The following is a 72,089-nucleotide window of genomic DNA, read 5'->3' as shown; positions in this document are numbered from 1 at the left end:
CGGGGCATAATGACCTCTAGAAAGAGTAGTGCTAAACACTGAGTTCAACAACAGCAGCAATTAGTCAATCAATCCTGACTACATGAAGAAGCCCAGTAAAAATTCTATACATTGAAGCTTGGATGAATTTCATAGTTTGCCAATATTCCTAGTCTATTTTGTATTGCTATAAATAAATATCTGAAGTTGGGTAATTTATAAAGAAAAGAAGTTTATTTTGCTCATCATTCTACAGACTGTATAAGAAGCATAGCACGAGCATCTGCTCCTGTTGAGAGCTTGAAGGAGTTTCCTCTCATGGCAGAAGTCTAAGGGGAATAGACATCACATGACACAGGGAAGGAAGAGAGAGGAGAAACATACAAGGCTCTTTTTAACAATCAAATCTTTATGGATCTAATAGAACAAAAACTCACTAATATGGAGAAAACAGCACCAAGGCATTCATGATTGATCCGCCCCCATGACCCAAACACCTTTCACCAGCCACACCTCCAATATTGGAGATCAAATTTCAACATGAGATTTGGAGAGGACAAATATCTAAAAGGTATCATTGGCTGCACCTAGAGGGTTATGCATCCTAAGGACAACAGATACTTTTTATTTGGAACTCTGTCTTTTTCTTTGTCTAGTTTCAATATACCATTTTCCTATAATAAACTGTACTCAGTGTATAACAGCATTCAGTAGGTTTTGTGAGTTTTTTCTAGCAAACTAAAAGTTTGTGTTAAAGTGTTGGATAGAATTGAAATATGGAGGACTGTGCCTTCAAACTTCACAATTTGGCTAATTCCAGGTAAATGACCTTAAAAAATGTGGAAAACTAATTTATTTTATTTTATTATTATTTTTTAATTTCTCAATGTTAATTCCAGGATGCAAAAAGCTCTGTATACTCGCCTTCAAACACTAAAGTCCTGTAATTGGCTGAGATTTCTGTTTCAATAAGAAAATACTAATATTAGAAATTATGTGAGATATTCAGAAAAAAAAAGCCTGTTCTTATTCAGAACCTCACATATGTTTATCACTCTTTAAGAATTTATTAATTTATATGTTTGTGAAATTACTCTTAAAAGAAGTTAAGGGAGGAGACATTACCCACTAGAATAAAGTTAAACAACGGCTTACTTAATATAAAGCACTGATGATAGAAGAAAAGAAAAAGAGAGAATATACTTAAATGAATAAAATTACTCTACATTTAAATTTTGGATTATAGAGAAAATTCTTCTGTAACTGTAATGAAGGAGCCAAGTCTGTACGAAGCACTGAATGTCCTCACACTCTTTCATCAAATTTTCAAAATAGACATAAGTCCCTCTCCACGAAACATCACAGTCTCTCAAGTTGAATGAGTTATATGAACTTATATAGGTATGGCCATAAGATCTTGAAGTGCATTGATAAGTGTACCAGCATGATTGAAGATATTGAAATGGCCTTGTTGTCTGGGGTGATGCCAAAAACTCTTTGTCTCACAGCCAAGGAAATTAAGGACACAGAAATATTGAGGTTAGAGTAGATGTTTAAAAGCCAATAGAAAGAGAACAGCTTTCTGCTGTAGAGAGGGGCCCTTAAAAAAGTTGCCATTTCTCAGTGAAATGTGAGGGTTTTTATAAATGAGCTAGTGGGGAGGAGCCATCTCATCCACATAAGGCACAAAAAACTGGTTAGGACTAGGTGTGTCATCTGCATAGGGCACGAATCTCTGGAAGCCCCCACCCCAACATTTTATTGAGCAGGCAGGTCCTTAGCCTAAGTTATTCCATGTTGCTTATCTTTTCTCTACTGCGCATGTGCTCCACAATGGCAGAACCCTGCATGGTGGATGTGCCTGGCCCAAAGTAGTTCTTCTTATGGGTGTAGCTACAAGTACCTGGCTCGCCTCCCACGCATGTAAGCTTCCTTATCTGAGTATGTCCAAAAAAGGAAAGGAATGTGCTCACTGGGGCTCCCAATGTGCTTACTGGGGCCCACCATGTGTATCTGAAGCTTGCTGATTACCCAGAAGGCTCTCCCTCTGTTCTGAAACTTGCTTCCTTATCTATGTTTGCAGCCAGATCGTTGAAGCTGCTCTTTGCTAGAAAGGGAATTCTGCTGCTGACTCTTTGCCCTATCTGCCTAGCTGGCTTCTTCCTGTTTGCTGTCTCAGTATGAAGATAAGACTGTTGAATTCCCTATCATCTTTGTCACTTTCAATCCCTTCTATATAAAAGAGTTCCAGAATAATCAACTTTGAGACAATAAGGGCAGCTATATATTTATCTAGCTGAGGTAATGGTTCAACATTCCCGTATTCTTTCAAATATTGGCATTATGAACATTTGGGAGAGAGAGAACTGCAAAAATTCCACTCCTGAGCTAACCTCAATGCTTTTGAGGAAATGCTAAATATTCCCTCTTCTCTGTAGTAACAATGAGTACATAAATTTAGAAAAAAAAATACATTTTTTTGCTACAATGTATTTATGTGGCATTTGGTATATTCAGCTACACGTTTAAAAATATACATCAATCATCCTGCTAAGCAACCTATTTAAAGTGTTAGTTTGTAATACCAAGTAATGCCTATTGGTGGCTAAGAAAGTACAGATCTTTCTACTATGGTTGATCTCATAAACTTTGTCCTAGATATATAATTGTTTACTTTCTAGTAGAACTTAGTTTCTAATGCACCAAAATGATTCCATGTCTTTGGTAATTAAATTATCAATCTGTGGATGTTCTCTAGTATTCTCTATTTTTAAGAGGTAGTAACCAGCCAAGTTGTGATACTCAAAGTATGTATGCAGTGAATTTACCTTCTGTATTTGAATTAAAATTTTCATAAAAAGAACCAACATGATTAAGCTGAAAGTTCTGTTACCTGTAGGAAGACATTTTTATTTAAACTATCTTCTCAGTAAGTATCAAATATCCCACATTCATTTAATTAATGTTCCCTCCATTTCATTAAGTTAAAGAGTGAACACTTTATTAGAGAAACACAGATACTGAGACAGTTCTATTTTCTCTGAGAGATTTGCAATAGAAATATGAAACAGCCTATTTTTCCATTTTTCTATCCACTTCTTCTGAATAAACTGTTACTAAAAACATTAGATAAGTTTTCAAAGGAAGATGTCAGCTGTGTCTATTTTATTTAGATTTTAAAAAATGAGAGTTTTCCTTAGATTCCTCAGAATGCAACAACTGAACAAACTATATATAGGAGTAAATAGATTTGAAATCACTAATGAAACATCTAGGCTCAAACATAAAGAACATTGTGTTCTGTAAGAATCCAAAAAGGGAAAACTAAGAAAACTTTTTATAAACCTGTAATTTTCTCTTATTTCATTTTTAAAAAAGATTTCTACATACTGGTAAAAAGAGTTTAGATTACAACCACATACGTGAAAAATGATGAGGACCGGTATGAAATACAAAATGCATTTCGAATTATTTTTTGAAATCTTCATCGGATATTTAAAGATGGTAACTAATATATATTAAATATTAGAAACAAAATAGAAATTAGAAGATCTAAATGGACTCAAGCAGCTCTTTTAATTTTTCATGCTCCATTTAATAAAAATAATCTGCCACTAGTAAAGAAAAACTCCACTAAAAATTAATTGTTCATTGGAAATGAATGGTAATAATGTCTATCATTGAACGTTCACACACACACACAACCACACTGGATGGTAAGATAAGAAAAGTATTAGTGAGTCGTATATAGCTACACTTAAAGAAGAATATTTTCTATCATCTTATTTTTTTCTGTTTTCTCTTTCATATAACATCTCCAGTATATGTCAAAAAGAATTATTTACATCATAAATTACTTGTTGCATCTTTTCTTAAAAACAAAATGCTGACCGGGTGCAGTTGCTCATGCCCGTAATCCCAGCATTTTGGGAGGCTGAGGTGGACAGATCACTTGAGTTCAGGAGTTCAAGACCAGCCTGGCCAACATGATGAAACACCATCTCTACTAAAAAATACAAAAATTAGTCAGGTGTGGTGGCATATCTGTAATCCTAGCTCCCACGGAGGCTGAAGCAGGAGAATTGCTTGAACCTGGGAGGCAGAGGTGCAGTGAGTTAAGATCATGCCACTGCACTCCAGCCTAGGTGACAGAGTGAGACTCCGATTCAAAAAAAAAAAAATAGTTAATTAAAACTACCATCCATGGTAAGTTTGTCAAAATAGATAAGATATTGTTGTGAGCAGTGGCAATGGGATTGCTACGGATCTGATTAATTCCATTTTTTAGTATATGTAACAGGTGACACTTCAACAGCCTTTAATTCTCACATGAGATAAAGAAAAAATGTATTTGCCATTTTGGTAAGTTTCACTTAGAAACAAATTTTTAATGAACATTTCCCAACCAAATAATGATTTCTTGATTTCATATAACTTTTAGCTAATTTTACTTAATGCATTGCAGAGATGGATAATATAAACACATTGACCATTTAGAGCTATCAGTAACACGTAAAGATATATCCTCTTATAATTTAAATCAATTTTAATATAACAACTAACACACAGCCCTTTACCAGTTACCAAGTTATAGAATACATTTTATTTTGCTTCTCATATCTCTTTGAGGTAAGAATTCTTCATTTTGTTTAGTTGTAGGTAAGGAAACAAACTGTCCAGAAAAATCCATAATAACTTGCACAAGGTCATGTGACCAGGATGTCAAAATCAGAGCTTTGACTGTTTCTTCCATTATTACATGTTGTTACATATTTGGCATAAGAAATTAAGCTCACATTAAAATTCGACATGATTAATTTGTTGACTGGGTTCATTCACTCCTTCAACAAATATTTATTAAGCACTTACCATATATGCGCTTAGCATTATGCTAGGAGCAATGATACAATGGTAAAGATTATATCAAGATTATTACTTCACAGATATAAAGATGAATAATGGGATAACTTAAATGCTATGTAAACTATGTGTCTATAAGATATATGCCCATATGGTGGCAAGGGAAAGAAATAACTATATGTTCCCATTAAAGCCAAAGTAGGCTTAACAGGGAGAATAACTTGAGATGAATCTTGAAGAAATTGGAAACATACAAAGAGCCAGGAATAAAGTTGTCTGGGCAGAGGAAATAATATGTTCCAAAGCAGATTGATTTTCTAGTTGGTTTTATCAAGGCTTTCAAACTGTCTTCAGAAAGGCATACTTATTATCTACACTTAAGACAATTTGTTCCAGCTCAAATCCTACCTCATTTCTGCGGCATTTGGCACCCTACCCATAACAGCATTTACTTAAAACTCACTACACACCCAGAACTACTATAAGTGATTTCACAAATAAGTTTTTAAATTTTAAAATTAAAATATATTTCATTTGTATACTATTTGTTTCACATTTGACAGGCGAGGAAACTAAAGAACAAAATGTTTAGGTAATGTGGGAAAGTTAGTATATCAAATAAAAGCACAATGCCACATTTAATTTTTTGGCATTGTGTTATTTTAAAAAATTAAATTTAAAATAACAAAAAGCAAAAGAGGACCACAATCCAGGCAATGTTATTATTAAATCTCTGCTCTTAATCTTTGCATTACTTTATGTTCTTTTTCTACCTTATATTGAGTGTTATCTGTCCATTTGTTTGGATTTTGAAAATACCAATCAATTCCTTAATGCAGAAAAATATTTTGTTTAAAGGCAAATGAATACCAAACTGACTTCAGATTTCATTAATTTATTTTCATTGGGATTCTTAAATGGGCAGTGACATTATAAGTAAAAAATGTTAGCCAAACAAAATGATTATTTCACCAGAAAGCTAGGAGCAATTTGGATTTGACCAAATTACTTAACCTGTGAATCTGTTTCTTTTATATAAGGAATGGAAGTTGCAATACCTGCTCCATTGGGCACCTATGATTCTTGGCTAATCAAAATCACTTTACTACAATCATACACTTTCAGAGGTTTTTGATTTTATGAATCTTACAATCATAAGGTAAAATACAAAATAATAATGTAACATTTAAGAAATACAAATAGCATTCAGCTTTCCTTGCAATTGGAGTAATCTAAGTTCTGCTAAACACATGCATTCGTACAAGACATTGATTTGAAAATGAGCTATTGATGGAATATGCATCAGAGACAGTGGTGGAGGCAACTTGGTTCTGAGGTCCTCAGCAGAAGTTCACTTACTAGTTAGTTCTCACCAAGCTTGAGTGTTTTCCTGCAGGCTCCACCTTGCCAACAATTCTGGGAGCCTTCTGATCTTCTTTAATTAATCTGTTCCTGGTATTGCAGATAGAGTGAATTCTATACTTTTCAACCAGATGATCAACACACCTAGTTTTCAAAACAAGGTATAATATAAAGTTCTTACTACAATTGCAGCACATGAGCGTTGCTCAGCAAACGGTGGCTCTTGATATCCAAATGTAAATTTCTACTTCTGTGTTATAACAAATATCTAGCAAATCCTGTTAGGTAATAACACAGTTTATGAATTATTTTAACCAAATTTAAAGTATCCTCTTAATTTATGTTTTCCTCAGATAATGTATTGAGTCAATTTTAGATAGACCTGGAGTTCAATTTCTTTTTTTTTTTTTTTTTTCTATTTTTTAAAAGTAGCAAATTTTGGAATACTTAAATAGTAAATAAATAGGTTTTCAAACTCATTAATGGCTTTAGCCTGGATTTTATTAAATTTTGCACAATTTTTAATGTTACAAATCTCAGATACATGTGAAAAATCATTCTGTCTCTAAGAAAGTAAATCATGTGTGATGATCTTAAGAGCAATGGCATGTATTACAATGATTTTGACTCATTATGACATTGATATTCTAGCTGGGGTTGTCAGAACCAACTCGTAAAAAGGCTTCAAAAATATTGATGATGTTGGCATGTGAATAAAGTCCTATATGACACAAGTGATTTTTAGCCAGAGATGCCTAATAGAACTTCATGTATTTAGTTCTCTCTTTTTTTTTTTTTTTTTGACATGGAGTCTCTCTCTGTTGCCCTTGCTGGAGTGCAGTGGCACGATCTTGGCTCACTGCAACCTCCATCTCCCTGGTTCAAGCTATTCTCCTGCCTCAGCCACCCAAGTAGCTGGGATTACAGGCATATGCCACCAAGCCTGGCTAATTTTGCATTTTTAGTAGAGATGGGGTTTCACCATGTTGGCCAGGATGGTCTCTATCTCTTGATCTTGTGATCCACCTACCTTGGCCTACCAAAGTGCTGGGATTACATGCATGAGCCGCTTAGCCCAGCCTTTTTTGGGTATTTTTATTAAGCAGCTACAAGCATCTATCTCATGAAAAATTCCTCTAGGAACAACAAAATGTTTTTTCAGAAACAGACCGCTACTTAAGAAAATAAACTCACAGGAAGAAGCAGAGGTTGTAAATTTAAATCCACATATCTTAGAGAAGAAAGGTAGCATTAATTGAAACGTCTCTTCGAGTTGGGCAATAGGTGATGCAGGAGACAAAAAACTCAGGAAAACTGAGGTCCAGAAAGCCCCTAATGATTGCAGGGAATCTTTATGTGATTTGTCCTCTGTGAGGATAGGTTGCTTCAAAGGAGAGGTATGTCTTCTCTTCCTCTTTCTCCTCCTCCGTCTTCTTTTGTTTAGGTTTGTGATACCAAAAACATATTTAAATAAATTTTACCATTATTTTTACTGACTAGATATGGAAACAAATGTAGTTTCAAAGTGTCATTCTTTAAAAATAACACAAGAAACCATGCTTGTTATTTAAAAAGTATTTATTCAAATATTTATTCAGCATAAATTATGTACCATACAATGTGCTAGGCAGTGAGAGCTGAGGCAAAGAAAACGTGTGTTAAATAAATGAGCATAACTAAATAAGAATAAAACTGTTTGTGGCATTCAGAAAGCGTATTGAAATTGTTCAAAAACTTCAAAATGCCTTCCTGTTTTTCTCATAAGAAGGTAAGTCCTAATCAATATGATAATCTCTTCTATGGTACAATACTTTATTGGTTTTCAATAAGTATCTGCCCATCACCTTGCTCTTACCTTGTGCTATGCTGCCTACCTGAACATGTTTGTTGTTGTTGGTTCTGGGTTTGTTGTTGTTGTTGTTTTTCTATTTGGTGCTTTTCTTACTTTTATTTTTAGTTTTCATTTTTAATTGACATAATCATTGTACATAGTGATGTTGTGATACATATAATGTATTGTAATTAGAACAGTGTTATTAACATATCCATCATCTCAAACATTTATCTTTTGTGTGTTAGGAAAACTCAATATCCTTCTTCTTGCTATTTGGAACTATATATTTTTGTTAGCCATAGTCATTCTACAGTGTTATAGAACACCAGAACTTATGAATCCTATATGTCTGTAATATTGTATCCGTCAACAAATTCTTCCCTGTATGCCCCACCCCACCCCCACTTCCTCCTACCCTTCCTAGCCTCTAATATCCTTTGTTCTATTTCATAGATGTACCTGATGATGTTTTGTGCCACATGATCCCATTTTGCTGGAGAGAGGATGTCTTATATGAAGGCAGACCCTTTATAAGACACCAAGTTACTTGTAAATAGAAATTGGGAAACTTGAAGCAATGGGTAGAAATTGAAATTAAAAGTCATGAAAACAAGTCAAGAAAAAGTAAGGACATAAAGAAAATGTATAAGGTAGAGTTGTGAGAAATAAATGATGAAACTTATTGGAAGGGAAAGAGGAAATGCACATTCAAAGAGAAACAGAAATGCCATTGGAGAAACACCATGTAAAGATGAAGACAGAATGGAAAAATTGCCTATTTACGTCTACCTCAATTCGGGATGACTTCAGCTATTGTCATTGGGAATCCTCAGGATAATTATTCCTCTAACCCTTGCTTTTAAAGTAGCTTGAAAAATATCCCTGCTCCTTTTAACATGAAGAACATAATGAAATCAGTTCCATGAACTTTCCAGAAATTTTGTCAAATACAGAATTTTGCCATTATTCCTCTTTATTATATCAAAAAAAAGAGGCAAATGGAGGCTAGCTGAGGCATAAGATATGTTTAGCAACACGGCAAGAATTAAAATATAAATCTTCTGCTTCTTGCCAATTCTCCTTTAGAGATACATATTTAGTTAAAATACATTCTTAGAACTATTTTAATGCATAAAAGAGCTCTTTGTCTTTCTAGTTGTTTGGGTAATGTTCCACTAATTCAGAACAATTATAACTTGTTGTCTAAGATAACACATGGTGTTATTCTAAATAAATTTAAAAACCCTGCATTAGCAATTAGCAATATGTGTACTAGCTTAGAACTAAACAATAATCCATTTTGCACTAAGATACAATCTATTCTCTGAGGGCTTTCCTTATTTGGCATAATGAGAACTATTTGCAAACAAAGATAAAAGTTATACTTCCTTATTCGCAATAATAACCTACATATCTTTGCTTGCTGAATTAATAATTATTTGAATAAAGTAAAATTTGTTTAAACACATGTGCATGCTAACTAATATGGAGTTTTTAGAAACCCAGAAACTCTTTTTTGAATCCTTAGGATTTATTTTACTAAATCCATCCATGAATGGAATTTTTCTAAAGTCACCAATATAATCCAATGTGGCATTTGGTGGTGGTAATACTGAGTTGTCTGAAATAACCAATAAACATTAAAGAGATTTTCAACATGAAAAGCCCAGTGCTTGTCAAATTTGACATTAGAATTTGTTGAGACTCTAGGCCTTATTTGATTCATATGTAACATTAATCCAGTTGAACTTGACATGATAAGAAATCATATTTGTTGCCTGTTTGTTTCCAATAGGAAACTTTTTACTTTTTTGGAAATGTTTAGAATTTTTTGCATTGTCCTTGGTATTTTTAAGCTCAATCAAAATGTATGGCTTAATTTTTGTTCATGTTTCTTAGCATTTAGTGATCATATTTAATATAATAGGGAATCTCCAGTTCAGGGAAAGTTATTTTCTATTATGTGTTTAGTAATTTGTTCCTTAATTTAAAAAATATTACTTTGTTTTTTAATTCATATGATACAGATGGGCAGAAGGATCACTTGGATTTCCCTCCATAATATTACATCCTTATGAGAGAAAATTTTGCATTTTCTTCCAGATCACTACATTGGTATTAAACACTGTACATTACATTTTTGTGTGGGTTTTTTTTTTTTTTTGCTTCAAAATAAAGGATTTTAAAAGTTTAAACTACAGAAGTTTAAACTTACATTTGTCAGAAAATTTTTCTTGTTTTCTGATTTGTGTGTGTGTGTGTGTATGTGTGTGTTTGTTATTATTTTACAGATTTAAATAGCCTGCTGACCAGATAATGCCACTGCATTCCAGCCTGGGTGACAGAGCAATACCCTGTCTCAAAAAAAAGAGGAAGAAGAAGAAGAAGAAAAAGAAATAGCCTGCTAAGTATCTAGTATACCTTCTAATTTGTTAAAATTTTTTGAAAAGTTATTCTATTTTAAATATTTTTACTGTGACAAATTACTAGATATTTTTGTCTCGGGGCTTTCATTACATCAGCTTTCCTTAGATATCATAGATGTCTTGCAGTTCATATCCATGAGGACAGGATTAAGTGTTAAAGTGAGAACAATCTAGTTACACAACCAAAACTAGTTCTACCTTGATTTATACTTTTAAAATTTATTTTAATTTTAAATTGATGCATACTATTTGTACATATGTATGAGTCACATGTAACATTTTCATACGTGCATAGAATGTATAAAGGTCAAATCAGAGTATTTAGGATATCCATCACCTCACACACACATTGTTTCGTTATCATTGGAAAGTTTCATACCTTCAATAATTTTTTTCTTTACTCTTCTGTACCAAGCACACCGCACCCCAATGCCTTTGGACATTCTTCTTCCCTCATCGGGATATCTGTAACTGATTCAGCAGGTTTCTGCTTAAATTTAATTTATTTAATGAAAATTTACTGAACCTTTATTCTAAGTTAAGTCCCCGTAATGACCCTTAGGGCACCCTCCACCTTTCTCTCAACTCTTCAGATTTTAATTCTTTACTCAGTGCAAATCTTCTTTAATTGGCCCAGGGTGAGTACTGCACATTGTGCGTTGCTTTATAAGGAAAACCCATGATCAATGAAAACTTGCATTTCTTCTGATGGGCAGTAAACATGCTAGCTTTTTGCTCATAACCTGTATCTGTCTTCCAAGACTGTTCTCTCTATATAGGTTTTTGAAAAGAGTCTGAAAAAGAGAACATTCAGTGTGTGCAAAATTGTGAGATACTCATAGAATATTACCTTTTCTAACATACTAAAATGTGCAGAGTAAAAAAATTACCGAAAATCAGCAATAATTAAATTGTTTTCAAACTTCTCCATAGACTCAATAGATGTTATAAAACAACGAAATTATGTAGTAAACTAGATACTAAACTATTAAGGGAAAAGGGCTTTGAACACGTTATGTCATGTTCATTTTAGAAATATACTGATGCAAAATCCACATGAGAAAAATGAACAAATATTAAGTAAATAATTAAATAAGTTTGGGCATAAGTTTCAATCTCATTCATTCTTATATCCTCACAGACTGCTGTACGCTGCTAACATACATATAAGTTCAATAATTGAATGACTCAATAAATTATAACCCATCTATACTAGCAATATATGCATCAGATAGTGCCAGAAATACAAAGTTATTTCTATTACATAGCAACACCAAATTTAATCTATAAGACTCACTTATATCCTAGAATTCACATTTTTAAAACTAACCTTTGTGCAGCCATGAATTTTTTTTCTTTTATGTTTATTTTACATTCTCAGCACTTAGAAGAGTCCCTAAGACATAGTATGTACCCAGTGTAATTGTGGAGAAAGCTCTCAATTTATCTAAAAACATTTTAACTTTATTTACCAGCAAAAATTTTTCTGGTACTCTTTTATGCCGCAAAAATGAGAGGATGTTTATATAGGCTGGTGCCACTTGTTGTCTAACACGTAAATACAAAACAGAAACTCACTTTATGATAGTTAAGAAAGTATTTTTTAGGTTGATTCTTGGAATAAGACATGGTAAAATTATTTTCAATGAAGCAAGATGTCCTATATTTAAATCTGATCAAAAGGATATCATCGCCTTAGCCTGTCTCATAAATAAACCTAGGTGAGACAAAGGAAGAAAGGGAAGCAAGCATGTAACTTTCCACTAACAGTTTCAGTGTTTATGGTATTTATATGAAGTTACTAGTCTGAAAAAAAGTTTCCCCAAAATTTCATTTTTTAATGATTTTTTGGGGAAAGATAAGAAAAAGTTTTAGATACAGGGCAATTATAAATAAAATGAAAAATTAACCTATAATATAAGAAATTTAATTTCCTCTTATTTAACTTCATATTTATGATTACATTAACTGATTTTGTGACCTGATTGTCTCAAGTTAAATCTGAGAGGTATTTAATGTACATCTATGTCCAGTGTCGGTTTTTCTTAAAACTGACAATAACTAAAGTCACTAACATGTCTTCAGTTGCAGATAACTAGACTCAACTCATCAGTTTACTATTTCCAAAGACTTCTTTTCCCTAGGTATCCGGGATTTCTAAAACAAATGGGGGACCTCTTAGTATAATAACCTTTTTAATGAACACTCCATATAATGTTAGACAAAAAAGTTATTAAGGGTAGAAACTCTTCCTACAAAGAAAGAATTTCTCAATTTTGCATATTCCAGTCACTTCAGGAGAGTATAAACAAACAAAAAATACCTTAGATTTATTCCAATCTGTGGCACAAGCATTCAAGGTTCATCCAGCTCTGTGTTGTGCTGTCTAGATTTACAGTCAGCTATTTGACTTCGATTTAGAGTTCCCTCAGAACAGAATATGGGAAAAAGTCCCTGATGATAAAGTTATTGCAACTTGAACTTCACCTGGAAGGACTTTCTATACTGTGTTTCTATTGTTTAATTTTGCCACCATCATTCCCTCCACTCTGAGAAGCTGACAAGCAACTAAGGAAAAGAAAAAGACTGAATAGCTCCATTTATCTTGTGCTACCAGCACAGAGTTGCAATGTGATGATAAATGGACACCAATAAATCTGTTATGGACAAAAAGCACTGGCACGTGGGTGTATTTTCTGTTCTTCTTAGAATCAAAGAGACGAAGAAGCAACAGTATTGACAACAACAACAAGACAATCATGTACACACACACAAACTCTGATCCAAGACAAGAAGTGATCGCCACACAGCTGTCTTTCCCATAGGTATGTGGGAAAAGATCTTCAATAATCACTCTTTTAATACATAAAGTCTTTCTTTGTTGCTGAAAATACAGTTAATCTTTAGAGAGGGGCTTTATATATCTAAGCTCTAAAACAAATCTCGGTTTGAGGAAACTTTAAGCTCTAAATAATATATGCTATTTACTAACAGTATTTTTAATTCCTTTATGTAGCTTACATGCTATTGAATGATAGCTCAATAAAACCATAATCTAAATGAGCAGTTTCTGCTGACTAAATAAATCCATCTTAAAACAATTTTTGTGTCATTCTAAAATTAATTCTGGCTTAGGCTTGTGTTTCAAAATTCAGAAATAAATCCGTAATGCCTTTTATATTCATTGACCTTAGTCATCACAAGTTATTCAATTATAGTTGACCCTTGAATGACGTAGGTTTGAACTTCTTGGGCCCATTTAAAAGTGGGGGTTTTTCAACCAAATGTGTTATTTGGTGTTCATAGAATACAATCTGTTTATATACACGGATTCTGTAGAGCCGACTGCAGGACTTGCAGATATGCAGACTCAACTTATCGGAGTTCACTCTTTCCAAAGATTCCCTTTCCCTTTCTCCCATATCCCACCCAGCACTGAGTTCTGTTAGTTTTACCTCATGACAACTTTCAAAGTTGTACACTTGTTTGCATCTCTCCTCACCCATGTAAGCTGAAGCTCTTACCTGTCTTGCTCAAACTTCTCTAAAGTCTTCTGAATGGTCTTGCACACCTCATATCTTTTTCCACTTAAAAGGGGTTGTTTCTTTTAGGAGACAGACCCTACATAAGTAGGTTTTGGCAAACACAGGGATCCTGGAAAAAAAATCCCCTGTGTATACTGAGGGACAATTGAATTCAAGAGAATCATGAATTAATATAAATCTAAACATCACACTGTATGTTCCAGGCTTTCACTCCATTCTTAATCTCCCCTGTTTTCAACTACAGTGTGCTGTTACAGTAGGAGCTCTCAGAAAGACATTAGCAAATTCCTCCATAAATCAAGGATCTAAATGTTAAGGATATTTCGTTTTTGTGGAGAGACTTCTTCTTCTTCTTCCCCTCCCCACAGAAAAGCACTTCCTTGAAGTTCTCTCAAATAGAAAGCAGTTCTGGTCCCACAGCCCATATAATTTAGATTTCAAACTAGGTATCCATTTCCTTTGCTCTCATTTTCTGTTTCTGACTTTGTCCTTCAAACACCTCATAAGGATATTTCCCCATATCAGTTTCTCTGCAAGTCATACAGATTATCTAGGTAGCAAAACACACACATAAAGAAACACACAAATACACACACATTTAGAATAAAATTAGATTCTATGATCTGAATGTTTGTGCTTTTCCAAAATTCATATATTGAAGTCCAATCTCCAATGTGAGGATATTTGGAGGTTGGACTTTCCGGAGGTGATTAGCTTATGTGGGTAAAGCCCACATGAAGGGGTATAGTGCCCTTACAAGAGAGGCCCCAGAGAGCTTCCTCACAGTTTTCATCATGTGAGACTATAGCAAGAATATCACTGACTGTGAATCAGGATAGGAGCCCTCACTATACATGGAACTCACCCATACCTTGATATTGGACTTCCCAACCTCCAGAGCTATGCAAAATAAGTTTATGTTGTTTAAAAGCCACCTAGTCTGCAGTAGTTCATTATAACAGCTGGAATACACTAAGACCCTAGGTGAGAGGGTATCCTTACAAAATCCAAATTATAAACTGTTGGGTATAAATCACTAAGAGCTGGGATACCTGCATATTATCAATATCATTTTGGCAAGAAGCAGAGGGGAAAATAGTGTATCTGACTTAACTGATAAAAGAAAAAAAAATCTCACATGTTCATTAATGGATAAAAAAATGTGGTATATATACATAATCGAATACTATTCAGCCATAAAAATAAAGAAAATCCTGTCATATGTGACAATATAGATGAACCTGGAAGATGTTATGTTGAATGAACAGGCACAGAAAGACAAATACCGCATATCACTCATATATGGAATCGAAAATATTTGATCTCATAAAAGCAGAAATTAATGGTAACAACCAGGGGCTGGGTGTTTGGGGAGATTGGGAATATGTTAGTCAAATGATATGAGATTTTAGTTAGAAGGGAGGGATACATTTATGAGGTCTATTGTTCAACATGTTGATAATAGTTTGCAATATTTTGTATCCTGGAATAATAACGCTAGGAGAATAGATATTAAGTGTTCTCACAAAATGATAACTATGTGAGGTAATGCATATGCTAATTTGCAAGATTTAGTCATTCTACATTGTATATATGCTTCAAAGTAATATTCTACATGTGGTAAATACATTTTTAAAAACTATGAAGTGTCTGAGATTTTACTTTACTTGCAAGCTAACGTTATCATGTTGACATTTTCCATGGGGGCTGGAAATAGATATGACACTGCTGGGTTAGGTAAAGGGCACATAAAATTGACATATTGTGTTATTTCTTTTTGACCTTCCTTCCAACAGGATGGTGCCTGCACATGATGAGTTGCATTATAGGGAAAACCTGTGATCATTGAAAACTTGCATTCCTTATGATGGGCAGTAAACACGCTTGTTTTTTGCTCCATAGAGAGGCACCTATGCCTGTCTTCTAAGACTGATCATTCTACATAGGTTTTTGCAAAGAGTCTGAAAAAGAGAACATTCAGTGTGTACAAAATTGTGAGATACTCATAGAATATTACCTTTTCTAACATACTAAAATGTGCAGAGTAAAAAAAAAAAAATACCCAAAATCAGCAATAATTAAATTATTTTGAAACTTCTCCATAGACTCATTAGATGTTATAGGACAATGGAAATATGTAGTAAACTACATACTAAAATATAAGGGAAAGTAGATATTAAAATGTGTAATATTTTGTAATATTTGTGTAATATTATGCTTTGAACACATAATATCATGTTTGCTTTAGAGATTAACTGATGCAAAATCAACATAAGAAAAAAAGAACAAATAGCAAGTAAATAATTAAATAAGTTTTGGCTTATATTTAAATAATTATATTTAAATAATTAAATAAGTTATGTAAACACCCTTGAAATAATCACCAGCTTTCATATTATGAAAATGTCAATCATTTCCAAAAGTTTTATCCCATAGATGTTTGTTATTTTGTGGATTTTACTCTGATTTGCATTACATCCTTTCTTCTGCTTACTTTGGTTTTCCCTCACATTCGTTTTCTAGTTAATTAAACTTGAATGTACAATCATTAACTCAGGGCCTTAAATCTTTTTCTATTACAGGTGCTAAGTGCTATAAATTTTCTCTTTAGTGCTGCATTCACTCATCCCTACAAATTGCGAGGCTGGGTTTTCATTTCCTTTTAGTTCAAAATACAGAAAAATATTCTAGATTCCATTTTTATTTCTTCTATAATCCATGGGTCATTACACTGTTTACCTTTTATATATATTTGGGTTTTTCTAGATATTATATTACTGTTCAATTTATAATTTAATTTCACTGTTTCATTTCGTGCTTTACACACTTTGAATCCTTTAAAATTTGTTGATTTGTTTAACAGCCCAGAATGCAGACAAGGTTGGGGAATATTCTATATACAAACGAAGAGAATGCTCATTCTTCTGTTGTTGGTTGGAGTGTTCTGTAAATATCAATTAGGTTCGGATGGGTAGGAGTGTTTGTATCCTCTACATCCTCACTGCATTTCAGCTTTCTTCCTTATTAATTATTGCAAAAGGGATATAAACTATCTGGATAATAGTAAACACATGTTTGTCCTTAATGTTCTAGCAATTTCTACTCCATTGATTTTGATCCTCTGTTATTAGGTGCATTAAACTTTGTAATTACAATATACTTTGGATGAATTAACCCTTTTATGATTACAAAGTGACACTCTTTATCTTGGTAATATTCTTTGCTCAGAAATTGGCTTTGTCTGATGTTATTATTGCTGTGCCAGGTCTCTTTGCCTAGGTTGAAAAGTTACGTTTTTCATCCTTTTGCATATAAGCAATATGTGTCTATTTTTAATGTTCTTTAGGCTCCATGTTGGGTTTTCCTTTTTTATATACTCTAATCATCTCTAACTTTTAATTGGGATGTTAAGAGCATTTACATTTGATGTGATTATTAATAGTTTTATGTTTTAAATTCCCATGTTACTATTTGTTTTCTATTTTTTTCTTTTCTTATTTTTCTGCTGTCTTTTGAATATGAGTAAATTTTGTTATTCAATTTTGTCTATTTTTTTAAATTATTGTCTGTACTTCTTTACAACATTTTCTAGTCATTATTTATTATTATCTATAACTTTACATTTTCTCAGTCTATTTTCAAGAAATACTAAGCCACATTACCTATAAATATAAAACTTTATGATATTATACTTCTTGCATGTTTTACTTATTGGTTTTTGTTCTATGGTTTACATTTTACTTTGACATATAAACCTCACATTATTGGTTATTGTTTTAAACAATCCCTTACATTTTTATGTAAAGACTTTATTTTTATAATGGTTTAAAATTTAAAGAAAGAATGAGCAGATAGTAAAGAGAATTCTCATACATCTCTAAAACCCATGCATACAACTTCCCTTATTCTTAACATTTTGAATCAATATGGTAGATTTATTACAACTAAGGAAGCAATATTGACACATTATCATTAACTAAGGTCAATACTTTATTTATATTTTATTAGTTTTTACTGGATGGCCTTTTTTGTGTGTGTTGGCATCCCATCCAGGGTACCACACTATATTTACTTGTAATGTTTATAATTGGCTGTAGTTGCCTGTCAGACTTTCTTGTTTTTGATGACCTTAACAGTTCTGAGGAGTACTCAACAGCTACATTGTAGGGTCACTCTTTATTGGAATTTGTCTAATTTTTTTCCATGATTATACGAGGGCTACTGGCTATCAAAAGGAGAGCTAAAGATATAAAACGCTGTTTCCATCATAATCAACATAACTTATGACTGCACATGTTGAACTTGATTGCTGGGCTGAAGCAGGGCTTGTCAGGTTTCTCCACTGTACGTTTCTCTCTACACTCCTGCTACTCTCAACGCACACATACTGGATCCTTAGAAAGGAAGTCACTATGCAAAGCACTCATTAAAGAGTAGAATTACCTTATCAATCAATTTAGAATCTAAATAAAATTGTTTTGTATATTTTTCCTACATATTTACCAGTGTAGACCCATATTTTCATTTTATATTATTTTCTTACAGACTAAAGGATTCTGTTAATATTTCTTGTAGTATAGGATCTGACTGTAATAAGTTATTTAAGGTTTTGTATTTCACTAAATACTTTAAGGGGTTGTGGAAGTCTAGGATTTTTTTTCTTTCAGGATCTTTAAGATATTATTTCCTTGTCTTCTAGCTTTCATGGTTTCTGATAAGAGCTCTGCTGTCAAAATTACGTTCATTTATTGTGCATAGTGCACCTTTTTTGATTTGTCTACTTTTAAAGATTCTCCCTAACACATTTCTTAGCCATTTGACCATAATAGGCTTTGGCGTTACTTGTTTTGTACATATTATGGTTGGTATTTTTGGTGCTACTTTTCAGTTATATTAACTATTTGTGCATTTATAAATTTTACTAAATTTGAATGCTTTTCATTCATTATTTCTTCCTCTACACATTAGGCCACATGGAATTTTTCACAGAACACTGATCTTTTTCATTTTTTTCTGTCTATTTTTTCCTATGTTTAATTTTGGTTAAGTGCTACTGTTATATCTTCAGGTTCACTAATATTTTCCATGCCATTCTCTAATATACTGCTAATAATATTCTTTGTATTTTAAACTATAGTCATAATTTTTTATCTTTAGATTTTTGATTAGTGCTTGCTTTATATTCTGCATGTCTCTACTTAACATGTTCATGTTTACCATCTTGTACACATAAACGTTTTTATAATAACTCGTTCACCATCTTCTGCTATTAATTATATCATGCGCCATTTCCAGGTCTATTGCTATTGGCTGGATTTCTTCCTATTTTCTTGATTTTTATATGCCTACTAGGTTTAGATGAGCCCTATGTAAGCTTTATAGATGGTTTTCTCTCATGTGTGTAATGGTTGTGTGGTGATCTTCTGGAAAACCGGGAGAATCTCTTTGCACACGTTCAATGTTCTTGTTCTGAGCTTATTTCTCCCATTTTGTACTATGCCCTAAAAACTATAACTGGTAGCTAGCTTTGGCACCCAATCTGTCAGCTCCATCTTTTTAACTTTTGGAGATCACCTGGCTTTGTCTGAATTTTCCCACGACACGCTGTGGCCTGCAAACTCTCTAGCTGTTAAACCTGGGATATCATAAGGCTTATCTGTTTTGTTTCCTGTCTCTGAGTTTTCTAATATATTATATTTTCATGATATTCTGATTTAAACTTAAGTGGAAGTCCTCAGATAAAATTGAGTAATAGAGATTGATAGGGATAGTATATGATGCTAATAGACTCATTAAAAATAAACAATTTAAATATGTATATAACTATCTCTTTTTCCCATTTGCCTGTAATATGAAACCAAGGTAGGCATTTTATTTCTGTTTGTTTGTTTGTCTTTTGAGACAGAGTTTCATTCTGTTGCCCAGGCTGGAGTGAGCTGGCAGTCTCCGCTCACTGCAACCTCCACTTCCCAGGTTCAAACAATTCTCATTCCTCAGCCTCATGAATAGCTAGGATTTACAAGCACACACCACCATGTCTGGCTAATTTCTTTTCTTTTTTTTTTTTTTTTTTTAGTAGAGATGGGGTTTCATCATGTTGGCCAGGTTGATCTGGAACTCCTGGCCTTAAGTCATCCACCCTCCTGGGATTACTGGCGTGAACCACTGTACCAGGCAGCATTTTATTTCTTAGTTACAGCAAAATTAGTTTTTAAAATGATCATGTAACTTATTACTGTTTCCATCATTTTAATATTATATATAATAATCCTATTAATACACAGTAAATATGCTATTGTTATTTAATTTGTTAAATATACATATTAATGAAACTTAGAAAAATTAATGTTAGATATTTAATGTTTTGTAGTACAATATAACATTTTGGAAAACTGATACGTAAGTTAGGAAATATCAGGTTTTAAAATTCAAATTGGTTTTCATCTATATCCTTAACACCACACTGGCTGCTCTTTCCTGAAGTTCAAAAATTATTGGTATTTAAATTTCAAAAGTAAATTTATCTTTGCTTCTAACTCAAAAATGTTATTCTAGAAGCAAAAATGTGATGGTGGTGTCCAAATCATTTGTGTATATTATATGTAAAAAATTCAAACACACACACAAGTCATCAAAAATTAATTTTAGAATTTTATTAAATATTGTTTGAGAAAACAGGAGTTGTAAGCACTTTTATGGAGGAATTTTGACAACATCAGGATAAAAGAAGACAATCCATAGAAATAGCTGAGAAATGATAGCCTAACATTGTAGTAATAATAATCAATAATAATGACTATTATTTTTAATGCTATGAATTATAAAATCACCTCATGAGGTACATACTACTACTTATCACCATTTTGCTAATGGAGAAACGGAGGCACTGAGCATTTAATAACCTACTTTAAATGGTGAAGTGGAGTAAAAATCAACCTTCTGGTTGATGCTACCAGGGATATTTTTACACAGTTTTATTGAGATATGATTTACACGCCAGAGCAGAAATTTCTAAGACAGAACTCGTGACTTCAATAAAATCTGGACTTGCAATGAGTGCTTCAGGCTGCCTCCCTCTGAGCCTCATGATATTTACTCTTTCAGTGAAACCTTGGAAGAAACAGTAATTTAATTAAAGCTTTCAATTCCCTTGTTTTGAAGATAAGAAAATTGAATCCCAGAGAAGGAAAGAGTCTTGCCTAAAGACATATAGTGTATTCATAGCAAAGAACTAGCTCTTCAGACTTGAAGTTTAGTATACTTAACTGTGTCAATTATTTAATATCTTCTCTTATATTTTTGGTTCCTCATCCTTATTAGCATACAGTTTTAAGGTTGTCAATAATAATGTAGATATAAATTAGAGGAATGTGAATTCTTTAAAACAGGTTTTCTTCGGTCAAGTTTTGTTATGTCAATTTTTATTCTTCTTTATGTTTTCTTCTTAGTTTTTATATCAACAATTTTTCTGCTGTAGAGAAATTCTGAGCCACACTTTTTTGGAATCTGACTTCACATTTAGATTTTTTTTTAATTGTAATATACTTTATTTTTTAGAGAAGTTTTAGGTTTACAGAAAAAGTGAAAGGTAAGTTTAGGGAGTTCCCATATATCCCCTACCACAAACATCCACAGCCTCTCCCATTGTCAACATTCTCCATCAGAATGGTGAGTCTACACTGACACACCATTATCACCCCAAGTTTACAGTAGGTTTTACTCTTTATGGTGTGCATTCTGTGGGTTTTAATAAATGTAAAATTACATGTATTCACTATTGTAGTATCATACAAAATAGTTTCACTGCCCTAAAAACCCTCTGTGTTCACCCCATTTTCCTCCCTATCAGTACTATCTCCTTATCCCTAAAGTGTTATGTTAAAAATGTTTCATCCAGGTGCAGTGGCTCATGTCTGTAACCCCAGCACTTTGGGAGGCTGAGATGGACCGATCACAAGGTTAGGAGTTTGAGACCAGCTACTCCAGAGGCTAAGTCAGGAGAATCACTTGAACACAGAAGGCAGAGGTTGCAGCGAAGAAAGATTGCACCATTGCACTCCAGCCTGTGCAACAAGAACAAAACTCTGTCTCAAAAAAATAAGAGTTTCATTTAGGGACTCAATGTTGTATTTACTAAACAACAGCAGCAAAGAAAAAAAATAAACACAAACTTTCTCTAAAACAACCTCCTTTGCATATTTTGTAGAGAGATGAAGTAATAATGTGATATTATGGCATTGGTCATATTAGAAATGAAAAGCAAGGCACATCTTGATTTTTTTTTTTTTAATGGAGTCTTGTTGCCCAGGCTGGAGTGCAATGGCATGATCTCAGCTCATTGCAACCTTCTCCTCCTTGGGTCAAGCAATTCTTCAGCCTCGGCCTCTGAGGAGCTAGGATTACAGGTGCCTGCCACTGTGCCCAGCTAATTTTTGTATTTTTAGTAGGGATGGGCTTTCACCATGTTAGCCAGGCTGGTCTTGAACTCCCGACCTCAGGCAATCTACTCTCCTTGGCCTCCCAAGGGCTGGGATTACAGGTGTGGGCTGCCATGCCTGGCCTATTTTTTTCTTTTCTTTATCATACCATCTCTTAAAGTTTTAGTTTGAATGGAAGAATATCAAAATGGTCATTCCTTTCAGAAATGGAATGTCTTTCTGAAAATGAAAAAGGGCCTCCTATGTCCTCTCAGATACGAGAGTCATATGATCCTCAAGAAAGGCCTTCATAATCTTTGATACCATCCCCTTTCTTCAGAGTCTCTTGTAAATACACAATAAACTTGGATGAAACATCAAAGCTCATTATCTTATCTCATAAATTTCCTTTTGGTGATCTCACTCTTTCTCTAGGTCTCTCTTATTTGTTAATGCTTTCTATTTCGTATAGAGCATTGAAGATTTAAAAGCAGTCTCTTTTCACTAAGTTACATACTGGAAATGAAATGACACATTTCAGGAAGTTATTTGTAATTCAGGTAGGGAAATTTTCAAATTACAATCATCTTTCTTAATTATTGGTGTTATATCTTAATTGGGTTACATTGCCAATAAATTAGAATTCTTCATCTACTTTTTTAAAGCTGACATTAGGCAATAAAACTTCAGCTAGAGAAATTTCAAGTGGCTTTCTTCGTAGAGATAATAACAGGCTTCCTACTCAGTAATTTCTCTTTTCAATGCTTGGTATAAAAGGTTTTTGAACAGTAATTTTGTCAATGTGCCTTTTTCAGTAAGCAGAGGGGGAAAGCACACATGTTGAAAGTTGTGTGAGAAGAAGCAGGACTGCCGTTTTTTTCACCCATCTTAAGACTTCACTTGACAATTTAAAGACTCTTGGGTAATAAGGAATGTCATGCAATGTTATTGACAAATACCTGTGACAAGTGTGTGGGTGTTAGTGATAAGAAATAATAGTTAATAGTTAGTATTTTATTAAGATATTACATGCCAAACATTTTATATTTGTTAACTCATTTAATTATGATGGCAACCCTGTAATAAAAAGCCTATTTTCTCTCTATTTTACCACAAAGGAAACTGAGATTTATTAAATCCATACATTGAGCAAGTTTCAAAGCAGGGCTTAGGAGCGAAATATTTCAAAGCGCTTTTTATAAATATAGTGGAAGAACCAAAATAAACTGTGATTAAAAATTAAAGTATGACTATATGACTTTTCAAACAGAAAGTATTAGTGAAAAGATCACCATTTTTAAAAGAACCAAATGGAACTTTTACACTGAAATGTCCAATTAAACAGATAAAAAATTCACCAGGGAGCTCAACAATAGATTTTAGTTAATATTACCATTGATGTTCTTGCATGGTTATTGTTTGCATGGTATTTTTTTCATGCTAATGCTGTCTACCTTCTCATGCTTTTGATTCTATAATGTGTCCTTTATAGTCAGCATATAGTTGGATCTAGCTCTTCCACCCAGTCTGATGATTTTCTGTACATTTTTTGAATTATTTTTGTTTATAATTGACACATAATTTTATATTATTTATAGGGTGCAGTGTGATGTTTCAATACATACATATATTGCGTAACAATCAAGTTAGGGTAGTTAGCATGTATATCACCTCATGCTTTTATCAGTTCTTTGTAATGATAACTTTTAAGATCCTCTTTCCTGGCCATCTTGAAATATATAATACAGTTTTATTAACTATAGTGAATCAACAGGTGCAGATAGATAGGAAAAATAAGTTTTGCCCTCTTCTACATTTTGATTAAAGTGGCTAGTCCAGTTATACTTAATGTAATTCTTTACATAGTTAGATTTATATCTACCATTTTACTTTTTTAAAATTATTTTGATGTTTTGAACTACATTTTAAAAATATTTTCCTATGGGTTTTTCTAGTAACTAGAAAATGCCTCTTAATTTATCATAATCTACTTCATGTTAATATTGACTTAAATCCCATAAAAAAGAGGAACTTTATTCTAATGTAAATACTTTTAATTCTTCCTTCATCTTTTCTGTCATTATTGCTATATATGTAACACCAAGGTTAAAATATACTGCCATATTCCTATTCTTGTTTTACACAACCTTATTTTTTCAAATTAATTAAGAGAAGAAGAGATAAAATATAAATAATGCGGATTTTTTTTTTTTTTTTTTTTTTTGAGACGGAGTTTCACTCTTGTTACCCAGGCTGGAGTGCAATGGCGTGATCCCGGCTCACCGCAACCTCCGCCTCCTGGGTTCAGGCAATTCTCCTACCTCAGCCTCCTGAGTAGCTGGGATTACAGGCACGCACCACCATGCCCAGCTGATTTTTTGTATTTTTAGTAGAGACGGGGTTTCACCATGTTGACCAGGATGGTCTCGATCTCTTGACCTCGTGATCCACCCGCCTCGGCCTCCCAAAGTGCTGGGATTACAGGCGTGAGCCACCGCGCCCGGCCAATAATGCGGATTTTTAAGCCTACTTATTTACAATTTCCACCACTCTTCATTTCCTTCTGTAGGTACAGATTATTGTCTAGTGTCCATATCTTTGATCTGAAGGGCATTCTTTATTACTGTTGGGCAGGTATACTAGCAGGGCTTTCTCGTGGTTCTCTTTCTTCGTTTTTCTTCTGGGAATGTGGTAACTTGGTTTTTAGTTTTGAAAGGTACTCTTGAAAGCTAGAGTATACTTGTTACAAGATTTTTTTGTTTTGTTTTCAGCAAATGAAACATCATTCGTTTCCTTCCAGCCACCTTTTTTTTCCATTGAGAAGTCATTTAATCATATTTACTTTCCTGTACTGATTTTTTTTCTCATTATTTTTAAGACTTTTGTTTTTGTCTTTGGTTTTCAATACTTGGGCTATGAGGTGTCTAATTAGTATCTCTTTGTAGTTATCTTTTTTGGGATTCATTGAGATTTTTAAATTTTACATTAATATTTTAAAATAAAATTTGAGGAGTGTTAGGTCATTATTTTTTCCCGTCTCACTTACCAAAACACGCCTGCGTCTTCTGGAAGGAGAACTTCTAGATTTCACAAACCTGCCCTGGCAAAGCCCATTCTTGCCAGATGAGCTGAGTAGTGCGGACTGGGAACAATGCTAGAAAGAAATCTATAGAAGTTCTAACTCAAATTGTTAGTGTTTTTTTTAAATAAATAAATAATTCTCAATATGTTGTCCACTTTTGTCTGATTTCCAGAGCCCTAAAATTATTGTTTATGAGAATTTTATCCTGTTTTACACTTATTTTGGGGGAAAAGATGTATTTACCTCTTCTTACAATCAAATCCAGAAGGGAGAGGCTTTTTTCCTATTTTTATTTTTTAAATGTCTCTCTCAACATCTCATATGATTATTCGTAGATCACATGTTTTACATTATAATAAGAATAACAAGCAGATATTTCCTAAACATTATTTTTGTTTCATTTGGAACATTATTTCCATAATTATTCCCCACCTTTTAATTTGCACCTTCTATTATGTCTCAGTAATTTATTTTTAAAAACATTTTTTAAACATTTTGACTTATTCTCATATGTGGTGAGAGTTATGTAAACTACATTTTGCCAATTAAAAGATAAGTGAATTATCCTTTGCACTGTACTTTTTTCCAAAAGTGCGGGAACTCTCATTGTGTCTCCCTTGCCAATAAAGGCATCTGAGTTAAAAATGTAGGCTAAATTATTATTCTTATCTTATATCCTAGTTTCTGTTGTCCAACAAAAATGTAACTGGTGAGAATATACTGGCTGAGGTGCTGTAATTTCTTGATAATACTTTCTAAATATCTGGGGGTAAAACAATTTAAGTTATAAATATGTTGTGAATATCTGTTCTAAGGTTTTGGTGTTGGTTTCTTTTGTTTAAAATTAAGGTAGGCTCTAAAAAAAAATGTCATCCACTTCCTACTGCTTCTCACAAGTGTGGTGTATGCCACCAACCCATATCTAATTTCTTTTGTTTATATCTCTGAAGCTTTGAGGTATGAATTGCTGTAGAAAAAAATATTGTGAATACCAGCAGTAAGTGGGAAGTGGCACAGAGATCATTTTTGGAAGAGTATACATGTATCTCTGCTTCAGAAATGACTTTTTATGAACTGGAGAAATGCTCCCTGGTTATTGATTTATTTCATTACCCAGAATACCCAAACATTACAGGAAAAATCACTACCTTTACTACCACCTTCTCCAAAGTCAGTATCTGTTTGTTTTAAGGGGAGGAGGGCATCATTTTGGTCAAAATTCATTTTTTTTAAAGGATTTAATAGATATATTAACTAGATTCTTAAAAATATTTGAAAAGTGGTTTTTCTGGGGTATAGATTTTATTTTATTTTTCTATTTTTGTGACTTCATATGTACTTTATTGGGAAATTGAGTGAGATTCATATTGCCTCAAATAATATGTGACTACAAATTCCACTGTAAAATTTTGACAAACAAATCTCAGAAGTAAATAAAAGGACTCAAATAAATGATTTAATTCTAAGGATATTTACATTTATAATGATTACTTTTCTTAATATTGTGAATATATAAAAATGGATATAAATCTGCAACATTGGTGTAATTCTATAAATTGCTTGGTCTTTGTAAAGGGTATTTAAGTTATCTTAAATAATTTAATATCTTCAAAAAATCAATTTCTTTTCAAATCCCTGATCTAGAAATCAAGTATATGTACTTTTATATATGTGATATATATAAAAAACATATATAATACAGATATATTTGCATATATAATTATATTAATACTAAGTTTACCTTTTCAAAATGGTAAAATTTAGAAACTATAAAAATATCAATTATTATAAATGGGAGTCATTAAGTAATGATAAGTTCATATATTTTAATGCAGTATAGCTCATTCAAAATTATATTATGGTATGATTAATTATAACACTTGACATTTTTACAAAATGTATGTGTCACATGGGTAATTAAAACAAAAAAAACTATTAATCTACATTGTAAATATAAAACTGAAGTTTAGAATATTAAGATTCCATAATATATCTGATATTTTTACTTATGAAAATGCATACCTGTCTTGTTCTTTCAGGGTACTGTAATAAAATATCACAAACTGGATGGCTTACAAACAAAAATTATTTCTCACAGTTCTAGAGGTAGGAAAGTTTAAGATCAAGGTACCAATAGCTTTTGTGCCTGGTGAGTGCCCACTTTCTTATCAATAGCTCCCTTCTCTAACCTCACATGTCAGAACAGAAAATGGGTTTCTCTTGAGCCTCTTTCATATGGGCACTAATCCATTTATATGGGTTCTGCCCTTATGACCTAATCATCACCTCCTAAAAGCCCCATCTCTTAATACAACATTCAAAGTGAAGATATCAACATATGAATTTGGTGGGGACAACATCTTTTAATAAATTATTATTAATTATTTATTAATAATAAATGTCAATGTTATTTTGTGTGTCATGATCTTTAAAGAGCGTAAAGGTAGACACTAGAATGAAGGAGGACATTGACAAAAAAGAATTGCTTAGAGGCTCAACTGAAAATTTCTGATTCCTAATCCACGATGATCTCTTGGCTGAACTTCTTTGTCTTTTAAATAGACTCGAAGATCATATAACCTATACCCACACAAGTGCTCACACTACTTATTCCAGGCTGACCCTTGCTAAGATTGTAAAGATAGAAAGTTGTTGGATCAGGAGATTCTTTAAAGATAAAAAGAACTGTGTGAAAAGCCATAAATCATAGCCTAAAGTAACAATATTAAAAGAGAGAGGAAAAATTAGCAATCAGGAAAGGCGAAACAGAAACCAACTAGAACAATGAAATGCATGTTCAAGGCCAGACTCCCAACCACCAAAACTGAGAGAAGAGTAGTTAGTGAAGCTAGCCATTTCCCTTTATTTTTGAGATATTCTGAGACCCCCCACTCCCCAGTCTCTGTAAGTCAGTTATTACAGACCACCTGTCGTGAAGCAAAGATTGAAGAGTTGAAGAGCAAATACAATCAATGGAAGTATTTTAAGTTGGGCTGCATGGCTTGGAAGGCACCTTCCATTTAATCTACACATTTCAAATTAAGCATTCATTAAAAAGGAAAAGAAGATGCATACCAGTACCTATGTTACTTTATGGGATTATCAACATATATGCTGCCTTTACTTTGTTAAAGGAAAGCACATTTAAAATGTGCTATGCCCTTATAAAATTGTTTCTTTCAAACTAAAAACAAAAAATAACAAGCAATTCAGATTCTCAGCTAGAAGTAAAAATGCAATTTTACAATCTCAAATAGGCCTAGTTAAACAGGGAACGTACTGGATCAAAGTGTTATGTCTGATTTATTGGGGAAAAATTTGACTACAACAACATCCCTTAACTTCATATTTATGCAAACTTCTAGTGGGCAGCTATAAAAATGCTAATAAAATCTCAGCATCTTAGTTGAAGGTGTCCTAGACTAAAGTCACTGTTCAGATTTGCTGTCTTTCCAGTGAAATTGAAGTTTAGGAGAGAAGGCCCTAGGGATAGTCGATTCTGCTGTGTGGCTGAACCTCTCCACCATGCTCCATGACACAGTCTTTCCCTTCCATATGCTTCTCCACCCTGCAGATCACTTTCTTGGAATCTGAAGAAATTGTGCTGAAAAGTATGGAAATAAAATCTAACTGTGGTCTCCCCGATAGGTCACGCTCTGTAAACCATTAGAAACACACATAAGTTAATTTTTTCTCTCATCTGTTCACATTGAATTTTCGATTTGAATAACAAGTTATTACGCAGATATGTGAAATGCATTAGAAATTTCACTGGAATACACAGAATTTTTTTCCAATTCTGGGCAACTAGGAGAAGGTGTACATTAATAAAATGCATATTGCCTGTTTGTTTAAGATATAGACTAAATGATATTAATTTACTTTTCTGGGTTTTTTGTTGTTGTTGTTATTGTTAAGTCAATGTGTTCTAACCAGAATTTATAGGACATAAGATATTTTTTATTGCTTGTCAACTAGAATGGAGAATTTATTGTGTTCATTGATTTAAAACTTTGTTCACTGTCTCTTAAATCTTTAAGGAGAATTCAAAGAAAAATCAATCTCAAAAGCAGTCTGGGAGAGATTAATACATGTACAACAATCTATTTAATAAATGTGATATAAATAACAATAAACAATTTGGTAAGGGCTTGCTTTCTGTGTCTAAGGGATAAAATATTATTTTCTCCATTAATTAACAAAATAGACTGTAAAGAGAAGGACCTTGAAAAATAGGGCAGAATGTTCAGCTGAAGCTAACAGCATGGTTTGATTTTAGAGGTTTCAGGGTACTTAGAACTTTTGAGGATCAACAATATTGTCTGAAGGAGGAGTAAAGAAAAATTAATGTGCTAAGTGGAATATTGGAAGAAATATATGAAAGTTTGGTTTCACGCCCTATTGTAGAAGAAAAAGACTTCGAATTGCTTATAATACATAACTCTTCATAGGTAGATTTTTCTATACTCTTGAGTGAGGGGTTAGATTCAGGGCTCTGAATGGTTCTGCAACCTTCCAAAGTTTGAGATGGATCCTAAAAATGTGTTCACAAAACGGTGTGAGCTTTTGGTTAATTTGTAAAGGTTTAACATCTTCAATAACAATTGATTAGAATGGTGCGTTTTTCCACTCTGATTTTCTCCTCTGTTGCCTTTCCCCATATATTGTGTATTGTTGAAGTTGCTGTGGACATTTAGGAAATCCATATAAAAGGAAATTGAGTTTGGGATATATTCATTATTCAGTTAAATTTTTGTGTATGTATGTGTGTGCATATGTGTGTGTGTACATATGTGGGTATAATTTTAACATATTATCATGTGTGCATAACTTTCATTTCCTACTTACTTGCACTGCTACGCATGATAAGATTTGTTGACATGTATATGTAACCTCTGACCCTACCAAATATGCATATTTTTCCCATTCAAAGTCCTGTTCAAAACCTATACTAAAAGAAAGACAAATATCTTCATATTCTCTCTATGGAAAATTATGTAATAAAATCTTTGCCAAATGAAAAAGGCAAAGATATCTAGTCAATAAATATAGGAAAATAAGTGACAGCTTTATATAAAAAATTTGTTAATAAATATAAACAGATTTTTAGATTTTGTTGTATTTGTTAGATTTTTTTAACTTGTAATTTTTTGTGAGTTTCTATTTTTTTCACAAAAAAATACATTTATACCTGATTTTAAGATGATCCTCCTGCACAGTATAAGCTTCGGTCTCTAAAAATACATAGATTTACTCTTGAAGTGAATTCAAGTTTGCTACTAGTTGTGGGTAATATGGTGGTTTTTGATAAACAGAGTGTGTAATATGATCAGAATTCTGCTTAATAAAGGTATAAAGTGAATAGGATTTCCAGGAAAACCATAAGTTAGCAGAACAGCTAGGAAATTATTAACTGTCCATACAATAATTGATGGTGACATAAGGTAGGGTTGGTGTTATAGAAGTGCAAAGTTGGGAATAAATAATTTGAATGCTACTCAATAATATTGACAAGTCTAAGTGGTAGTTTACTGGGATACTTTAGAAAATTCCCCCACATTCATTTTTATTATTCAGATAGATTATTAAGATAATAGTGCTTAAAGGCTTTAAACATTTGAAAGTATATTCAATAATCACTATTTTCCTTGTTGTTAAAAACTGATTGTTATTTTGCTATGATAAGAACACCGTGTCTCACTGAAATTAAATCTAAATAAATATATTTAAAAAACAAATCTTTTCTTATTTTCATCCTCAAATTTATTTTGAACAATTACTTTGATTATTTTAATGTAGTAATTTCAAAGTGAAAAATAAAAAGAAGTAAACCATGTTACAATATTATTTAAGGGTTTCAGGGATATTTATATGTGTCCTGAATTAGCAGTAAAACAAAAGTAAATTTATATTTTTATGAATTTTGTGGTTTTGAATTTAACGTTTTTAATACTTAAGAGTCTGACATGAAAGTGTGTGTGTGTGTGTGTATGTGTGCGTGTGTGTGTGTGTTGGCTCTAAGCTTTGCTTGCTATGGTAGGCCTATCTGGAAATTATACTCTTAATATTTTGTTTTCCTAACACTTTGGAAAATAAGAATACATCTTCAATCAAGACAGACATCTGTAAAGATGAAATTTACAAGCTATATGTAATCCATAGTTGAATCCTATGCATTCATCTGATAATGCCATAGGAAAACTGGAAAGGAGGTTTGGTGGAAACTTGGGAACCGTTAGATAACAAATATATTTGAAAGTTGTAAATATAAATTTAAGCTAATCATGTTTGATTGTGACCAAAGCTATGTATTTAATGTCCTATTAATGATTTCAGCAGACTTTAAGAGTGATAAAGTTACTACCAATTTGGCAGACAAATTATGCCTGTTCTTCTGGAAAGTGTATCCTGATGATAGAATGACACTGAAAAGTACAAATAAAGTCCATCCATGTATTAGTCCATTTTCACACTGATACAAAGAACTACCTGAAAATGGGTAATTTATAAAGAAAAGAGCTTTAATTGACTTGACAGTTTTGAAGGCTCTACAGGAATCGTGACTGGGGAGGCCTCAGGAAACATGCAATCATGGCATAAGGCAAAGGGGAAGTAGCTACATCCAATATCGCTTGGAACAGGAGGAAGAGTGTGAAGGGAGAGGTGCTACATACTTTTAAACAACCAGATTTCATGAGAACTCACTCATTATCACAAGAAGGGCAATGGGGAAGTCCACCCCATGATCCAATCACCTCCTACCTGGCTCTTCCTCCAACATAGGGGATTGCAATTCAAACATAAGATTTTGGTGGACCCAAATCTAAACCATATCATTCTTCCCCTGGGCCCTCCAAAATGTCATGTCCTTCTCACATTGCAAATTAAAACTGTTTCTTGGATGTAAATAAGAAAATTATTTACATCCAAGATACAATGGGAGTACAGGCATTTGGATAAATGCTCCCATTCCAGAAGGCAAAAATTAGACCAAACCCAGGGGATACATGTCCCATGTAAGTCCAAAACCCAGCAGGGTAGTAATTACATCTCAAAGTTCCAAACTAATCTCCTTTTACTCCATGTCTCACATTCAGGCTACACTGAGGCAACAGAAGGGCTCCCAAATCCCTGGGCAGCCCTGTCTCTGTGGCTCAGCAGGGTACAATCTTTGAAGCTGCTTTCATAGACTGACAATGAGTGCCTGGGGCTTTTCAAGGAGCATAGTGCAAGCTGTTGGTGGATCTACCATTCTGGGGTATGGAGGATTGTGGCCCTCTACCACTAGCTCCACTAGGCAGTGCCCAGTGGGAGCTCTCTGTGGAGGTTCCAACCCCACATTTGACCTTATTCATTTCCCTAGTAGAGGTTCTCCATGAGGGCTCTGCCCTTACAGCAGACTTCTGCCTGAACATCCAGGGGTTTCCATATATGGAACTCATGTTCCCATGCCTAACAACATGGCTTTCTCAACTTTTAAAGGATTAAAGTCATCCGCTGGTCTTAGGAACCAAAAACACTGGTGCAACTCCAAATAACAGTAACAAACATGTATTTTTCAACTACTATAATGGCCCTAATCCCCTTAATCTTACCAATTAGTATTACCTTAGTCAATCCCTGCAAAAAAATGGTATATATTTCTAAATAGACCTCTGAAATCTAGACAGAGGCTCCTGTATTAATCCATTCTCACACTGCTATGAAAAAGTACCAGAGACTGGGTAATTTATAAAGGAAAAAGCTTTACTTGACTCACAGCTCCACATTGCTGGAGTGACCTCAGGAAACTTAGGACAATCATGGTGGAAGGCAAAGGATAAGCAGGCACTTCCTTCACAGGGTGGCAGGACAGAGTGAATGAATGCCGGGGGAAATGCCTGATGCTTATAAAACCATCAGATCTTATGAGACTCACTCACTATCACAAGAATATCATGGGGCAATTACCCCATGATCCAATTACCTCCACCTGGTTCTGCCATTGACACATGGGAATTATGGAGACTATGTATGTTACAATTCAAGATGAGATTTTAGGTGGGAACACATCCAAACTCTATCAGCTCCTAAGCCTTAACTCTTGCCCTCTGTGCATTTGCAGGCTTAACATGACATGGAAACCACCAAGGCTTATGTCTTGTATCCTCACTAGCAGTGGTCTGAGATGTATTTGGGGCCCTTTTAGCCACAATTGGAGCCAGACGTGGCTGGGACACAGAGAGCAGTATGCTGAGGTTGCGCAGGGCAGTGTAGCCATTCTTCTCTTCTGGGCCTTTGGGCTTGTTATGAGAGGGACTGCCATGAAGATTTCTGTAATAGCTTTGAGATATTTTCCCTATTGTCTTGGCTATTAACATTCATCTCCTCTTTACTTATGCCAAGTTTGGTAGCCAGCTTGAATTCTTCCCCTGAAAATGTGGTTTTATTCTCTACCATAAGGTCACACAGCAAATTCTCCAAAATGTTATGCTCTGCTTCACTTTTAAATAATTTCCAGTTTCTGAACATCTCTTTGCTCATGTATATGAGCATACACTATTAGAAGCTGCCAGGTCACATCTTGAACACTATGCTACTTAGAAGTTTCTTCCGCCAGATACCCTAAATTAGCACTCTCAACATCAAAGTTCTACAGATCTCTAGGGCAGAGATACAATATGTCTAACCTCTTTGCTAATGCACAACAAAAGTAACTTTTTCTCCTTGATATGGTTCGATTCTGTATCAACACTCAAATCACAAGTTGAATTGTAATCCCCATATGTTGGGGGAGGAGCCTGGTGGGAGCTGATCAGATCATGGGTGTAGATTTCCTTGTTGCTGTTCTCATGATAATGAGTAAATTTTCACATGATCTTATGTTTTAAAATTATGTGACACTTTCCTTTTCTCCCCCTCCCTCCTGCTCCATCATAGTAAGATGTTCTTGCTTCCCCTTCACCTCCTGCCATTTGTAAGTTTCCTGAGGTCTCCCAGTTATGCTTCCTATTAATCCTAAAGAATTGTGAGTCAATTGAACCTCTTTTCTTCATAAATTACTCAGTATCTATCAGGTACTTCTTTACAGCAGTGTGAGAATGGACTAATACACTCCAGTTCCCAATAAGTTCCTTATTTCCACCAGAGACCTCCTCAGTCTTTTGGTCACAGCATTTCAAAAAGTGTCTAGAAAGTTTCAAACTTTCTGTCAACTTTCTATCTTCTTCTGAGTCCTCCAAACTCTTCCAATCTTTGCCCATTACCCACTTTCAAAGCTGCTTCTACACTTTCAGGTGTCTTTACAGCAGTTTTCCACTACCAGTACTAATTTACTGTATTACTCCATTCTCACAAAGCTATAATGACATACCTGAGACAGGGTAATTTATATAGAAAGGTTTAATTGGCTCTTGTTTCCACAGACTGCACAGAAATCAGGACTGGAGAAGCCTCAGGAAAATTACAATCATGATGGAAGGCAAAAGGGAAACAAGCATGTCCTACAATCCTGGAGCAGGAGGAAGAGCATGCTACACAATTTTAAACAACCATATCTCATTAGAACTCACTCACTATCATGAGAACAGCAAGGAGGAAGTCCACCTCCATGATCCAAAGTCCACCTCCATGATCCACCTCCCACCAGGCCCCTCCTCCAACATTGAAGATTACAATTCTAACATAATATTTGGGCAGGGACACAAACCAAACAATATCAGCCCATTAAGCAGATTCTTTCTAGAACTAATAATTTCCTATGTGCATATGCATACATGCTTGTTTATACACATGCATGCCTTCATATCACATTTTTTAAAATTGCATTGGCTATTCTTTTTAAAAACAGCATCAAATGATAATAGTATACATATTTATATGTGTGTGTGTGTGTGTGTATATATATATATATATATATATATATGTCTACAGCTAACATAAAAATAGAGGGAATGAGTCATAGCACAAATGGAGGATCGTATGATTATCATTGATGGAGAGCGTTCTTCATATATTGCAAAATTTACTACTTAATTTAAGTAAAATTTTAATATATGCTATTTTTATTTACATAGCAATAAATAAGCTAAACATGAAAGGAAGAAATGATGTGAAAACTGTGTTTTAGTGCTTTAAGTTTAGTCAACTTTTCTTTCTCCAAATATTGGAAGTCAGACACTTAAGCAGCAAGAAAGATTAAGCAATTGCCTTCTCCAACATCCTTATTTTACAGATGAAGAATCAGAGGTGAACCCATTTATCCATGGGCTGACATCTAGTTATTCATTACCCTGATTCCAAGTGTCTATTTACTTTCTCTGTATAACAGCATCCATGCCTTTCCTTCCTCTCCCAAAATGGAAATGCAAAATGGAATCTCACAGCATTTTTTTCCTACTAAATTCCAGCCTGTTATTCCTCAGGCTCAGAATGTTCCCTTCAGTGCCCTCAGAAGTCACTTCCAGTAGACTGTGATTAGCAATTAAGATAAAACCATACAAATATATAGCATAAAGATCAGTTTCCATATAGCAAGTTTGTCATGATTGGGTATACATATGTGTATACACACACTCACACAGACACGTACACCCACATTGTAAATGGACAAACCAAACTACCATATATATTACCTCACATACTTACATATACATTTTAGACAGTAGAGGGAAAAATGATTAGGTGGATACGAAACAACTGCATTTTTTAAATTTGAAACTTTTCTCACTTATTTTTAAATGTATTTTTGTATTTATCTCCAATCAAACACTTAACATATATTTTTTATTTTATGGTACTTTAAAAAAATTTATTGAGTTGTGCAATTATTACCATAATTTTGAACATTGTTATCATACAACAAAATTCCTTGTACCCATTTATCTCTGGATATATTCCTAGCCCCAGGCAACCATTGATATACTTCTGTATGCTTAGATTTACTTTTTTTCTATAAGCTTTATTAGTAGTAGTAATTTAATGAGGTTATGACATTCTACTCACATTACCTTTTGGGTTTATGGAGAAAATATGCGTTGTTACTTCTTCAGTAATTATCACAATATTTCTGACAAACTCCACCCACTGAAGAGATAAAAAATAATTATGTGTCTCATTTTTTTAAACTTAATTTCTGTATACAATTGAAATAGCAGTATCTAGAAAATAAAATTACACAGTCTCTTATATGGAATCCACATTTATCAAAAAGCAAAAACGAATAATAGAAGCAGAGAACAGAATGATATTTGCTATGATCAGGGTTGCAAAGTATACAAAATTATAAGTGGCCAGGATCAATAAATTCAACAGATTCATTGTACAACAAAATGACTATATTTAATAACAATGTATTGCATACATGTAATAGATTTTAAGTGTTTTTACCACAAATATATAAGTATGTAGGAAAAACATATAGCAATTCCATAATTTACACATAATTCAAAACATCATATTGTACACCATATATTTTTATAATTTTAAAAAATAAACTATTAAAATTATAATATCTCATATATATAAAATTATACATTCTACTAGTTATCATTTCTTATTTTATTATAGTTTGATAATGCTGTATATATTTGTGCATTAGGAAGGAATATATGTGAGATTTTGTGTCTGAATGGTGCTAGAATAAAAGGAAAGAATCAGAGTCCTCAAATGCTGCATCTGTTTTCTCCCTTGGCCTTTATCATGACATTCTTTGCGCATCGAGGTGATTCTTACTGTGTTGGCACTGACCACTAACAACCAACTCATTGCTTTTCATCTCCCCATGTCATGTACTGCATCCCCCGGGTTTCAGCTTAGCAATAATAGCCAATATCATTAAAGTAATGAGAGAATTGCATGCACAGAAGATTTCCAGCCTTGACGGGTTGTTTGCAAGCTAAAAGAATTTGAAGAATCAGTTTTCAAAAGCATAGCTGGATTTTAGAGTGTTTTTTGAATATGCCAGGTTTAGATAACAAAAACCAAATATTACTTTCATTTTTCTTCATTGTTTAAATAATAAATCGTTTTCTAATTCTAAGGTAGATGAATAATCACTATGGACAAGGTTCTTTTAAGCAGTAAGCACAAAATAAACACAGATTAATAAAATTATGATTATAAATAAATTATAGGAAATAGTTCAAGATCTAGAGTATTAATATATAGGCTCCAGTCCATTCATTACCATTCATGAATAAGCTTAGGCAAATCACTAAAGTTTTCTAAATCTTCTGATAAAATAAATTATGTTAGAAATCCTTCCTCCTAGATTTTTTGGAAGAATCAAATGAAATAATTTGAAACATCATTGTAAAAAAAAAAAAAAAAAAAAAAAAAAAAAAAAAAAAAAAAAAAAAAAGTATGCTTGAAATTATAAACCTTTTATTTTTGAATTACACTGACATTTATTCTTTGAAACTTTGTATATATATTTTTCCAACTTGGAGATAATTTTAGCAAATTTATGAATTGTTAGAGTGAAAAAGGATTTCCATGTTGTTCTTTGAAATGAAGCAGCATCGCCATAGGAAAAAAAAGTAGATAACATAGAGTGTTTATGTAATATACAAGCATGTCACCAAATGGATTAACCTGAGCATAATAAGCGAGTTATTCTCAATATGATTAATGACCTTATTAAATTCATGTGAGCTAGCTGCGACTCTTCATTTCCAGAGAATTGTGCGGAAATTAAAAATGGGTCAGAGAGGGCATATGAAAATGAGTATAGAGCTGGAATTGGAATCTATAAGAAAGGTGAAAATAGTTTATATTGTTTCATGTGGATATGAGAAGGCTCTATGTATATGAAAAGTTGTTTCAAACTGGAATATCAACAGCTGCCTTCAAATTAAATGGTGTTTGTAACAGGAAAAGACACCTCTTATTTTATAGTGAGTGGCATTTACCTTAGAAGTCACAAAAGAAGTTTTTAGGTAACTGCAAAAATTGTATTATATTCCTCAAAACTATAGAGACAATATATGGCTAGCGATTATGAAGTGGTCCTGTTTAGGAAGTGAGGAATGAAGCCGATTACCTTTACCAACGACATGTGAGAAAAATTGAACACAAACAAACATCCAAAACAAGGCCTATCTTTATTCTTGAGTCCTGCTTGTTTGCTTGTTTGTTTGGAATTGCCAGAATTGACTCTTTTTTTAAGAATCTTTGAAAGAAGCATGGTACTCACAACAATTTTGTTTTATTTATTTATTTTTGTTTTTTATTGTACTTTAAGTTCTGGGGTACATGTGCAGCTCTTGCAGGATTGTTGCATGGGCACACACATGCCATGGTGGTTTGCTGTCTCAGATTCTCTTAAGCCACTTAGCGTGTCTTGTTTGAAGCATAGATCATCCATTAGCTTTTTTGTTGATCCGTGTGATGGAAAAACCTTAGTTTTTCCCAGGTGTTAATCATCTTTTTGGTGAACATCCATGCTTACAAGTTTTGCCAGATAGGTCCAGTTATTAACAAATTATCCCATTTCATCTAAATTGAGGCATAGTGTAAATTCCAGTGAAAGAAATATTTAATCAAATTAAAACAAACAAGTGTTAAAAAAAGCTGTCACATTTCAGAAATTGCATTTTAATTAGCAAAAAAAAAAAAAAAAAACATGATAAATGCATGAATATATCAATGAATAAAATTTCTTCCAGCAATAAAATACCTTCTGACAATAAAAGGAATAAATTGTGAGCCATAACATTTTAACATTCTAAGAGAATAACATTTTCACAAATAAGAAATAAAAATGACATTCAAACCATTTCAGTGGTTTATTGGTGGCAGAGCAAGACATGGGGAGAAAATAAGTTATACAATTGGTATTATTGCTATTTCAAAAATAGATGTATTGCTTACTGACATCTATTTTATAGTTTAAAAAATACAAATTAACAGCATTTAGTGGCTGCCTTTGTTCTCAGGCCATGAGATCCACGTTAGCCTGTGATATTTCCAGAAGTTCCAGTAAAGTCCTGGAGTCTTATTTTTTTCTGAGATCTTCTCTTCCCACTTGTGAATAAGCACTGCAGCCACCAAGCAATGCTAATCATAAATCTTGTCTGAAAACTGTACTCTAAATTTTAAACTACCCATATTTTGACATTTTCCTCAACTCCTGCCCTTTGCATGATTTCTACCCAGCATAGACGTTGAAAAAAAAAAAAAAAACAGTAGAGACATTATGTCTCATTGAGGGGATAAAGAAAGGGGACTAATTCTATTAGCTGGTTACGTGACAGTTGTTTAAGAGAGAATCTATTACAAAAGCAATAATAATGAAGCCATGAAATGCCAGCTATTTAAAAAATCCAAGTAAATAATAGAGTCATTAAGCAAAACAAAACAAATCAAATAAACCAAAACCAACTAGATAGTAATTTAAAAATGATTCAAATAAACTATGGAGCATGAATTCAGAAAGCAGCCAAAGATTATGTTCTACTCTGGTGAATATTTATATTTTTTGTTGTTGCTCGTTTTGATTTTGTTTGTAACATTGACTTAAAACTAAATTCTAAACACACTTGTGTATACTGCATGGGTGATGGGTGCACCAAAACCTCACAAATCATCGGTAAAGCACTTGTTCATATAACCAAACACTACCTGTTCCTCAATAACTATGGAAATAAAAAAAAAAAAAAAAAACTTAAAAAATCAAATATTACTTGAAATTTAAACCTATAAATTTCTTTTTTTTAAATATTTTAGTGCACTTTAGGTTCTGGGGTACATGTGCAAAACATGCAGGATTGTTGCATTGGTACATACATGGCAATGTGGTTTGCTGCCTCCATCCCCTGTCACCTATATCTGGCATTTCTCCCCATGTTATCCCTCCTCAGCTCCCTATATCCCTTCCTGTTCCTCCCCTAGTCCCACCTAGCAGATCCCAGTGTGAGTAAAACCTAACACCTGCCTGTGAGCAAGAACATGCCGTGTTTGATTTTCTGTTCTTGTTTCAGTATGCTGAGAATGATGGCTTCCAGATTTTCCATGTCCGTACGAAGGACACTAACTCATCATTTTTATGGTGCATAGTAGTCCACGGTGTATATGTGCCACATTCTCCTTGTCCAGTCTATCATCAATGGGCATTTGGGTTGGTTCCAGGTCTTTGCTATTGTAAACAGTGCCACAATGAACATACATGTGCATGTGTCATTATAATAGAACGATTTATAATCCTTTGGATATATACCCAGTAATGGAATTGCTGGGTCAAATGAAATTTCTATTTCTACATCCTTGAGGATCACCACACTGTCTTCCACAATGGTTGAACTAATTTACACTCCAACCAACAGTGGAAAAGTGTTCCTATTTCTCTGCATCCTCTCCAGCATCTGTTGTCTCCTTATTTTTTGATGATCTCCAGTCTAACTGGCATGAGTTGGTATCTCAATGTGGTTTTGATTTGCATTTCTCTAATAATCAGTGATGATGAGCATTTTTTCATATGTTTGTTGGCCTCTTGCATGTCTTCTTTTGAAAAGTGTCTGTTCATATTTTTCGCCCACTTTTGAATGGGTTTGTTTGTTTGTTTTCTTGTAAATCTATTTTAGTTCTTTTTAGATTCTGGATATTAGCCCTTTGTCAGATGGGTAGATTGCAAAAAATTTTTCCCATTCTGTTGGTTGCTGGTTCACTCTAATGGTTGTTTCTTTTGCTGTGCAGAAGCTCTGGAGTTTAATTAGATCCCATTTGTCCATTTTGGCTTTTGTTGCCAATGCTTTTGGTGTTTTAGACATGAAGTCCTTGCCTATGCCTATGTCCTGAATGGTTTTGCCTAGGTTTTCTTCTAGGGATTTTATGGTGTTAGGTCTTATGTTTAAGTCTTTAATCCATCTGGAGTTAATTTTAGTGTAAGGTGTCAGGAATGGGTCCAGTTTCTGCTTTCTGCACATGGCAAGCTAGTTTTCCCAGCACCATTTATTAAACAGGGAATCCTTTCCCCATTGCTTGTTTTTGTGAGGTTTGTCAAAGATGAGATTGTTGTAGATGTGTGGCATTGTCTCTGAAGCCCCTGTTCTGTTCCATTGGTCTATATCTTTGTTTTGGTAGCAGTACCATGCTGTTTTAATTACTGTAGCCTTGTAGTGTAGATTGAAGTCAGGTAGCCTGATGCCTCCAGCTTTGTTCTTTTTGCTTAGAATTGACTTGGCTATGCAGGCTCTCTTTCGGTTCCATATGAAGTTTAAGATGTTTTTTTCCAGTTCTGTAAAGAGGGTCATAGGTAGTTTGATGGGGATAGCATTGAATCTATAAATTACTTTGGGCAGTATGGCCATTTTCACAATATTGATTCTTCCTAACCATCAGCATGGAATGTTTTTTAATCTGTTTTGCCCTCTCTTATTTCCTTGAGCAGTGGTTTATTGTTCTTCTTGAAGAGGTCCTTTACATCCTTCATTAGTTGTATTCCTCAGTATTTTATTCTCTTTGTAGCAATTGTGAATGGCAGTTCATTCTTGATTTGGCTTTTATTATTTTGAGATACGTTCCATGGATACCTAGTTTATTGACAGTTTTTAGCATAAAGCGCTTTTGAATTTTGTCAGAGGCCTTCTCTGCATCTATTGAGATAATCATGTGGTTTTTGTCTTTGGTCCTGTCTATGTGGTGAATTACATTTATCAACTTGCGTATGTTGAAACAGCCTTGCATCCCTGGGATGAAGCCTACTTGATTGTGATGGATAAGTTTTTGATGTGCTGTCGCAATCAGTTTGCCAGTATTTTATTAAAGATTTTTGCATCTATGCTTATCATGGATATTGGCCTGAAGTTTTCTTTCCTTGTTGAGTTCCTGCCTTGTTTTGGTATCAGGATGATGTTGATATCATAAAATGATTTGGGAAGGATTCCTTCTTTTTGTGTTGTTTGGAATAGTTCAGATGGAGTGGTACCAACTTCTCTTTGTGTGTCTGGTAGAATTCAGCTGTGAACCCATCTGAAACTGGGCTTTTTTTGGTTGGTAGGCTGTTAATAGCTGCCTCAACTTCAGCCCTTGTTATTGGTCTATTCAAGGTTTCAACTTCTTGCTGGTTTAGGTTTGGGAGGGTGCAAGCGTCCAGGAATTTATCCATTTCTTCCAGGTTTACTGGTTTATGTGCATAGAGTTGTTTGTAGTAATCTCTTATGGTAGTTTGTATTTCTGTGGAATCTGTGGTGATATCCCCTTTATCATTTTTTATTGCATCTATTTGATTATTCTCTCTTTTCTTTTTTATTAATCTGGCTAGTGGTCTATTTTGTTGATCTTTTCAAAAAAACAGTCCTGGATTTATTAATATTTTGAAGGGTTTTTTGTGACTCTATCTCCTTCAGTTCTGCTCTGAACTTAGTTATTTATTGTCTTCTGCTAGCTTTTGAGTTTTTTTGATCTTGCTCCTCTAGCTCTTTCAATTTTGATAATAGGGTGTCAGTTTTAGATCTTTCCTTGATTCTCATGTGGGCATTTATTGCTATAAATTTTCCTCTAGATGCTGCTTTAAATGTGTTCAAGAGATTCTGGTATGTTGTGTCTTTCTTCGTTCTCATTGGTTGAAAGAACATCTTTATTTCTGCCTTCATTTCATTGTTTATCCAGTCAACATTCAAGAGCCAGTTGTTCAGTTTCCATGAAATTGTGCAGTTCTGACTTAGTTTCTCTTAATCCTGAGTACTAATTTGATTGCACTGTGGTCTGAGAGACTGTTTGTTATGATTTCCATTCTTTTTCATTTGCTGAGGGGTGATTTACTTCCAATTATGTGGTCAATTTTAGAGTAGGTGTGATGTGGTGCTGAGAACAATGTATATTCTATGGATTTGGGGTGGCAAGTTCTGTAAATGTCTATTAGGTTTGCTTGGTCCAGATCTGAGTTCAAGTCCTCCATATCCTTATTAGTTTTCTGTCTCATTGATCTGTCTAATATTGACATGGAGTGTTAAAGTCTCCCATTATTATGGTGTGGGGGTCTAAGTCTCTTTGTAGGTCTTTAAGAACTTGCTTTATGTATCTGGGTGTTCCTGCATTGGACGCATGTATATTTAGGATCATTAGCTCTTCTTGTTACATTGATCCTTTTACCATTATGTAACGCCCTTCTTTGTCTCTTTTGATCTTTGTTGTTTTAAAGTCTATTTTATCAGAGACTAGGATCGCAACTCCTGCTTTTTTTTTTTTTTTCTGTCTCTCCATTTGCTTGGTAAATCTTTCCATCCCTTTATTTTGAGCCTATGTGTGTCCTTGCATGTGAGATGGGTTTCCTGGTTATAGCACCCCAATGGGTTTTGACTTTTTATCCAATTTGCCAGTCTGTTTCTTTTGATTGGCATTTACATTTAAGATTCATATTGTTATATGTGAATATGATCCTGCCATTTTGATGTTAGCTGGTTGTTTTTCCCATTAGTTGACGCAGTTTCTTCATTGTGTCGACGTTCTTTACCATTTGGTACATTTTTGTAGTGGCTGGCACTGGTTGCTCGTTTCTATGCTTAGTGCTTCTTTCTGGAACTCTTGTAAGGCAGGCCTGGTGGTGATGAAATCTCTGAGTAATTGCTTGTTCACAAAGGATTTTATTTCTCCTTCGCTTATGAAGCTTAGTTTGGCTGTATATGAAATTCTAGGTTGAAAGTTCTTTTTTTTTAAGGGTGTTGAATGTTGGTCCCCACTCTCTTCTGGCTTGTAGGGCTTCTGTCAAGAGATCCACTGTGAGTCTGATGGACTTCCCTTTGTGAGAAACCTGACTTTTCTCTCTGGCTGTCCTTAGCATTTTTTCCTTAATTTCAACCCTGATGAATCTTATGATTATGTGCCTTGGGGTTGCTCTTCTTGAAGAATATCTTTGTGGTATTCTCTGTATTTCCTAGACTTGAATATTGGCCTGCCTTGCTAGGTTGGGGAAGTTCTCCTGGATAATATCCTGAAGAGTGTTTTCCAGCTTGGATTTATTCTCTCCATCACCTTCAGTTACAACGATCAAGCATAGATTAGGTCTTTTCACATAATCCCATGTTTCTTGGAGGCTTTGTTCATTTCTTTTCACTCTTTTTCTCAATATTTCCTTCTCATTTTGTTTCATTGAGTTGATCTTCAATCTCTGGTATCCTTTCTTCTGCTTGGTTGATTCAGCTATTGAAACTTATGTATGCTTCATGAAGTTCTTGTGTTGTGTTTTCAGCTCCATCAATTCATTTATATTCTTCTCTAAGCTGTTTATTCTCATTAGTATTTTGTCTAACCTTTTTTCAAGGTTCTTAGTTTCTTTGCTTTGGGTTAGAACAGAGAAGTTTGTTATTATCCACTTCCTAAAGACTGTTTCTGTCCATTCATCAGACTCATTCTCCATCCAGCTTTGTTCCTTTGCTGGTAAGGAGTTGTTGTCTCTTGGTGGAGGAGAGGTGTTCTGGTTTTGGGCATTTTCATCCTTTTTACTCTGATTTATTTCCTCTTTGTGGATTTATATACCTTTGGTCTTTGTGGTTGGTGACTTTCAGATGGGGTCTCTGAGTGGACATCCTTTTTGTTGATGATGAAATTATTTCTTTTTCTTTTTTAGTTTTCCTTCTAACAGTCTGGCCCCTCTGCAATAGGACTGCTGGAGGTCCACTCCAGACCCTGCTTGCCTGGGGATCACCTGCACTGGCTGCCAAACAGTAAGGTTGCTGCCAGTTTCTTCTTCTCTTATCTTTGTCCCAGAAGAATACCCACCAGATGTCAGCCTGAGCTCTCCTTTATGAGGTGTCTCTTTGGATATATGGGGGTAGGAGAGCTGCTTGAGGGGACAGTCAGTCCTTTTTAGGAGCTCAAGTGCTGAGCTGTAAGCTCCATTGTTCCATTCAGAGCTGCTGGGCAGATACATTTAAGTCTGCTGCAGGGGAACTCATAACAGCCTTTTTTTCCCGGGTGCTCTGTCCTGGGAAGGTGGGGCTTTATTTATAAGTTCCTGACATTCTACTGCGTTTTTTCAGAGATGCTCTGCCCAGTGAGGAGATAGCCTAGTCACAGTCTGCCAGCAGAGGTGTTGCTGAGCTGCCGTGGGCTCTGCCCAGCTGCTGTGTGAACTTCCTTGCAGTTTTGTTTATAGAGGTATAGTTAAAACTGTCTCAGTAATGGCGGTCTACCTCAGTAATGGCGGACTGCCTCGGTAATGGTGGACTGCCTTAGTAATGGCAGACTGCCTCAGTAATGGTGGGCTGCCTCAGTAATGGTGGAATGCCTTAGTAAGGGCAGACTGCCTCAGTAGTGGTGGATGCCCTTCCCCCAACAAAGCTGGACCATCGTGGGTCCAGCTGTGCTTGCTCTGAAATTCTCAATCCAGAGCATTTCAGATTGCTGGTTTTGTTGGGGTGGGACCCGCTGAGCCAGATCACCTGCCTCCCTGTTTCAGCCCCCTTTTTTTCAGTTGAATGTACGACTCTGTCTCCCAGATGTTCCAGGTGCCAGTTGAAACGGCCACCCAGATTTGTGTGAGTTTTTGTGCTGGGACCCACTGTGCCTGCTGTAGCCATGCTGGAAACTCATGACACTTTTCTGCCCAGGAATCTCCTGGTCTGTGGGCAGTAAAAACTAGTTTGGAAATGCAGTGATCACTCACCTTCTGCGTTCTCACTGGAAACTGCACTCCAGAGCTGTTCCTATTTGGCCATCTTGGAACCTCCTCCTAAACCTATAAATTTCTAATCAAAAACTGTTCTGCAGAAATTGAAGCTTAGTTCATTAGTGGCATGTAATTGCACTGAACTCTTTGGATTCATTTTTCCCAAAAAGTGTGAACCTCAGGCCATAAACATTAGCATCACCAGAGACTTGTTAGAAATGCAGTTTTAAACTTCACCCAGACTTCCTGAATTAGAAATTATAAGATATGGGTCAAGCAATGTCAGATCCCAGGATCTGGGTCAAACTCATGCTTAAGTTTCAGGGGAGTGGGTGGAGGAGCAGAAAGAACACTAGGCATGTAAATATGGTTTTATTCAGCAGCATCTCTCTTACATAGCTTACTCATACTAGCTCTTTTACAGTTTGCCCTATCTTGGCTGCTTAGTTCAGCTGTGTGGCTGGCTCTACCCTGCCTTCAGGGTCAGCAGTTAACTCTTTCTCTCTCAGGGTACAAACAAGTTGAGCTGTGTCCTGGCTCCCTCCTGTCTGTCTGCAAGACGAAGAGCTTTGGCTCTCTCTTTCTCTGGGCACCAGTTTGCCTGCACAAGAGCCATGTCCAGCCATGTTGAGCCAAGCCAAGCCTCTATGCACAGAATTTGCAGGGCAGTCATACCTTCTACAAACAATAGTGGCTCCAAGTCAAGTACGAACTTACACAAACAGGTTATAAAACAAGTGGAGGTGTGTGCCTGTTCACCAAACTCCCTGAGTCACTCTGGCTGGACAGCTGCCTTGGCCTATTCACCAGCCAAAGCACATCCATGTACCTTACAAGCAATCTGTGTTTTCACAAATCCTCTAGTTTATTCTACTGTATGCAAAAGTTTGGGAACTATTGACCTACATTAAAGTATTTTCAGTATGAAATTCTATTCTGCATTGCCATGAGACCTTATTTTAAACCATCTCTATACCTGACACTTCTATGAAGTCCCTGAAAATATGAGAGTAGTAGAGGATGTGTCTTTCCCTAATGCAGCATCAAATGATCATCAAGAATAAACATGTTTTAAATTATATACTACTTGTTAATGTATTCATTTTACAAATGAAAAGGAGATAGATAAAATAGAAAATGCATGTTTAGTAAATTATCACAACTGAGTTAAATGTCATCTTTGCCTCATCCCAATTATGTATATGTGGGCTAGGTAATAGACTGATTACTTGATTGATTTTATTATTTAGGAAATATTTGAGGATACATTTTTTAATGTTTTTGTGATGATGCAGATACCACAGTTTAAAAGTACATCAGACAGTGATCTCACTATGCTTCACATCCTCTCGGCCCATTTATTTGCTCTGGGTATTGCTGTGGCCATCAACTGCCTGCCAGTGTTCCCTCCATTTAGGAAATATATAAATGTCATTAATCAATATAAATGTCAATATAAATTTTAGGAAACAGGTCGTAAAGTAGAATCTGTGTTGACCTAAGTAAGATGTAGACTATGTAGTAATCAAGTGATCAAATCTAGAGCCTCACTGCCTGGGTGTGACGTCTGGCCCTGCTAATCTCTTACTGAATTACTCCAGACAAGTTACTGAACCTCACTGTGCCTGGACTTTCTCATCTGTGAAATGGAACACATTAATAATAAATACCTTCACCTCATAAAAGTTTCCATGGGGATAGATTCAATAAGTGATTTTCTGCAAGTGTAAGTTACTTTATAATCAGTGCCTAGAACTTTCTAAGTCTTATAAGAGTATTTGCTATTATCATTGTTGTTATTGCTGCTATTAGTAACAACTTATAAATTTTGTTTGGGCAGTAACAAAATGCCAATCTTAAAAGTGATACAAGAAAATACTGAAATTGTATGGGATGTGTGTGTGTGTGTGTGCGTGTGTGTGTGTGTGTGTAGGAGCAAGAGTAAATAGATGAGTTGGTAATTGATAGAAGATTCATAAGTACAGACTGGAAATTGTACGCAATATGTTATAGATGTTGAATTTTGGAGTGAAAACATTTTAAAAAGTAAAACTATCGTATGCTTTGGTAATTTTAGGTTTAACGTATTGGACTGGACATTCACATATATTTTAATACATACATTACAAGTCTCAAGAGGCTACTGCATTGGCCCTCTGATATCTTCAGTGGTCTTACGATATTTGGGCGTCATGTAAATAAAAATATAGACAAATGGATGGATAGGAGTATGTGTGTGGGTATGTGCATGTGTATGTGTGTGTACAAGAGAGAAAACATGGTTGTATGATTGCCAAATTTTAATATTTTCAAGGACATAATTTTTTTAAAAACTGAGATGGCTACTGAGTAACCAGAAAGCTTAAAATAACAAAAAATTAAACTAGATGTCAAACACTTCACAAAACATTAGAAAAATAATTGACATAATTTGAAATCTCATGAGCTATATATAATAGGAAAGGCCAAGTGGCATAGTTTTTTGTTTTACTGCTAATGAATATCTATATAATTTAAATAAAGATTGTGACCAATGTGAGAATTTACTGTAACAGTCATTTCATGTCTCATAAAATCTTGCCTACTTTAAATTTTGAAATATACTAGAAAACTAATAGGCATCAAATTTTTTATGTACATTTAATGCTATGAATGTTGTTGGAAAATAATTTATAAATATATGAAACAGACTATGATCTGTGTTTCATCTATTGCATTCCCAAATAATGACTTTTTAGAAATAGGTTGTTCTGGCCGGGCGCGGTGGCTCACGCCTGTAATCCCAGCACTTTGGGAGGCCGAGGCGGGTGGATCACGAGGTCAAGAGATCGAGACCATCCTGGTCAACATGGTGAAACCCCGTCTCTACTAAAAATACAAAAAATTAGCTGGGCATGGTGGTGCGTGCCTGTAATCCCAGCTACTCAGGAGGCTGAGGCAGGAGAATTGCCTGAACCCAGGAGGCGGAGGTTGTGGTGAGCCGAGATCGCGCCATTGCACTCCAGCCTGGGTAACAAGAGCGAAACTCCGTCTCAAAAAAAAAAAAAAAAAAGAAAAGAAAAGAAATAGGTTGTTCTACAGTCATGAGCAACTTTAGGACTTATCTTGTTCAGTTACATTCAAGATTTTAAACATAGTCAAAGTCAAACCTCAAGTTTCCTTAATATGCAGATATTCATTCTTTCCTGCAACTATTCCTCAGGAATCTTTTCAGTAGCAACACTCAAACACTAAGGGGAATTAGAAATGACTAGATCTAAACACTCAAATACTTATGTCTTTCTCTTCTCTTCCTTCCCCTGATCCCTCTGCACATATAACACTGGCAAAAACCTTAGTCTTTGTGGGAAAGAAATTTAGGGCAAGTGGTGGTGTTAGACAACAAATTTTATTAAAGCACCAGTCTACAGCAGCAGCAGCAGCAGTATTGCTCTTCGTGGAGCAAAACTACCCCATAGGCAGTGCGCCAGAGTAGCAGCTCAGAGATAGTAACACAGTCATATTTATACCCCGTTTTAACTACATGCAAGTTAAGGCGTAGATTATGCAGAAATTTTTAGGAAAAAGGTAGTAACTTCAGGTTCATCAGATAGTTGTCATAGAAAGAGGCAGCAAATTTTGGGTGTTGTCCTGGCAATGGTAAACTGACGTGGCATTAGTAAGCATCTCTGATGAAAAGGTGTTTTTGCCTCTTCCCTGTTTCAGCTAGTCTTCAATTTGGTCCAGTGTTTGACTCCCCACTTCTGGAGTCACTCCTATGTTAACGTTTTGCCTTTTTTAAGGTCTCTATTTTGCCTATGTGTATTCACTTCATAAGCAAATATTCTCCCTGCCAGAGGGTACGTTAAGTTTACATTAATTAACCTTACTTAGGAGCTTGAGATGAGAGATCCACATTATCACCCTCAAAGCCAATATTTAAAATGGCAGGAAAAAAAACATGATCTTGTCTGGATCATGAGACCATCTCAGGGCCAGTGGGCAAGGGTCCGGAGTACTATGAATTTCTCATTATGAGTCAGATGGCCACTTCTGAGGCTGAAGTTTTGAAGATTGAGGATCTATTAATAGTAGAAGGAAGTAGATTGATTGATGTTAATGAATTGTTGCGGTTGCACTGAACATGTAAACTCTTGAAAACTGGTACATCTCAATTCAGTTTAATTAATGTCTAATGGACACTTTCTATTTCTCTGCTGGATAATTAAGCAAACTAAAGAATATCAACAAGAAACTCCATCCTAATATTAGTAATAATAAATGCTATAATATACTGAATACAAATAAAAACATAGCTGTTCTACCCATATATTTGACATTAACAACTAAACTTTGGGACAATGTATCTATTAATATTCTTCATTTGATAGCTAGAATTTCTGAGCAATGGCAATAATATAAACACTTCTACATGCTATAGGTAGTGTCACTACTAGAATTTATCTGATCCCCAAAGTCATGTTTTTCCATTATGGTCATTTATTCCTCTCTGTGTATCATGTTACTACAAATGGTCCAGACAACAAATACATAAGAAATTAAGAGATAATGTTTTAATTATAAGTATGAATTTAGTAGCAATATATCCTATTTAAGGGAGGCTAATTTCCCAGAAAAGCAAGAATCTTTTTCAGATGAGAGAGGAGGAATAAATCAAACTTTAATTCAAAACAATTTAATCTCTTATTAGTCACAAACACAAGAAACAGAGAAAAGACAAATATATATTTAGTAGATAAAATCTTTTGTAGGGCAGAACAATAATAAATTACATATGCAAATATGTAGCCTGGATAAGAATAATACCCGACTGCAGAAAGGTGTGATAAAGCAACTCTACCCTCATATAGTTACCATTATAGAGACTTTATATTTTTCCAGTTTATAGTTCTTCCTTTAGAATTGAAACTATTCAAGGTTATCATAAAATAATGGCACACACACTTTACTTCTGACATTACATTTATTTTCATAATTTATAAGTTTGGAAAAGCAAATGAACAAAGGCATGTGATAATTTTGAGTTTATACAAAATCAAATACATAAGCCTTAATAAAATTTGAAAAACATAATTTAGATGTTCTTATTTTAATGGATGGAAGTCCATTAAGCTCTGCAGAATTTAGTGTGTTTGAGTTTACTATTATAATACTGAAAAAATGTGGAATGAGGATGCTTGATGGTCTGGAGAGAACCATAGAAATAAAGAAAGGAGACATAAGGGAATATTCTAGACAGAGGAAAGTGCACAACGTGGACTATAAGCCCTTTCTTGGATGAGGCCTGTGTTGTATACACATTGATTCTGTTGTTTTGTTTTGTTTTTTTGAGATGGAGTTTTGCACTTGTTGTTCAGGCTGGAGTGCAATGGCACGATATCGGCTCACTGCAACCTCTATTTCCCAGGTTTAAGTGATTCTCTTGCCTCAGCCTCCCAAGTAGCTGGGGTTACAGGCATGCACCACCATGCCCAGTTAATTTTTGTATTTTTAGTAGAGACGAGGTTTTGCCATGTTGGCTAGGCTGGTATCAAACTCCTGACCCCAAGTGATCCACCTGCCTCTGTCTCCCAAAGTGCTGGGATTACAGGCATGAGCCACCACGCCCGGCCGCATTGATTCTTTATAGGGTGTAGCTTGTTGTTTCATATACATTTAGTTTATGCTAAATAAGTTTCATGTATTGATGGGACAGAGGCAAGAAAGTCCAGAATATATTAAAGGTAAGAATTGACATGAATATGCTAATTTTACAAGGCAACCAAAACAGAGAACCCAAGTTACTGCCTTAAGTTTGAAAGACTTCTACATGTCTTTTGCCCCAGTTTTATTGACTCATTTATACGTCCACCAAAAATTAGCATAAGGGACTATAATTGCTGACTTACAGCTATTCTATAATTCTAACAGAAACATCTAAAATGGATTCACTATACTAAGAAATTCTATTTAAATATAAAATTACAGGAAAACTTCCTGAAACTAAAACCCTGCTCTCATGATAATGGCATCATAGCAGAGGTAAATGTAGCATAACAGAATATAAATTTAAGGGTAAAAAGACAGCAGAAGGAGATTGTATTATAATAACGAGGTGAAATGACAGTGATGCACCATGAATAGTGAGTCTCATAAGGGTCAGAACATAGAAAATATATGTGTTAATGTCAGATCTATAACCTCCAGTTCTTACTCTTCATGAATATACTGGTTCTCATTTCCTATGTTTACTCTGGTGCTATTCATGTGAACAACCTTGAATTCAGGATGATAGTTATCTTGACTTAAGCACAGTGCTACAAAAAAAGCTAATTGGATTCTACTTATTTCCTGGCTTCCTGGTTGGGGAAAGCTGCAGGGTCTCATTGCTTAATTATTATTGACATACAGCATAATCAGAAGACAGTAAAATTGTAGGACTTCGCAGTAAAATACCAAAAAGAGCAGATATTCTATTTCCATCTAACTCTAACTGTCTGTGTTCTTAGGAATCCGAAATCTTGTCACATTCTCTATTGTTTTATTTAGGAACTCAGCTTTAATGGCAATCATAATATCTAACAGTTTAGTGAAGAATTAACTTTATCCAGGTCTGGCCTTTGTTCAATTTCTGAGGCTAAGCTCTAACAGCTTGGAATTTCCTGGGTCATGGAAGTATCTTTGTTGTTTTTGGTGGGCTCCTTGAACCACAATCAATTGTTTATGCTAACAGAGAGGACCCAAGGTAGGGACTTGTCATGCCAGAAAGGTCACTTGTCATGCCAGAAAGATCAGCCATGTGATTAGAGGATTGGGGTTTTTGACCACGTGAAATCAGCCTGATTTTCAGGGATGGGAGTGGGAGCCAAGGATTAAGTTCTGCTCTGTGGACAGGAACAAAATCAATCATGCCGACGTAATGAAGTATCCATAAAGAGTCTGAACACCGAAGCATGGGCAGGCACCTAGGCTGACAACAGTCTGTATTGCCAAATGTTGGTGCTAGAAGGGTAATGCATCCCAGAAGACACAGAAACTTCAGATTTGAAACCTTTCCAGTCCCATCTTCTTTCTTATGCATCTCTTCCTTTGGTTCTGATTTTATCTATTTGCTGTAATAAAACTTTATAAAAAGTATGGCACTTTCCTGAGTTCTGTGAATCATTCTAAGCCAGTTATCAAACCTAAGGGGAATTATGGGAACCCCAGATTTGTAGTCAGCTGGTTAGAAGTGAGTGTAGCCCTTGGGACCCCGCAAATTGTGACTTTTATAGTATTTGAAGTATTGGGCAGGTCTGGCAGCCTGGAAAATTGTGTCCTTAAGTTGAGTTTGGTTAAATCCCGTTACTACCATTTACTGAAGGTTCACTATATCCCCAGTCAGTATACTTAATAATTTAAAAGTATATATTACTGTGGTGGTCAGCCTTCAAGATGATTCCCAATAATTCTTACCTCCTGAGATTTGCTCATTTCTATGAGTAAATTGGGACTGATCTATTATGCATTAAGTATGACCTTCATAACAAGTAGATAATGGCAGGAGTAATGAAGTGTGACTTCTAAGGTATCTGCTTCCTCTTTGGCCTCTTGAATCACTTGCTCAGGGAGAGCCTTCTATCACGGTGTGGGGACACTTATTTAGCCCTATAGAGAGGCTCATGGGCTTACATGGAAACAAGTTAAAGTTGTTGGACAATAGTCCACACTCATTTGCCATCATTGTGATTGAACCACTTTGGAAGTGACTATTCCAGCCTCATCAGGATTTTAGATGACTCCAAGCTGAGATAATTCTGATTGCAACCACATGAGACCCCAAGCAAGAATTGCCCAGCTGAGTCTTTCCTGATTTTCTGACCTACAGACTCCATGAGCATAATATTTGATTGTTTTATGCCAGTAATTTCAGGGGCAATTTGTTGCACAGCATTAAACAAAATAATCATTTTCTATATTTAGTTTATTTAACTTTAACATTAGCATCTCAGATAGTAATTACCAACAATTTATTGATATCACAGAAATCTCTCTTGTAGAGAGTTTTCTGACTTCATTTTATTCCTTAGTAGTATTTGCAGTAGATGACCATTTTTTCTCTATGGTTTTCAGCTCACAGTAGATTCCTAATAGTTTTTTTCACAGTTTCTGGTTATTTTCTTGTGCATTCTTCTGAGTGTTTCTCCTTCCTGTCTGTACTCTAAATTTTGAAATGTCTTCTTTATTCTATCTTCATTATTTCTCTAATTACAGTCATCTTTTGGTATCCAAAGGGAATTGATTCCAGGAAAAACCCCCAACCCCTGCATATACCAAAATCCAGGGATGTTCAAACTCCTCATATAAAATGGTGTCATATTTGCATATGACCTACACACATCCCCTTGTTTACTTCAAATCTTCTTTGATTACTCACAATACTCAACATAAGGTAAATGCCATGTAAATGGTGGTTATACTGCATTGTTTTTATTTGTATTATTTTTATTGTTGTGTTGTTATTTTTATTGTTATTTTTTTTTGTTTCTGAACCTTTATGATTTATTGTTGGTTGAATCTGCAGATGTGGAGCCTTTGGATATGGAGGGCTCACTGCATGTTCCCCAGTTCCATGACTTTAAATATGATAATATTTCCAGTGCATGCATGTAACACTTCTGTCTCTTCCTGTGGCTCCACAATCATATATTCACATCTTTTCACATTTCCTTGTAAATATCTAATAGGCTTTTCTGAGATAATTTGAGTAAAATAAAAGTATCAACTAACATTCCCATCTCCATTCTAAGAGAAACTGCTTCCTCAACCCAGCATCTCTCCTTAGGGGGTTATCGGTCCTACTAACCACATAGTTATTGTGATGAAAAGAATCCTACAAATCATCTTCAATTTCTCTGTCCCTCACAACCTACATTCAATCTATAACCAAATTCTTACTGGCTCTGCTCTGCCCCAAGGTTTGCCTCAAACCTTAGGAACAACATTTTCACTACAGGCTTCATAGAACCAAGGCACCATCATCTCTCATTAAAACTAGAACAATCAACTGTACATTTTATTTTTCTCGTTTTTAATTAAAAATTTTCAATTGATGAATAAAACTGTGTATTTAATATGTACAACATGATGTTTTCAAGTACACACGCATTGTGGAATGACTAAATCTAGCTAATTGACATAACTACCTCACAAAGTTGTCATCTTTGTGGTGAGAGTACTTAACATCTATTTTTTTTCCTTGTTTTACACTATCCTGAGTTTAGTTCATTCTTCATATTCTTCATACTGCAACCAAAGGGATGCTGACATAACTTAGATCACATCATCACCACGTCAAAACATTCTTGTGCTTTCTCATAGCACTCACAGGAAATTCCACATTTCATGCCATGACTTTAAAGCCTGATGTGATTTGATCTCCGGTAACCTCGCTGATGTAAATCTCACTTTCATGCTGTCCTGATAACAATAGCTTTCTCAAATGTACCAAGATTGTTCTGACCGTAAGATTTTTTTTACCTCTTATTTCTTCAGTACAACCCATTTTGTGAATATTATCACCTAGATGACTCTTTCTCATTGTGCACATCTCAACCGAATACCACGGCTTTAGCAATGCTTCTCCTGATCACCCTGTTTAAAACAGCCTCCCTCCTCCTCTACTCTCTCTTTACCTATTTACACAATATTTGATAGTTACAATAATTTTGTAGCACTTACAATTGGAAATTATAGCTTTAATTTTTTATTGTGCTTTGATGCTTTACAGATAGATATTAGTAAGTATTTAAAAATAAAGTAAAATAAATAATAAATATTTCTGGAATCAATTAATCAATGAGCTCAAAAAGTTTAAGTAACTTGTCCAAAGCCACATACATAATAAATGTTTCTAAGCTTGTTTGGCTGAAAAAAGTTCCAGTTTTGTAAATATCACCACATGTAGTTAGCAAAACATTTTTATTCTTAGAGGCAGTTCCCTTGTTATTGGCAGAAGAATCATTTGGTGAATATTGACTGTTGACAGTCATCAATTCCAACCTCTTCCATTGTCTCTCGTAAACCCTGGAAGTTATGAGTGAAATTAAGGCATAAAATATACCTAAGTTCAAAACTGCACTTAATAGCTATGTAATCTTAGGCAAACTCTTTAACTCTAAATCTTTTTTTTTAATAATAATAATGATCTTAGTAATATATTTCAGGAAGCATAGATCAAAAAATATAAAGTAACAAATATTTAGGAAGAACAAGTTGGAAGAAAAAATGTATCTCTTATAGCATAGAGAAAACAAAATGTAAAATTGCAATTTGCCTTGTGCAACTGCAACCACACAACAAACATTTAAATGTCTGATACCTTCCTCATCATGTAAAGTATAAATTCCTCTTTTTATTATACCACTTATTTATACTATTTCTAGTCTTACCTGTGCTAGAAAAAAAATTTTAAGCTATAAATCCTAGCAGAAACTAAGACACAGAAATTTTCCTCATCATTTGGATAATGATCTCTCCAGGAAGCAGCACAGTTATGGTTCCAACCTTCTATCAGTTACCATAGGCTCTGAAAATGCCAGGAGTTGCAGTTCATCATCTACCAAAATGTGCCGTTTAGAAATAGTAAAAACATTATCCCTTGTTGGGACTCAGAACATGATACTCCAAAGTACTCTGCACTGAAGAAAACAGGAAAGGCCTCAAAAGCAATGTCTCTCATACCTTCTCCTACCTTCCTGTCTCCTGCCCATCTTTTATCCTGAAGAGAATTATGGAAATGTGAATTACTCTTCCCCAAGGAAGTCATAGAAACTAGATAGCCTCTCCCCCAAAGCCATAAAACCTAGAAAGATCACCCGCTTTCTTCTCCCTTCTTTCATGAAGACGTTCATTCCAGAGGGTTCTGTCTCATACCTAGAGGAAGAAATACTACCCAGACAGGCCAAGAAGCATATGAACAGACAACACTTGCTGGGTTTCCCCACTTAGTCTGCTGCCACCAGATCATACACTCTGTCCAATCACATTTCTACATGGCTGTCCATTCTTCATCTGTCCATGCATAAATAGACAGCTTTCCCTGAGTCTTCGGTCTTCATTTCTGAAGGTTCCCATGTCGTGTAAAATTTTATTAAATAAATCTGTTATGTCTCTCTCTTGTTAATCTATTTTTCATTATAGGAGTGTCGGCTGTAACCTTGCTGATGGATACGAAAATTAACAGACCATTCTACACCTGTACAAGTTTTTTGCCATATAATTGATTTGCCAATTATTTATAAGTGGATAGACGAATCAGTTAATAATCTTGAACACGGTAATATTTAGTAAAACATTATTTGCATATCAAGGATCTTTAGGCAAGAATTACACACATACCTCCTCACATACCCTACACAATTCCAAAAAAACGCAGTACGTCAGCACCACCATATATCTCTCAATTTTCCTGCAAAGCCATTTGATTTGTTTTCTTCCAGCCGAATCCTGTCCATGTAAAGTCAAAGTGCGTTTTTCTTACAATTTTTCTGTTTGGTTTTTACAAACCATAAATTGTTGCTTCATCATCAAGATGACTGAGGGTCCATCTTACACTGGCGTGTAATATACACTTTTTCCCCTTAGCTCACAATATATTACTTTTTGGCATCAGCAAGTCCCAATTGATTTTAGTCACAAATTAAATGCCCTGATGGTTGTAATATGGTGATTTATCACCAGAGTCGTCAGTGATTTTGTTTTGTAATGGATTTAAGAAAAGGATTGAGGGAAAAGGAGGTGAAGAGTTGAAACTCTCAAGTGTGCAGAGACTAAGTGTGAACAATTCATAAAGGTTTAGGCAAAAAAAAACTGCTACATTTGGCTATCAAGGGAGCTTTTGGGAAATTGAGTTATGGAAGGCAAACAACAGTAACTGTTTGAGATTAAGCTCTTTACTTTCTAAGTTTCATGTATTCTTCATTGCTTTGTATTTCTCTTGAAATTACCGAGAGAGAAAAATGCCATTTGTCAACCCATAAAGAATCTTCTGCTTAACTTCTGAGATATAAATATTTATTTTATATTATCTCAAATAAAGAAAATCTAGACAATTGAGGGAACACAGTAAGTGTAAGAGTGCTACATACGGATCTAGTGTGTTGCAGTCAGAATGTCTCCTAATGGTAATTAACAGAAAAGGGAGTCTCAAAATGGCTTACATAAACAAAATAATTTACTGGTTTCTGTATAAGTCCGTTCTCACATTGCTATAAAGAAATATCTGATATTGGGTAATTTATAAAGAAAATAGTTTTAATTGGTTCAAGGTTCCACAGGCTGTACGGGAAGCATGATGCTGGCATCTACTCAGTTGCTGGGAAATCCTCAAGAAAGTTAAATTTATGGCAGATGGCAAACCCAGAATGGAACATCTTACATGGCAGGAGCGGGAGCAAGAGAGATGGGGGAGGTGCTACATGTTTTTAATGACCAGATTTCATGAGAACTCACTCATTGTTATGAGGACAGTACCAAGGGGGATGGTGAGAAACTATTCATGAGAAATCTGCCCCCATGATGCAATCACCTCCCACCAGGCCCCACTTCCAACATTGGGGATTACAATAAGATTTGGTAAGAATGCAGATCCAAACCATAGCATTCTCCATTCTGAAGAACATATCCATAAATGCAGTAAATTGGAAGAAGAAGTTGTTATAGCTTCAAGTTATTTTGTTATTATTAAAATTATGAATATTTTGTCTGTATTTGGTAAGCAAGGCCTGTATTATTTTGTTAATCTGTCTTTGGTTCTTTAACCTAAAGGAGGCTTTCATTTTTTCATTTGAGGGTTACTGACAACATTAGAGGACATTTTTCCTTTTACCCTTTCTGTTAGTGTACTAGGGAGGCTGCAACAACATAGCATAGTTGGGTGATCTAAACATTATTGGCTCACAGTCCTGGAAGTTAAAAGTCCAATATTAAGATATCAACAGGCTTGATTCCTTCTGAGGCTTCTGAAGGCTGTGTGGTTTAACTGTAGATGACTGTCTTCTCCCTGTCTTTTTCTGTTTACCTTTTATGAATGTATATGTCCAAATTCCTCTTTTTATGATGACCCCAGTCACATGGAATTAAGGCCTACCTTAATTATCTAATTTTAACTTGATTACCTCTTTAAGGATTCTATCTCCAAATGAAGTCACATTCTGTTATATTTTCTTAGGAGCTAGGACTTCAACATGTGTGTTTTGGACAACAGTAGTCAGCCCATAACATCCTCTTTGTTCACAGAGCCTGGCAACAAGAGATAAACATGATCTTACTGACTGTATTCTGCACAGTGCCATGGGGTTCTGGTCTCAACTACAGCCTACTTGGGGTCCAAACTGCTATACCAGTATCTCTCAGCTTTCCTTCCTCTGAGTTGGTTCCGTTCTCTTTTTCAGTATCTGGCTTTCAAGAATAAAAGCCTTTGACTTTGAAAAATTATTTACAGCTAGAGTCATCCAGGAAGGTGGCAGTGGAGAGTTTATATTCACAAACTTACAGAACAAAAAGAAACACCCAGAACTTTCTTGAATTGCCTTAATTTGTGGAACGTATTCATCTTTCCGGATTTCTGTCTATGGTAGGAGGTGTGTGTGGAATTTCGGTACTGGCTTAGCTTAGATCTTTTCCTGCTACACTTTTATAATATGATAGACAAATCAGTTTCACTAGATGAACATGAGTAGTATGTGGAGAAGGGATCCTTCCTCCGGAGAAAATTACATAGTATTATTGAAAGCAGAATTAATAATTTTATGGAGTCAAAAAAAAGGAAAATTAAATAGGGAATGATAATCATCTGTCTTATTTTAAATTCCTGGATGTTTTTGCCAATCTAACTTTACTAATGAATGCTGGGGGGAGAAGACATTTGAAGATTTTGATAAATTTTTATCTCAAGTGTACATTCTCTTTGAAGTATCTACTTTCAGGTTTTGTTTAAAACTCAATCAAATGTTACTGCGTTTTTGTCCTTTTAAAAGCTTTTATCTAGCAGTCTTCCAGCATAATTTTATTTCCTTTTTAAGGAGCTTTTATCTTCCCAAGGTATGTCATGAGACTAGGTGGTAGATAAAACAGTACTGAGAAGACTTAAAAACATACTTACAATCGGTTCATATTGGGAAATAAAATGTAGTATTTATATTCTTATTTTTGTCATCGTAATCATAAATATTTTGTTGATGTTTTGGTAGTTAGAGATAAAATACTTGTGAACTTTTATTATTATCTTAATTTTTATCTTATATTTCTCAAATTAGACACTGATGTATTTATATTGAAAGAGAAAACAAAAATAATGACAGCTTTTGACTTATCACACTATTACTTTTGCTAATAGCCGAAACCCAGTTTTTTCCTTTCCAAATCTGTGATCATGACAGAGCTGAATGGACGTGAGTGATTCTCCTCTTCTTCCTTCATGAAGAAAGACCTTGCCTTAGACATGGAATGAAAGGACATATGAAAAAAACAGAGGTGTTTTGCAGAGACAACAGTCAGTTCAATCCTTATCTGATTGTAGTGACAAAAGAAAATACTAAAATAATAGAGAAACAATATAAAGCCCTAACGATAGACCAACCAATTTATAGAACAAATAATAGTATTCAATTACATATATCAATTGAGATGTCCACATTCATATATAGATTGCATCAATTGGTGCTGCATGAGGGTAAACAAATCTTGAATATAAGAAGATAAGTGAAGAACAAAGGAATCAGACTTACATTAGGGTACCTTTTTTAGAAAACATGTTTATTATAATGCACTTTAATAGAAGTTTATTTTTATTGTCAAGATAATGTAAAAATATTTATTTAGTCAACTAACATTAAGTACAAGAAGCTATTCTAAATTCTGGTATTATACTCAGTGAATAAAAAGAATGAAATCTTCTCCTTGCATGAACATGACTTTCTAGTGAGAAAAGATTAATGATAAGCAAATAAATGTGTACATATATCACTTACCAAGCTCTCTGGACTGCACAAAATATTTACAAATTCCATCCATGTTTCTACCATATTCTTAAATGTATTTTTCTGAATTGAGGCAAGCTCAAAAGCCTGATGCCACTAAATATATCTCTTAGGACTTCTGTGCTTTGACAAACATCTACACTTAGCACTGCATGATTTTTTAATTCCAATAATCAATTATTCACACTAACAACTACAGAGAAACCCGTGGTCATCTATTTCTATACTTCTGATTAATCTCATATTAGAGAGTTGTATGGGTACATCCAATAATAGTGATTCCTAAAACGTGAAAGTACAGTTAGAGGGACATAGAAGTATAATGAGAAATTGTAACCAAGAGGATGAGACTCACAGATCGTATTTCATCACCTTAAGGAAACTACACAGTTATTCACTTGCTCAAATGCAATAAAAGTTTAAGCTAGGTAGTTTTATTTTATCTACAAGAAACTCTAAAAATTTAGCCTAAAATGAGATGAATCCAAAATAATGTAAAGGAAGTACAGATTATCTTTAAATAAATATTTGTTTTGCTCAAAATATGTTTATTTAGTATTACAGCCTAGACCAAACTTTGATTCTAAAAAAAAGTTATTGTATTTTAAATTTATTTGATTATTTGATTTGAACACATTTTATTGAACAGTGTTATGTTAGGAGTGTGGGCAAAAAAAAATAAAAAGCACTTTCTCAGTTATCAGAAACAGACAAGATAGAATAAGATTTAAAATTAACATATGTCTAGACACAAATTCTAAGTGCCATGTCACAGTCCAAAATGCTAGGAAACTGAACAATGGGTGCTATCATTGCTGGTTGCCTTGTTGAAGAAGGTAGAATTTGAGATTAGGTTTATGATATTGGTAGGAACTGTCCAAGAGAGAACTTTTGTATAATAATTGTTTTAGCGTTCTATTATCTTGTAACACATTGTCCCAAGCACAGTGACTTAAAACATCACACACTTTTTAATTAGTCTCACCCTTTCTATGGATTGGGAATTTGGACAAGACCCCTATGGGCCCTCTTTTTAGGGGTCTCACATGCATACAATCAACACAGACCGACAATGTCTGTGTTCTCATCTGGAGGTTACACGAGAAAATAATCCAGTTCTAAGCTTTTAAAGCTGTTGGCAGAATTCATTTCCTTGTGGTTTTATGACTGCAGTTCCAGGATTTGGTTGGCAACTTTCTGGAGGCTGCCCTCAGATTCTAGAGGCCAATTGTAGTTCTTTGCTATGAGGGCATATTCATGTATCACATCTACTAAAATAGATTTACCTAACATAATATAATCATGGGAGTGATGGCCCACCTGGTTTTCCATATCGTATGCACTAGAAGCAAGGTCCAGCTTGCACCAAAGGAAGTTTATTAAACACCAGGAAAAGAGACATTATTGCAACAGAATTTATTTGCCACAGGAAAAAACAACTCCCTAAACTGAAGTAATTTACAATTCATTTCTTGCTTATGTCACATTTTGGTGGCTACAGAAACTACTGTGATGTCATTATAAATGTCTTATCTCAACACACAGGCTAAGAGAGCAGTTTCTCTTTGGGAGATATCACTAGTGCAGTAGAAGGAAAGGGGCAAGAGAGATGATTGAGATTGATGATCCTTTTAAAACAACTGCTAAGATGAGTTCATTCACATTTCATCAATCGGAAAACATCACATAACAGTTAAGAAGAGACATGCAATACTCTTGACAGTGAAGGAAAGAACAACCATTTGAAAACAACAGGACAATCTACCAGACTTTGAAATAAAGATATTAGGAAATATTTCATGATAGTCATACAACTGAAAATTTATGCAGTGTGTATAAAATATTCAAATGTTTCCAAGTAGAAGAAATCTATTCAATATAAATTTAAAGTTTTGGTCAATTTCAACCTTTGTACTTTCACCATTTTAACATTCTTACATTATGTTTGACTATCCCAAACCACCATTCAAATATTAATTTTTTTAAAAATTCATCTGATGATGAAGACACTTCCATTATTTTGAATAGAATCACTGCCTATTAATGACCAATAGATATTTAAAGTATTTTGCAGTCTTTGTTTAGCAGTATTTACCTACACAAGATCTTAATATTTGTTATTTTAAGGATTATATAAAGTAACATGGAAATTAATGTAATTTTTATTTTCAGATTTTATAAATTTAATATAGTTAAAGCAAAAAAAATACAACTGGGAATGCCGGCTGGGCATTCAATGTGAAAGTTAATTAAAAAGTTTAAAGTGTAAAGAATATACTTAAAAGGAAGGTTTAATCAATTATTTCCTTTGTATGGTTTTGGTCTTCAGGACCTGTACACACTTCCCAAATTATAATCTGTTTGATTGACTTTTGTACCTATAATTAATCTAATTCATTTACTTATTCAACAAATACTTAGTGAATACCTAGCATGCAGTAGTTATTGTTCTAGATTCTGGAGACAGGGCATTTAAAAACATTTTAAAATTTCTGACTTTTGGAGAATAAAGTTTTGTAGTAAAAGATAGCAAGTGTCTAATCAGAATGTGTCAGATAATGTCAATGTATAAGAAAAATATAAAATGTGAAAATGGATAGGAAAAGTTGCAGGTAATTGGAATTTCATGTAAGGGTAAATATAAAAGGACTTACTAAAAATATGGCATATGAGTAAAAGACCTTAATGAGGTAATAGAGAAGACCATTCCAATATTTAGGGGAGAAAGATGCCCTGCAAAGGATTCAGTGAGTGCAATATTATATGGTGAGATGCTAGTAGAAAATCAACAAGTGCTGTTGGACCCAAATTGTATAAAATGAATTGAAGCTTTTGATGTGGAACAAATAAAACCTACCCATTTGGAAAATGTATCTGACAGTAACATATGAGATGTTGTCACAGGAGGGCAGAATCAGAAAATCCAGTTATAGATTTTTCATTAAAGTTTTTGGTAATCTGGGCAAAAGATAAAAAGTTGTAGCAAACACTGTCAAATGGGTGCTGAAAACCTTTGCTCCCTTTTTCCTTCTGGACAACCAACTTGATTGCCATGTTTCCTTCTTTGCATCCCTTAATTAGAAAGATGGCCATTCCTTAAATCTAGGGTTAAATATTGGTTGATTACGTTATAAGAAGGCAGTTCTTTTCCTTCTGCTAGCAAATTGACTTAGTAGTGAATATGTCAACTAATTGTTGCTAGTGGCATTAAGAAAATTTTTTTCAGAATTTCTGGTTAATGTTTTTGCATTAGTAAAAGACACAGAAGGAAGAGTCCTTGTCAGTAATCTTTTTTCTAGACATGGCTCTATCTTGGGATATATTTTCTGTTTATTATGTGAAAAAGCCTAATATATATAAATCCTAATACGGAGTGAATTCTTGACATAAAAACTGAAAGATACTATGTATTTGTTGATTTCACTGAGATGCTGAATTCAGCTACCTTGGGATTGTCACAATTCAAGGCTTCATTTAAATTATCTTATAACAATTTCTTACTACTACAACCAGTGAAGTTGAGATATTTCTCTTGTTATAGCTTAAAACTTTCTGAGTAAAACATAAGGAATGTAATAATGCCATAACATAGAGTAACACTGGGGATAAAAAGAATGGGCATTAAGATAATCCATTGGAAGCTTTCCATCCGACAGACTTTATTCTGAACACTTGACAACAATTATTTCATTTAATCCTCACAATTACCCTGAGAAGTAAACTACATTTACTCCAGAACATATGTTCTATTTTCCTTGGTATCAAGCTGTTGCTAGAAAATGGTGGCCTTAAAGGAGCTACATTTCCCAGGCTCCCTTGCAGCTGGGACTTGCGATGTATTTTAGTCAATGCTATGTGAATTGAATTGATGAGGTACCTTTCTGGCTCCGACCCACAAAAACCTTGCACATGGTGCTGCATCACGACTTTTTTCCACTTCCAGGTGACTGACCTGAAAAATAAATTTTGGGATTGGCAAACCCAACAACATCCTGTATTTGTGAATGACAGCAAGAGGGGAGAGCATCCTTGGCAACTTTCTAATAGACTTTAAGTTATTTTACAAGAGCAGGAAATGAGCTTGTATTGAGTAAGGAATAATGTACTATTGTTTGTGGCTTTTTACATATTTTTTTTCTGTATAGGACATAGCCATCCTCTAATTGAGGGCATGGAAACTGAAATGTGTGTGTGCATGCACATAGAAGCCTGCATGTGTGTCTGAATATCTGCCTCTATGTGAGAATGCACATTCCTAGTTGGATTTTGGTACTGAGGTAGTATTAGAATACAATAATTAAATACTTTTTAAATGTTTCCTTTGTTCTGGATCCCTTTAAGTGGCCATGGGGCTTATTATTTTCAGAATATTTTGTGGAAATCTCATATGAAATGGCCTGCTGATAATTTTATTTCTATTTGTAACCATTGTTCTATTTAGATTTAATATCTTTTGGAAGGTTGATGTTGATGTTTTATTTTTTCATAGTGCTCAGTGATTGCAAAAAAATTGTCTAGATGTGAACATAAGAGTCTCATATGATGGGTTTCTGTGTGTGGTTAGACATTATCTTTGAAAATAAACGGGGTTTTTTTGTTGTTGTTTCTTCTGTTCTGGGGGTGGGTTAGGTTGTCTCATAATTTATTAGTTCTATCACTTTTTGTTTTGCTATTCATTAATGTCAGTGTTTACATTTGTTAAATTCAGATCATTCAACTTTTCCAAACCCTATTGATAATTTTTAGTGTCTTGAATTTGATTTTTTTGATAATACACATATATACAGCTTTTATCTTCTCTTAAAAACCCTTTTATCTATATCTCATCTACATTTACACATAACTTTTTAAAGTACCCTATTTCAGTTTGGGTTTGCTTTTTGATATGACAAGGTCTTTAAAAGAGTTTTATTTGTTTCTTTTCTTATAGCATGGTATCATCATCATCATTTTATATTAATCTCAAGTTTTATTACACTGTTTTCCATAGTATTCCAATACTATTAAAATCAGTGAAGTTATCTTCTTATCAATGCTAATGGGTACTAAAGTGATTCAAATGTTTCCTTTGGGAGTGTTAAAGTGTTCTACATTTGTTTGTGTTTTTTCTTTTCTTAAAATTGGTATCTCTAATTCTGTCCCACTATTTAATGTAGGATAATGCATTATTGGTCAGAGTAGTAGTCAGACAGGATTGAGAAATCCACCATTTTTTTATTGCATTTTAGATTTTGGCGTACATATGAAGAACATGCAAGATTGTTGCATAGGCACACATGTGGCAGTGTGATCTGCTGCCTTCCTCCCCATCACCCACATCTAGCACTTCTCCCCATGCTATCTATCCCCAACTCCCCACCCCCCACTGTCCCTCCCCTATTTCCCCCCAAGAGACCCCAGTGTGTAGTGCTCCCCTCCCTGTGTCCATGTGTTCTCATTGTTCAACACCCGCCTATGAGTGAGAACATGCGGTGTTTGATCTTCTGCTCTTGTGTCAGTTTGCTGAGAATGATGGTTTCCAGGTTCATACATGTCCCTACAAAGGACATGACCTCATCGTTTTTTATGGCTGCATAATATTCCATGGTGTGTATGTGCCACATTTTCCCTGTCCAGTCTATCATCGATGGGCATTTGGGTTGTTTCCAGGTCTTTGCTATTGCAAACAGTGCTGCAATGAACATTCGTGTGCACGTGTCCTTATAGTAGAACGATTTATAATCCTTTGGATATATACCCAGTAACAGGATTGCTGGGTCAAATGGAATTTCTATTTCTAGGTCCTTGAGGAATTGCCACACTGTCTTCCACAATGGTTGAACTAATTTACACTCCCACAGGGGATATCACCACAGATTCCACAGAAATTCAAACCATCATCAGAGATCAATACAAACAGCTCTATGTACATAGGCTAGTAAACCTGGAAGAAATGGATAAATTCCTGACACTTGCCTCCTCCCAAGCCTAAACCAGGAAAAGCCGAAACCCTGAACAGACCCATAACAAGGTCTGAAGTTGAGGCAGCAATTAAGAGCTTACCACCCAAAAAAAGCCCAGGACCAGACGGGTTCACAGCCGAATTCTACCAGACATACAAAGAGGAGCTGGTACCATTCCTTCTGAAACTATTCCAAACAATCCAAAAAGAGGGAATCCTTCCCAAATCATTTTATGAGACCAACATCCTGATACGAAAACCCAGCAGAGATGCAACAAGAAAAGAAAACATCAGGCCAATATCCGTGATGAAAGTAGATGCAAATATCTTCAATAAAATACTGGCAAGCTGATTGCAACAGCACATCAAAAAGCTAATCCACCATGATCAAGTAGGCTTCATTGCGGGGTTGCAAGTCTGGTTCAACATACGCAAGTCTATAAGCGTAATTCACCACATAAACAGAACCAAAGACAAAAACCACATGATTATCTCAATTGATGCAGAGAAGGCCTTTGACAAAATTCAACAGCCCTTTATGCTAAAAACCCTCAATAAGCTAGGTATTTACGGAACTTATCTCAAAATAATAAAAGCTATTTACGAAAAACCAACAGCCAATATCATACTGAATGGGCAAAAACTGGAAGCATTCCCTTTGAAATCGGGCACTAGACGAGGATGCTCTCTCTCACCACTCCTATTCAATATAGTACTGGAAGTTCTAGCCAGAGTAATCAGGCAAGAAAAAGAAATAAAGGGTATTCAAATAGGAAAGGAGGAAGTCAAATTGTCTCTATTTGCAGATGACATGATTGTATATCTAGAAGACCCCATCGTCTCAGCCCAAAATCTCCTGAAACTGATTAGCAACTTCAGCAAAGTCTCAGGATACAAAATCAATGTGCAAAAATCACAAGCATTCCTATACACCAATAACAGACTTAAAGAGAGCCATATCAAGAATGAACTTCCATTCACAATTGCCACAAAGAGAATAAAATACCTAGGAATACAACTAACAAGGAACGTAAAGGACCTCTTCAAGGAGAACTACAAGCCACTGCTCAACGAAATAAGAGAGGACACAAACAGATGGAAAAACATTCCATGTTCCTGGTTAGGAAGAATCAATATCGTGAAAATGGCCATACTGCCCAAAGTAATTTACAGATTCAACGCTATCCCCATCAAGCTACCAATGACATTCTTCACAGAAATGGAAAAAAACACCTTAAACTTCATATGGAAACAAAAGACAGCCCACATAGCCAAGTCAATTCTGAGCAAAAAAAAAAACAAAGTGGGAGGCATCACACTACCAGACCTCAAACTATACTACAAGGCTACCATAATCAAAACAGCATGGTACTGGTACCAAAACAGAGATATAGACCAATGGAACAGAACAGAGGCCTCGGAGGCAACACAACATATCTACAACCATCTGATCTTTGACAAACCTGACAAAAACAAGCAATGGGGAAAGGATTCCCTGTTTAATAAATGGTGTTGAGAAAACTGGCTAGCCATGTGCAGAAAGCAGAAACTGAACCCCTTCCTGACACCTTACATTAAAATTAACTCCAGATGGATTAAAGACTTAAACATAAGACCTAACACCATAAAAACCCTAGAAGAAAATCTAGGCAAAACCATTGAGGACATAGGCGTAGGCAAGGACTTCATGACCAAAACACCAAAAGCATTGGCAACAAAAGCCAAAAGAGACAAATGGGACCTAATCAAACTCCACAGCTTCTGCATGGCAAAAGAAACAGTCATTAGAGTGAATCAGCAACCAACAGAATGGGAAAAAATTTTTGCAGTTTACCCATCTGCAGTTTACAAAAGAAGACATGTATGAGGCCAACAAGCATATGAAAAAATGCTCATCATCACTGGTCATTAGAGAAATGCAAATCAAAACTACATTGAGATACCATCTCATGCCAGTTAGAACGGCGATCATTAAAAAATCTGGAAACAACAGATGCTGGAGAGGATGTGGAGAAATAGGAACACTTTTACACTGTTGGTGGGAATCCACCATTTATGTAGACAAAACACTCACTTCTCTGAAGCTTAATTTCTCTATCTACTAAATCATGATATAATATCACTTTATAATACAGTTATATATATTTGGGGACTATATTGTATAGCTGTTTTCTATGGTCGTATTTTATAAACACATTGTACCACTCTTTTGTGAGTATATATTGTATATGATAGGCACTCAATGTGATTTAGATATTATCTCCTGTAACCTATTCAAATTGAATATCCCAAACTTTTCTCTATTTCATTCTGTCCTGATTTCAGCCTGAGGTCGAAAGTGACATCCTTCTCTATTCAGGTGTCGGTGCTAAGAGGGTATACCCAGCCTGCCAGTGGATTAAAAACTTTTTTTTTTTACCCAGGAATAAATGTTGCATATTTTGTGACAAAGGATAATGGTCACAAGATCCATGTCTTGACATAAATTAAAATGCCTTGATTAAGATATCAAAATGTAAATCACCCACAAAATAAATAATTCAGTACCCAAAGGTATATATTTCAAATAAGATTCCAAAATTTGTTATGTCTAATCTGACCACAGGCTTGCTGGCAGAATCAGAACTTTTCCTAGCAAGTATCAGTTTGTCATTGAAGAAGACAGACACACCCTGAATAACCCGAGATGTTTAAAAAATACCAATGCCCAAGTAATTCTTAGATGCCCCAGGATTGAGAATCATTGAAATAGTGTTTCATTTATTCTGAGCAAAACTCAATGAGGTCATTATCATATCCGGTTTTCAGATGACAGAAGTGAAAGTCAGAGGAGACAGCATTGTTCAAAGTCATATAAACTGCTGGCTTAAGGCTGAGAGTTAAACTCCAGGAATTTACTCTACAACCTCTCAAGTGGAAGGTCCTTCCCATATTCTAGAAGCATATTGAGAAATAACTTAGGAATGAATTACTATCTGAAAGGTGAAACAAGTGCAGAATAAACTAGAAGACAAAAGTAGAAAGGCATTTTTAAAATAAAAGCAAACAGGGACTTGAAAGGTTGCAATTATTGAATACAGATCAGAGAGACATTCCAGTATACTAAAAAATTAATGGGTATATTTCTTCAGCCACCAAAAATTATAGCCACAGAAATCAACTTTGTGCCTATCTCAGTACATTCAAAGAGAGGATCCACTGGCTCTCCAGGTTCACATAAAAGAGATAGACATAGTCAAGGATACAGGAAAATGTTGCCAGCTTATTTTAATCTTTTGAATAGTGTAATTAACAGGAAAAAATTATGATATATTAATAATTTTTTCTTCATATATACAATGTAATTCATATCCAATACTAATTTATTTCAAGTCTGTTGGATCCTTTAGGTGGTATATAATGCTTGCTCTTCTTGGAAATTGCACTATTTTTTATCAGTGTATAAATTATCTTTCTGGTTTACATCAGGATTTTTTTACTTTTTTTATTGAGTGTCTACCTAGACCCTCATAATTAACCAAATCTTGTTTTATTTCTCTTTGTAACAATATTCTGAAACCTTCTCTTCCTTTTATGTCATATAATTGATATTAATACAGCATAGTGACAGCATTTTAACTTTTCTGTCATAAGTGTATTACATAAGCCTGAACAGACTGAATAATATTCATTCGCATTAACCCAATGTAATGAAATCATTACTTTTTTCACCTAATGAAAATGATAAATATATTAATTAAACCAAAGACTCGTTGTTGGTGAGGATGCAGTGAAATGGGCACTCATAAGCTTTTAGAGGCAGTGCGCAATGTTAGACTTTCTCTAGAAATGATTTTGGCTGGAGGTATGATAGATTTTAAATAGAGTTTCTACCCTTTTAACCCCATAATTCTTCTTCTAGAATAAAGTATTACATTTCTGCCATTAACTTAAATGTAAATACTGTAATCAGAAAGACAGACATGATAGCTATAATTATGAATACATATGAGTATATATATATATAAGCACATATATGAGTGTGTGTATACTCACATAAGGAAGTATAAGTAAGTGTAAGTATATATTATAAGTATAAGTAAATATAAGTATTTATAAATATACTGAGTGTAGTAAGTATATATACACTCAGTATATACACTTATACTTACTGATGTAAGTACATATACATTTATATGTATTCTATTACAATGATATAATTGTTATAAAATATAATACTGTATAATATATAGTATGCATAAGTATGTTATTGCATATATAGTAACATATATCCTATAGTTGCATATATACTGCACATATATATACCTATATATGTATATAAATAAGTATGGATATAGGTACAATATACATATACAGTATTAGATCTATAAAACCCAGCAATGTGCCAGTAACCTCTCTGGGGGCTTAAGGGTCTTCATTTGTGCAAAATTGGTTTAAAATCCAAATGACGCAAAAAAACTGTAAAAGATATCTAAATTGGTAAATATCACACCATGATGTGATTATCCAAAATAAATAAGATGAAAGAGAAGCAATTAGCATAGAAATAGAGGACAATGAAGTTCAATCTTACTTTTGAGTTTACTTATCTTCTTACAAGTAAATAAGCTACAGTTAGCAGAGAATACAAAATTACTTACACGATTGTAAAAAGACTATGTTCTAAACTTCTCTTATTTTTTTGTATGGGGGGGCATACTTAATTCAGCCCTGAAATTTGCAGATAAAGAAATAACTCTCAGTGACTAGGATACTTACATCAAGTTACTTACCTGAGGTTCCATAGCTAATAAATAGAAGAGCCAGGCCTAAAATGTAGTTCTCCAGATTATATATGTGGTGGAATTTATTTTTGTTTAAATATTTTTTCCCTGTATGTGTGTCTTTGCACATTTCTTTACATTTTGTACATTGCAAGTGAAATTGTATTTCCTGTTGTTTAACAATTGTGTTCATTTTGGACATTTATATGCAATCATTTGGTAATATAGCATTGTACTATAGCTTATATTACATTTTTTATGTCTTTAACAACAGACCTCAAGGCTGAAAATCTAATA

The 72,089-nt window shown here is 34.5% G+C and overlaps 2 long non-coding RNA genes across 2 annotated transcripts; one reads left to right on the top strand and one right to left on the bottom strand.

Moving 5' to 3' along the window:
* Nucleotides 1-47,785: 47,785 nt before the first annotated feature.
* Nucleotides 47,786-67,005, top strand: LOC116554489. The gene is made up of 3 exons (XR_004270214.1): nucleotides 47,786-47,799; nucleotides 51,801-51,812; nucleotides 66,929-67,005. It is a non-coding gene; the product is annotated as an uncharacterized LOC116554489 (long non-coding RNA).
* Nucleotides 50,340-67,010, bottom strand: LOC116554490. The gene is made up of 3 exons (XR_004270215.1): nucleotides 66,927-67,010; nucleotides 65,928-65,931; nucleotides 50,340-50,352 (listed from the first exon to the last, which is right to left on the bottom strand). It is a non-coding gene; the product is annotated as an uncharacterized LOC116554490 (long non-coding RNA).
* Between the last annotated feature and the right edge of the window lie 5,079 nt (nucleotides 67,011-72,089).

This window comes from Sapajus apella, unplaced genomic scaffold, assembly GCF_009761245.1.
Source record: "Sapajus apella isolate SASKATOON/1434 unplaced genomic scaffold, GSC_monkey_1.0 scaffold14, whole genome shotgun sequence".
In the NCBI taxonomy this organism is placed as follows: domain Eukaryota; kingdom Metazoa; phylum Chordata; class Mammalia; order Primates; family Cebidae; genus Sapajus; species Sapajus apella.
This window is presented reverse-complemented; position numbering and strand designations above follow the sequence as displayed.